General features: G+C 38.6%; 3 protein-coding genes and 1 long non-coding RNA gene across 6 annotated transcripts; 3 read left to right on the top strand and 1 right to left on the bottom strand.

Moving 5' to 3' along the window:
- Positions 1-28961: 28961 nt before the first annotated feature.
- Positions 28962-36753, top strand: LOC139778564 (uncharacterized). Its single transcript, XM_071716553.1, has 5 exons — positions 28962-29189; positions 31448-31517; positions 35246-35408; positions 35725-35801; positions 35885-36753. Exons 1-5 carry the CDS (start codon positions 28962-28964, stop codon positions 36751-36753), a joined length of 1407 nt encoding a protein of 468 aa, XP_071572654.1.
- Positions 36754-36821: 68 nt separating this feature from the next.
- On the bottom strand, positions 36822-38193 carry LOC139778563 (uncharacterized). Its single transcript, XM_071716550.1, has 2 exons — positions 37889-38193; positions 36822-37806 (listed from the first exon to the last, which is right to left on the bottom strand). The coding sequence occupies exons 1-2, from the start codon at positions 38191-38193 to the stop codon at positions 36822-36824; spliced, it is 1290 nt and encodes a 429-aa protein (XP_071572651.1).
- Positions 38194-44440: 6247 nt separating this feature from the next.
- LOC139778562 (uncharacterized) lies at positions 44441-49591 on the top strand. Its single transcript, XM_071716549.1, has one exon. The coding sequence runs from the start codon at positions 44441-44443 to the stop codon at positions 49589-49591; it is 5151 nt and encodes a 1716-aa protein (XP_071572650.1).
- Positions 49592-69098: 19507 nt separating this feature from the next.
- Positions 69099-71924, top strand: LOC139778571 (uncharacterized). Of its 3 annotated transcripts, XR_011719614.1 has the most exons (6): positions 69099-69596; positions 69733-69844; positions 69940-70083; positions 70592-70758; positions 70835-71146; positions 71519-71924. It is a non-coding gene; the product is annotated as an uncharacterized lncRNA (long non-coding RNA). The 3 variants fall into 3 exon arrangements; XR_011719613.1 differs by having other exon boundaries at positions 69733-70083; positions 70835-71094; XR_011719612.1 differs by having other exon boundaries at positions 69733-70083.
- The last annotated feature ends 165 nt before the right edge of the window (positions 71925-72089 follow it).

Raw genomic sequence — 72089 nt, 5'->3', positions numbered from 1 at the left:
GCGCTAAAAGTGTAGCTTAAATATAATGTTTAATAAGACCGTCACTCGCGGATCGGTCGTGGATCTATCTCCGCTCCTAAAATTATTATGTAAAGTGTAAATATTGCGTAGAGTGTAAGTATGATATCCGTGTCTTGGAAACTTGTGAATAATGGGAAAAATATTATAAATGAAACAATTATGTATTCTTTAAATTTCATGGTAAGCAATGTGGTTCTGACTCTACTTTATAAGAATATACCAGTAACAGTATACTAACTACTGCTATGGCAAAAAGAATGAAAATGAATGTAAGTATAATTATTTTGAATTTATCTGAATCCATCTGAATGAATGTTATCGTTAATATTATGTATTTTGTGTGCTCGTCTTATTGACAATTATCTGGGATTGGAGGAATGTTTGTAGGTAAGTATATCTGTTTATGTGTAAACTCTTTTTCTTTATTATTAATATATTTCGTCGGCTCGCTGCCGTATCCTTATCTCTAATTCTATTTGCACCTCGTGCCCTTTTCTCGACTATTCGTCGTGTGTAAAATTAATAAAATTAAAATAATTAAAACTTGTGCGTTAAAAACTTAAAACGATAATACTCGCTTGTACATTATAAAAAGGTATATTTATTCTGCTGCTCTACAGCTGTGTGTACTCGTTCCCTTCGCTCCGGTCCTGCTGGCTGCTCTGTATCGGTGGCAACTCCTGCTGCACCTCCACCTCCGTTGCGAAGATCTGGCTACCGGGCGACGTCGTCTCGACGATCTCTGCCCTGCCCCTCGCCATAAGCCTCCGGACCTCCTCGTCGGGTAGTTCCTCGTATTGGTATGATTCTCTCGCGCCCTCGTCTGCTGTCGGGCTTATCAGAGGCTCTATTGTCTGTCGTTTTGCCTCCTCGGGTTGTCCACTCGGCTGCACTTTCGGTGACTGCTTCGCCCCGTTGTCGTGGGACATCGTCAGTGTCAGACCGGTAGATTCCCGGCTCTCTATGGAAATCGAGGGTGAAACCTGCGATTTCAAGGTTAGGTTGTGACCAAACTTGTGGTCTTGAATAAGAATTAACTTACTTGCATGTAATTTATACGGTCGCCACTGTGTTTTGTACGCTGACACAGAACGTATATATCCGTCAAAGACAATGACAATGGGTTTATTATCTTCCTTCCTTCCAGAATATCTTATCTTTACGTGGCTCAGCTCAGACGTTCTTCAGACGATGTGATTTCAAAGTCCTTCACTCGCGTTCGCGTTACGTGTATGATATCCGGATATTAGGAAAGGAATATTCAATCAATTATTAATCTGTATTGAATTAACAATAACAAGATATATTTTAAGACTTTGGTACATGAGTACGCTATTTGTCAAAATGGAAAGTAATTCCAACGGCTAACGACAATGCACAATGCCGGGTCTTAATCCTCGCGACGAGTCGAGTAATCTAACAATATAATTGTTGCTTAACAATCGTTCGCTGCGCGAAAGATAATTACAAGTACGCAAGAAATCGCGAACTAATCTTTCCCATAAACGAGTACACGATCGTTAATCTTTACGCTTAAGATATCCCTTCTAAACTCGATTTACACGAATACTCTTTGAAAGTATCTCTGGGAAAGAACCCATGGGAAAGAACCTCGAGCTGAAATCGCTCGTCCTTATATACTCGAGCTGGCTGTGTATTCCCACCACCTCGGCTTGGGCCAATGAGCAGCCAGTTTTATTCTGTCGCTATCTCTCTCTTGCACGCAGTCGACTCGCTCGGGCAAGTTTCTCGGAACTTCCTCGAGAAGTAAACAAAGGTATCATGTTACGTCAAAGGCAACTGCCGACGTTCAATATGACGCAATAACAATTTAATTATGCGACTGCGTGTTTTCAACTTTCCCTTTTGCAAATAATAAATTTAAATGCAAAATAAATAATAATATGATGAATCCCGTTTATCATTCGTTCGTCACGCAATATCATGCATTCTTTACATAAATGCGGATTTTCCCTGCTCATTAACATTATGTAGCTAATATCGCGTAATCAGGCATTCCTTTTATTTTCAGGTACATTTACTATCAACAGGACTCATCCGGTAAGTATCCAGGTAAGTATATCTATATTAACATAATCAATTTCCCTTTTTAGGAATCGACATTCAATTAATATAAAACGCTTCGAGCGTTTGCAAAATGCATTCAAGGCACCTGTATTAACATATCACAAAAAGATATGCATTTTAAATCAAGATAATCTATCTATCTCGATTATTCGTATAACTGACCTTTGTCAATGTAATCTTCGTATATATATTTTTCTGCACTTTTGACTAGGTGAACATTTTTCTTAATTTATTACAAGATTTTACGTGCATTGAAATATATATATTTATCGATAATTACGATTCTCGTTAATTTTGGTAAAATCAATACAATCGCCTTGATTGGATCAAATGAGGATTTTCCTAGTTCCTCTTACGGTAAGTAAACGGATTTCGACCTTAAAGTCGGTAAATCATGCAAATTACAAAAGTACGTCATTATTTATCGACTTTTGTAATTTTGAGAAAATTAATGTTTTTTTAATATGGACGTCTTTATTCAGTCCCCACGAATGATATTATAACGTCAAAAGTCTAAAAATTCATTTATTTAAACAATTGACCAAAAAGTGTCAATTTCTGGAATAATGCAAAATTAGAGAAAAGCACCTCAGAATATTGTTATTTGGGACCAATCTAACCCATTTCTATGATTAAAGTATCATCATTAGGCTTATTCTCAGTTTTTGCAAATTTTTGCAACATTGTGGAATATTAATAATTATTGAAATATTATTGCATGGCTCGCTTCTGGGAGTCACTACAAACATTTTAAGACTAATAAAAAGTCATTCGGACTGTAAACAAAGAAGTTACCCCGAAGGGGTGAAAATCTAAACTATTGCAAAATTTAATAATTTTATCGCATGGGCAGTCTCTGTAGATGATAACAAGACGTTTGAGACTATTCGCACTCGATTCGCATCATTAATGACGAATCTCACCTAAACAGGTGATTTTTTGTTCTAATTATATTTTTTCACTTTTGACATCATAAACGGTTTATTTAAGTCAAAACTAAACGTTTGAGACTTTAAACATCTAAATCGGATGATAATTGAAGAGTTAGGCCCGAAGGTGTCAAAAAATGAAATACGGTGTATTTCCGCAATTAAACCATATAGGCTTGTTCTGTGGGCCAATACAAAGTGTTCTAACATAATAATATGCAAATCGAATCACAATTACAGATTTTTATCAAAAGTGGTCAAAATGTAAATTACGTGTATTTATCTTAAATAAAACGCATGTACGTGTTCTATAAGACCCTCTGAAGTAATACAGGTCATCATTAAGTGATTCTTTAATCAATTTATCAAAGTTCAGCATAATCAGCTGATTCTATTTTCATCAGTAAAACTGTTATATTTGATATGTATCTGGACTCGTTATGACTCAATGTCATTAAATAAGACATGTAATATTAATGTCAGCCATCTGGCTTATTAACATAAAATATTATATATATATATGCACTCGGGCATATTCTCGCTTACTATACTATCATTATATATATTATGTTAAAATATATCTGGCTCGTTTGGAAGAGTCGTTAATGTTAAGAGTATGTAATATAAGATAATCAAAATAAGAAGTATATCAATTACTTCTAGCAACATGGCTTATGTCACATTTGCTCATTAGGTAGAGCTACGTTAATATTGAGGTCTCTATAACCTTTTTCTTTACTTGTTAAAATAATATGCGTTAATAGAATAAAGTTAATCAATAACGTTAATGCTAGGATTATATAAATGATAAGAAACTCGTTACAGATCTCGCTTTGATCCATCGTTATTAATTATGTCTTTATTTCTTTTCAGGAACTGGACCAACCTTCATTCACGCTGGGAATCAGCTGTCTCTGCGTCATCACTCGGAATCTGCTGGCTGGACTGGATCAGCTGTTCCAACGATTTCTCGTGGTCGCTGTCATCCAGTGGAATTGTCGTATCCACGTCTGAACTGACGTTTTCTTTATCGCTTTCGGTATTATGTTCGGGAATAGGAGTGGAAGAACGGATACGAGGGTCTATGACTTTCTTCTCGGCCTTTGTCCGCATCGTCTCCCCTGCTGGATTCTCCTCCCGCTTGGCAGACATCTGAATCGATGTTGCGATCGTTAGTTTAGGATCGAGTGGTGTCAAGGAGGCCGACTGGCCTTTGGGCGTCGGTCTCAAGGTTATGTTGTAACGCCAGACAAGCGTCGTAATTGTAAAAAGTTCAAGCTGAATCAACTCATACGATGAGCTTACGATAGCGATTACGACGAGCGTTACGACCGCTTACGGTGAACATGTAGTTGTAGCCTTAAATACGTACTAAAGATGTATACATACTGTTGTATATCCATCCGCCTTGTGCTGGACGGTGTGAGCTTGGACGCTCCCGCGTGTGCACACCGGTTAATTAATCCTGGGGCGACGAGGTCAAGACACTGAACACTGAGTCTTTTGATTTTATAACAGTTTATTTCTGTCTTACAATCACTCTTGCACAAGAAAACGTCCGATCGATACGCTCGCTGGCTGAGTTTCTGCCGCTAGGGACGGAGAGGGGAGAGGGGAACGAAAGACGAGCGAGTCGGTACGCGCGCGCGGCGCGCAATGAAAATGGCGCGGAAAATTCCGTTGAATCCGAAAAATTCCCCAAAGAGATTAATCAAGTTTATAACAACGTTCTTAGAATATTTCTAGGATATTTTATATACCAATTCATAAAAATTATAGTTGCTTTATTATTCTTATTTTATATTTATATCTATATTATAGTTTATAATTATAATTTTATTTTACATTGAATTCACATTTATTTTACATTTAATTCACATTTTTTTACATTTATTAATAATTTATAAATGCATATATAAAAAACACTTGTCCACATTTATGTATTTACTATTTCACATGAATCAGAATTAACTTCAGTACCATAATCGATACTCACAGTGAATATTATATGTATAGCGTTGTAATATATAATGAATATTAAACTTAATATAAATATATAAACAAGTGTTTTTTACATTTTACGTTCTTAATTAGTAGTAAATGTAAAATAAATATAAATTAAATCTAAAATAAATATTAAACAAACGTAAAAAAAATATTTGTTACATGTACGTTGCAAATAACTAATAAATATGAAATAAATGTAAAATAAATATAAAATAAACATGTTAAAAACGTTTATTTAACAAATGGATTTTAAATGTAAAATAAATGTTTTTTTAACGTTTAATAAATGTTTTTTGGCAATAAAAATCTACAAATGTAAAATCAATGAAAAAAAAACGTTTAAAAAACATTTAATAAACGTTGTCTGCTGATTGGGCAGTGGAAACTCAGCCTAAGAGATGTCGCATCTTACTTCAGTACACGTACATTAAAGGCCATTGCACGCAACAAAGTTTTATTCGTAATCGTAAGGCCATAAGAAAATAGACCAATCACACTCGATTATTCTTCGAGCTCAAGGAGAATAATCGACTGTGATTGGTTTATTTTCTTACGGCCTTACGATTATGACTAAAACTTTGTTACGTGCATTGGCCTTAGGGCCGGTCTACAATCAGTCGTATGTCGGAGTCGGATGTCGGAACGTAGCCGATAGTCCAATGAGGAAAATTTGTTTCCGAAAAAGAAATTCTCTCATTGAACCATCGGCTATGTTCCGACATCCGACTCCGACATACGACTGATTGTAGACCGGCCCTTAAAATGAGATGCAACATGCCTTAAGGCCATTGCACGTAACAAAGTTTTAGTCATAATCGTAAGGCCGTAAGAAAATAGACCAATCGCACTCGATTATTCTTCGAGCTCAAGGAGAATAATCGACTGTGATTGGTCTATTTTCTTACGGCCTTACGATTATGACTAAAACATTGTTACGTGCAATGGCCTTTATTCCTTAATCTTATTCCTTATTTTTCTCATTGTGAGCCAAAGCACATAACATGGCGTAGCGATATACGACGGTCGTAGTCCTCGACCTGACAAATCAGGATACGCCAAAGCTTGTGCGTTACTTACGTCTACGACTACGACTGTCATATGTGCTTTGGCCCTGTGTTTGAGCCCTCACTCTAACTTATTGCACTAGTGCAGAAGTGCAGCGAAAACGAACAGGCCTCTTATTGCACTAGTTCAGAAGTGTAGCGAAAACAAACAGGCCTAATACTACATCTATGGATTAATATGACATATTTCCTAACCTCACGCTGTCAGGTTTCAGTGCTTGAACATTACTTTTGTCTCCAAACACATAAAATGTTTTAATGTTTTTTGTCTTTTACACAAAGGGTGCGTTCGGGGAGACGCTATTAGCGCTACCTAGCGCTACTGGCTGTTCGCGGAGCTCTATGATAGCGCTACTGAACGCTGACGTGACGTCATTACTGGTAGTGTTATACGTCAAAACTTCTCGCTACCAACGCTCTTCCTTCCGAGGTAGTGCATTAATAGCGTTAGCGTTTACAGGCTCTATGAACAGCGCAATAGTGAATGGTAGTGAATTGCGGCGTTTCCCTATCAGCAGACAACGTTTATTAAATGTTTTTTAAACGTTTTTTTTTCATTGATTTTACATTTGTAGATTTTTATTGCCAAAAAACATTTATTAAACGTTAAAAAAACATTTATTTTACATTTAAAATCCATTTGTTAAATAAACGTTTTTAACATGTTTATTTTATATTTATTTTACATTTATTTCATATTTATTAGTTATTTGCAACGTACATGTAACAAATATTTTTTTTACATTTGTTTAATATTTATTTTAGATTTAATTCACATTTATTTTACATTTACTACTAATTAAGAACGTAAATGTAAAAAAATGTGAATTAAATGTAAAATTAATGTGAATTTAATGTAAAATAAAATTATAATTATAAACTATAAAATAGATATAAATATAAAATAAGAATAATAAAGCAACTATAATTTTTATGAATTAATATATAAAATATCCTAGAAATATCCTAAGGACGTTGTTATAAACTTGATTAATCTGTTTGGAGGATTTTTCGGATTCATGCAACGGAATTTTCCGCGCCAATTGCATATATATGTTCATCGCACGCCGCGCGTACTGACTCGCTCGTCTTTCGTTCCCCTCTCCGTCCCTAGCGGCAGAAGCTCACCAGCGAGCGTAGCGATCGAACGTTTTCTTGTGCGAGAGTGTTTGTAAGACTGGTATTAGAGAAATAAACTGTTATAAAATCAAAAGACTCAGTGTCTTGACCGCGTCGCCCCAGGATTAAATAACCGGTGTGCACACGCGGGAACGTCCAAGCTCACACCGTCCAGCCAGTCTCGCCGGTCTCGGGAACAGTCGAGAAATATATCATGGCGGATATTACTCGAGCGAGTTACGAGTTACGAGCACGTGCGATGTAAGCTAAATTGTTTAAATTAAGATACATGCACCATCAAAATACACTTTTTATAAGAAATTTTGATAAGTAATGAAGTATAAGCGAAGTTGTAAATTACTTTCCTCATATGCAGATGTATTGAAACGGATTTCGTGTCTAATGTAATGTTCATCGTAAGCGGTCGTAACGCTCGTCGTAATCGCTATCGTAAGCTCATCGTATGAGTTGATTCAGCTTGAACTCTTTACAATTACGATGCTTGTCTGGCGTTACAGCATAACCTTGGAACCGCATGCTAAAGCACCCGTTTCCCATTCAAGCCGGGAACCATCCGTGGAGACGCCGAGCATGTCCCACGACCCCGAGAACGCTAACCAGATGAGAGGGGAGTACGAGGTGCGGAAAGTGCAGATGGTGCAGGTGCACCGACAGACAAGAGAGCAGCCAGCAGAGACCCAGGAGGGCCAGACGACGCGTCAGAGTGCCACCGAGACGGGGCAGCACGGAGAACTACCAGACGAGGAGGTACAAAGGCTCATGTCGAGGGGAAGAGACGAGATAGTGCAGACGACGTCGCCGGGAGAAAAGATATTATCAACGCCGGAGGTAGTGCAGCAGGAGCTGTACCCCGAGGACGGCAGCCAGCCGGACCATGAAGAGGAGGTGTTACACTCACAAGTGTACACCCAGTTGTAACCCTTTTTTCTAATGTAACAAGACAATATTATTTTAAGCGTGTTTTATTAATTAATATTCAGTATAAAGTTTTACAAGCGCTGAGCGCACATCGACGAGCAGTCGAGTTAAGTCTAAAGAGTTAAGAGCACGCGAAATGCATAAGTTGAAAGAATTTTATGTTTTTCAAGATTTTATTATTTTAATAATTTATTACCGATACAACAGCGATTCGACGCGATAGTTATTAAGAGTTTGTAAGAAACATTTACACCAAGTACACCACTAAGTACAACACACGATATAATAAAAAGATACATACACGTATACAAAGTACAAAAGACTTACCTGCCTATTCCACAAATCCAAAGACATCAATATGGACTCAGATAAATTTAAAATAATAGTTCTATCATTTATATTTGTTTTATTTGCGATTGCAGTAGTCTGCATTCTATTACTTACGTATTCACACAAAGTGCTACCAGAATCACAATCAAATTACTTACCCTAATTACAACAAGATGAAGTTAAAAGAATATTTAATAGTTTCAGTAATTATATTTTTTCAATTGATAATAAATTTCCCAGACACAGACATGGTCATTACACTATACATATTATTCACACTATACATATTAATATTAGGAGCAGGAGTCGATCCACGAGTGATCCGCGAGTGACAAGTAGTCATCTCAATTATTTAATATTCATTAATTATTTTTCTATAATTTCATTCATAATATTACCGTTAATAACGAGCGGGACGAATTCCCGAGTACACAGCGAAAGTTCACATAATTTAACGCGTTTCAAGCGGTTACACTTTTATTACACTTTTTTACACCACCTACACCTGTTTCGTAGAATCAGCGTGCGAGGCGAGCCAGCGAAGGCTTTACACTTTTACAACACTTTCGACAATTTCTACACTCGTATTGTTGGATTAAGCATGCGAGACGAGCCGAGCGTAGGCTCCACACCTTCGATACACTTTGAGCACTTTAGGTGCAGATTCATTACATTTATTAGTTTTTCAGCCTATTTTATTAATTATGCATTACTAGAGTAGAAGACAATTTAACGGAGTAATTCCGAACCCGAAATATTCAATTATTAATTATAATACACTTTACGATGAGTTCGATTCTTTATCAATACAGAGTTACACTTTTGAGATTTTAATACCTTTTTCGACAGACTAAAGTCATTTTTATTATTATACAGTCATTTAATCCATTAAACACTTTTGACACTTTTTACACCTGCATGTTCAGCGGGCGAGACGAAGTCACTGAAAGGTGCAGCACTATATACACTTTGTACACTCGACGTCTTAGAATAAGCGTGCGAGATGAGCCAGTACGGCTATTACACTTTTGATACACATTTAGCACTCCGAGTGCAGATTCCTTAAATTCATTGAGTTTCACATATATTATTTACGGTTACATCTCACGGAAGAGAGAACGGCCAAATGGAGTCATTCCAGGCAAAGATTTATTTAACGTTGCATTATGCATTGATTTTCATTATATTCAGTTACACTTTATTACACTTTTGTGAACTTTCTACACTTTTAGACGGCATTCAGCCAATTTGATATTATATTCATGTTTTTGATACTATTATATTATTCCCTGTCGATTTAAGAATATTATATTATGCGATTATGCGTGCGGTAATTTTAAGCCGCGTTATACTTACCTTTTATACTTACCTTAAGTACACCGACTCCGGTGGATAGATGAGACGATTCCATATCGATCCTGGGTACCTGAAAGAAAGAGAAAATTAATACTTACCTGGTTTCATAGGATTCGTCTGTTGTAACGTTGAGAGTCACTCGATGCTAATCGAGTGACTTTTGGTTCGCTTACGCGAGGTTTGCGTGCAGCGACGCGTTTGGTTCACGCGAGTGCGAAAGCCAAGTCGCGCCGTTGCACTTTAAGTGTAGCATCTCCTGAAAAGGTGCCGAGTCCCAAGAGCGACTCGGTGTACGAAGTGCAGATGGAGTCGTACCATCTACACCCCGAGGTACGAACAGCCAGTACGGTGGCTGCGCGCCTAAAACGAGGACTTAGCGCATGCGTGAGTCTAAGGTGGGAGAACTCGACCCGTTCCTCCCGGACAGTCCGTCGTGAACTTTCGAGACGTTAACACGTACATCGGTTGCGTCATACAAATCGAAAAAGGCGTTCTTATCCCGTTATCCGCTAGCGTCAGTAGCGTGATTTATACATTCATAGAGACAGTGAGTGCGTGATACGGGAGATTCCTATTGCGCTTATTTATATCATTACGATCCGTACGAAGATAGCGGCGTTTCGAGAAAACTCGACGTATTCTCACGCGATCGAGCGAACACGCGCGCGAAGAGAGATTGCTGTACAATCTAATTTAATAAATTGTTATTTGTTTATAATAAACAAAACAAATATTCATTCGCGACCCCAGTGAACATCCTATCCGATATTCGGTATATACGCTTCGCTTAACAAGGGCGTGGCCGACGGCCTTGAACACGTCCGCGACGTAGAAACGACAGCCATCTTGCTGAGAAGGAAGGACGGGGCAACGCAGTTGATTCAGGTTTCTGTATTTAAGCCTGAAAATACAGTGGCGACCGTAAACACAGCCCAAGTAGTAAGTGGCTATATTTCAATTTTAGTAATTCCATTCGTTGTTCCGGTCACAACCTAACCTGTCAGCTTTCTCGACGTGCGAAGAAAAATGTGTTTATAGATATATTGGCATAGATATACGGTTTACGACGACTTCATTCCTTACGACCACGATCAAAGCGTTACGATAAATGTAGTTGTAGCCTTACGCATGTGTGTAATACATATTTAATAGATTTTTAATATAATATCCTAGAAATCGATTCAAATTGACTTACGTTGCTTACTGCATATGAATTTATTTGTTTGTTATATCATTATTTTAATATTTAATTGCAAAAGTTACTGTGGATTTTGTAATATTCCATATCTTTTGAACTCTAACCTTTAAGTTCTTTTGTGATCTTTAAAGCCTTATATATGTCCACGATGCTAGAATTCGGTCCGAGAACCGTGTAGCCAATAAAATTGCCACTTAAAAACTGTAAGTTTGGCTACTTTGTCGGCCCGAGATCTCGGACCAAGTTCTAACATCGTACACAAGGCTTTAGAAGGATGATTTGTTGCATTCGTGCTGAACTACGAACTACAGTCAGAATGTTTCAAATTTCTGGCAATAGTGATAAGATATTATTTCAAATATTATTTTTATATTTCTAAAAATTGTTATTTTTTCTGTTGTATTTTCACTTTATTTTTATTTTATTGCAGAAGTTCAATTTTGTGAGCGTTGCGCATTTCAGATATATCTTTATATATTCATACCGTATGAACCTGATCTATAACGAGGAAAGCTTTTTCTGGAGTGCGATTTGGAGTGGAAATTACGAAAAGACTGTTTCATTACACATTTACATTTATTTTTGGGCAGAAGTGGTAAGATATTTCTTATACTTGTAGTAAAAAAAATAGTGTTTTTTTATGATAATAATATGTATAAATGATAATTGAGAAAAATATTTAAAAATATATATATATATGTCCACAGTTTTACAAAAGTAATTTTTGTGAATTTTTAAATGAAAATTCCGATAGCTTTCTAAATAATTTTTTTATGTATTTATACATAAAACTGCTACTGATATGTAATGATTTATATATACATATATAAATATGTACATATAATTAATGTATCCTAATACTATATGTATCCTAATTTTATTTAATTATTCTGGTTGATGGTTTATGAATAACTTATATACATATATGTACTTTCAATATTTTTCATTTATATATATTTATAGTTGATTTTTGCTTTGCAGTAAAAAGCAAGAAAAGTTAGGTTAATATACTTAACCTTCGAAGGTGATCATTGATATTGAAGACTCCTTCACTAATTATAAGCATAGCAATGAACTTCTGCACATTTTTCAATTGCATATTGTTGAAGAATTATTAACAAAAATTGACCAAGTCAAAAATTATTAATATTTTTTTTATTGTTAGTAAACAAACGCGTCCCCTTTCAATTTTTAAGTCTATTCTACAATTCATGGAGTATGTGTAACAAAAATTTTGTTTCACCTGGTCGATTTCTATGACACTATCAGTGGCATTTGTTTACCAACCTTAATCAACAATTTTTTATTGTTATTTAACAAACGCACCTTCCAATTTTTTATAATTCTAGTCTACAGTTCTCAGTATGTATGTATACAAAGTTTTATTGACCTGACTATTTTCTATGTTCTATCGTAGAATTTGTCCAAAATGTTAAAAAAATTACCTTAATTATTGTTTATAACCGTTTTCTGTATTCGTTTGTGACTATTTATAATTATTGTTAAGTTTCTAATCGATTCGAAACATTTTAAGAGCGCTGAATTATTTTTTGACCCCTATTGTTTGACTCTGATCGGCTGCTATCTCCAGCTGTTAATTTGAGCATTGTTTTCACTCGATATTTTTGGAATAAATGAAATTTTTCAAAAATCGAATTAAATTCCAAATATATTCCTAAATGGAATGAGAAAGATCTGGTGCAGCACCCATGAATCATGTGGAATTTTGAAGGAAAGACATTAGCGAAGAAATATGTTTACAAGCATAATTTTTTGTATTCCCGAGATACGCCTGAAGTTGATCTATTAAAATGATTATCGATTTTTGTAGCACAATTTCTTCTTTATTTCATTTATTGCATACGGAAATTGGATTTAACCAAAAATTTTAAGTTTATTTTTTAATTTTTAATTTAATATAAATGTAGTTATAGATTGTAATTATGTCACTTATTTAGCGGTTCTTTATTTAATTATTTTTAAAGGCAAACTTACCTTCCAAGGTTTTTAAATTATCAGAGTTCTAATTTAAATATTATTTACTTTTCAATAATTATTTAAAAAAATTCTTATTATGGTCGGTTTTAGACCGTTGGGACCCTCTAAGCATTATACCCGACTATAAATTTATATTCTTTTAATAATAATTATGGTAGGTATTTGTTCCTCTATTATTGCTTGTATACATTTATACACTTATTTCAGTTTGTACTGAGGAGATCATGCCGAAAGATATCCCATTTTATATGTTGTCCAATAAGGCCAAAAGAAAGAGAATTGAAGATGAAGAATGCAATTCAACCGATTCCTCAAATGACAATGCCATCGACAGACATATTATCGAGCCTGATTTCTCTAACTATCAACATTCAGAGGGTTTTCTATGCAACGAATCTGAACATTCTGAACTTTCTGACCAATGTGACCTTTCTGAACATTCTGAACTTTCTGAACAATCTGAACTTTCTGAACATTCTGATCTTTCTCATTTTGAATATCGGGGTAATAATGAAGGTGATATTTTACACGAAAATATCAACCCTGATGACCCTCCCCAAGATCCACAATCGCCACCTAATTCTTCGAGCTCTTCTCAATCTAGTGAAAAATCAGTTTCCTCGAAATTGATGACTCTTAAATTTCTTCGTGGTTGGGCTTTAAAGCATAATGTGACTCATGCAGCAATTTCTGACTTGTTAGCAGGTTTGAAAGAGAACCACGAGTGTTTTGCCGATGATGAATCAGAACCCAGATTCCCCACAAGTGCGCGAACGTTACTTCACACGGAAGTAAAATTGATAAAGAAAATCGTCGAACCAGGATATTATATCCATATCGGATTGAAAAAACAATTATTAAAAATTGCTCCTAAGTATTTAAAAAATGTACCTACTTTTAAGTTATTGGTGAATATTGACGGATTACCTCTATTTAAAAGTTTATCTGCTCAAGTATATCCCATTTTATGCAGTGTAGTATCCATACCTGAACTGCGTAAGAAAGTTTTTCCTATAGGCATATATTATTGCGAAGAGAAACCTGACGATTTGAATAAGTATTTGCAAGATTTTATTAAAGAAATTAATAATCTTATCGAGCATGGCCTCCATTTTGGGAATCACACTGTATTATTAGACGGTACTTATTTTGTTTGTGACGCACCCGCGAAGAGTTATATAATGGGAACGGTACCGCACACAGGTTTCAGTTCCTGTACTAGGTGCACTGTTCGCGGTGTCACCTCTGACAATCGACGAATCTTCGTTGATTTGGAAAATCCTGCTCGCACTTGTGAGGATTTTGTAGAATGGAGAGATGGTGCTTTTTGCCGTCGAGCCACTCCACTGATCAATATTGTTGGTTTAGATTTTGTGCATCACTTCATTCTTGATTATTTACATCTACAATGTCTTGGTGTAATGCGTACTATGATATTGAATATGTGGTACAAAGGACCAATTCCTCATAGACTTTCTGCTGCTCAGATCGAAATGCTTTCGAACCATCTTGTTGAGCTTCAATGCAACATTCCTGCAGAATTCGCAAGAAAGTGTAGAGAGGTGTTTATTATTTTACGGTGGAAAGCGACAGAATTCAGATTATTCATGCTATATGTAGGTCCAATTGTACTAAAAAATATTCTAAGCGAACAAAAATATGTTCACTTTTTAGAATTTTATTGTGCGATGAGAATTTTATTAAATCCGAATCTATGCAAAGAACAGGAATTTCGGCAATTTGCTAAAGACATTTTAAAACATTTTGTTCAATCGACCGAAATATTATATGATAAAAATCTTATTGCGCATAATTTTCACAATAACATACATATAGCCGACGATGCTGACTATTTTATCGACAAATTAGTTAATTTCAGTCTGGATACAATATCTGCATTTCCCTTCGAAAATTACATGCAAAGCATAAAACGAAAAGTTACACGGAAAAAATTATGAGGGGCCTGCTGCACTTTGCATGGTAAAGCTGCTCTCACATCACAGTTGAGTGGACTGCCGACTCGAATTTGGGCGTGTAACTGTCCCAAACATTGCAGAGAGCAACTTTCCCGAATCACGGGGAGGCATCTGACGCGCGAAAATGTCGGTAATGTTCTTAATTGTACTGTGTGTACCCAATGGTAAAGACCAGTGCTGCCTCTTGTACGAAAGTATCTGCATTACCAACGCTTTCAGATCGCAGTCGTCGCAGTTTGGGAGAGCAGCTGTCCCAAAAAAAGAGAGTGTTTCGAATCGTGAAAGCGAAACTCATCTCTGCGGTTTGCGCTGCAACAATCGCAATTGCGTCAGCAACTGCCCCAAAATTTTTTCCGTGTAGAGCACGCAACAGGCCGCTTGAGCAAATTGGCCGAAGACTTGGAGAAATCATGTCATTCGAGTCCGAAAATCCAACAGTAAAACCACAAGATCATGTATTTCCTAAACTTTTTTCTCCGCATAATGCCGGTCCAGTACTACCAGGTTGCAGGTGCCAGTATCATGGTGCTGCTCTTCCTCTCTTCAAAATAACAAATAATGCTCCCGATAATTGCTGTGGTACTGCTGACGGTGTAATTATTCAAGTTGCAAATATAGCTTTTTCTGATCATTTGCAGGTTCCAGTTGTAGTTGGTAGGGAATTTCTTAGCAAACGTGACTTTTATAATGTACCTATTGAAAGTTCCCGAGTAGGTATATTCAAAGTTGAGCAATTGTCTAATCTAAAGGCATGGCCATTGTCACAGATTGTCATTAAATATGTTCAGTTACCGTACAAAACTGCCTACATTGTATCATCAATTTTACATTGTGACACGCTTTAATTTCACAATATCGTGTTCTGCATCGTAATATGTTTTTTCATTGTCCTCTTTCTCATCTTTCTTTTTCTTGTTATTTCCTGTTTTTCGTCTGCGCTCGATATAATGTTGTAAGATGTGTATTCATGAAAAGTATAAGTAACATGTTAGGTTGTGACCGGAACAACGATTAAGATGATAAAAATCAAAGTTATAGCCACTTACTACTTGGGCTGAAATTACGGTCGCCACTGTATTTTCAGGCATCAATACAGAAAGCCTTGTTCGTTGCGTTGCCCCGTCCTTCCTTTCAGCAAGATGCTGCCGTCTTCTACGTCGCGGACGCGTTCAAGGCCGTCGGCCACGCCCTTGTTAAGCGAAGCGTAATATACGGATGTTTGGATAGGATGTTCACTGGGGTCGCGAATAACTACTCGTGTGTTATTTTTAATAAATAACAATAAATATATATTTAGAACTCAGTACTCGTTACAATCGCGGGCGAGTCTAATGGCTACGCTGCCGACGATCTCGAGATATTCACGACTGACTGTCGTTACGCGTGTCGCGCTGGTCGCTTCCCGTTATCGCGCAAACACGATGTTAATAATTAATGTATTCACGCTACTCTCGCTAGCGGACAACGGGATAAGTTCCACGGGTTCGAATTATTAATACGAAAACCGCTTGTCGAAAAGCGTGTTAACGCGCCGATTGCTCGCGAAGAACTGTCCGGGAGGAACGAGTCTCGTTCTCCCACTTTGATGCTCGCGCAGGCGCAAAGCCGCTGCTTTGGGCGCGAACAAGGTGTGCTGCGCGCGCTAATACTCCTCGACCAATAGTGTCGCCGGATGACGGGCGACACGACTCTTCGTGTTTGTCGGACCAATGACGACTCGCTGAGCCGATCGTGTGGCTCAGCTCTCGTTTTCTCAGAGATACTGTTTCCGGATTGGACGACGGACATCCGCTATCGCTCGGGCTTCCCGATGCGTAAACCAATGCCAGTCGTCGCTCATGCATCTGATGCACATTCGCGAGTACGTCACTCGGAACGATTTCCGAGTGACCGGATATGGTCATTTTGACGAACCGTGACTCTACAGGTAAATACCCGTTCATTTGAACTAGTTTTCCTAATCCATTCTTTCTTTCAGGTACCCCGACTTCACAGGATCGTCTCGCCCAATCAATGGACTGGTAAAAGGTAAGTCTCGATACAAAGTATCTTAAATCTATCGTAAACGTTGCGTTAACGCTAAACATAATTAAATCGACAGGGATAAACGTAAAACGTAAGTATATAATGTAATCGTCGCGTTTTCGCCGAATCTCGCCGTCTGGAGTTGTACTCGCTTCTCATTGGTCGGTTACTCGCGTCTATCGTGATAAAATAGCACAAAGTGCTCTGATTGGCTGAAAGCCATGCTGCTCTGTAAAATAATATAAACTCGCCAGGAGTCGCTCCTATTGGCTGTCGCTGTTGGCTAAATCGTCTAATTGAACGAATGAATTAAAATCATGGTGAAACTTGGTAAAATCGCCTGGGACGCTTCCCATTGGCTGTCTCTGTGCAATAAAGTTGTGAATAAATCAAAATTAGATATCATCTCGTAAGTGACTCTAAAATCCTCTGTCATTGGCTCTTTCGGCCTAGGCTTAATTTCTACTCGGGAACCGGTCTTGGTTCTATCTCGCTGCTTAATAATATTATGTATAATGTGTAAAGTGTGAATATTGTTGTAATCATTTGGATATCGTGAAATGTTAGGATCAGAGGTATGAATATGATCGCTGTTACCATCAAATACTCCTTAAACTTCATCGTGTGGCTTTAATCGAATATATCGCGTATAAACTGTATAAAATTAGAATTGAGAATAATAGCGTTTTTCACTGGCAGAACTGGTGCGCACTCAGTGCACATTAAAGCCGTTGTACACTGATTTAATCTTTAATATTTAAAGTAAAATGCAAATATTTCGACTGATAAAATACCCAGTACATATTTTGCCAAATAGTGCAATAAAGAATATTGACGATTTCATGATTTAACCCGTTTATATTAAACATACACTTTACGTTGGTTTGTGTACGACGGCTTTAATGTGCACTGAATGCGCACCAGCTCTGCCAGTGAAAAACGCTATAAAATGAATATTGCCGTTAAGATTAACGCTGTTACTCTCTCTGAATCCATTGGTAAGTTGCTTTATGTGAATGCTGGCCTGTGATTGGCTCTCTAATAACTCTTTACTCAAACTGCTTTACTTAACTCTCCAGGGTCACTGGGATTGGTTGAATGTGTTTTTAGGTGTTTACTCGTGTATATGTTTATGTTTAATGTATTTGTCAATATTATGTATATATGCCCTATCGCGGGCTCGTACATGCGTGTTACGCTAACTAAAATAATAAAAATGGTATGTTTACCAACCTGGGTATAGTCCCGTATTAAAACTCCTCTAACTAATCTTACTCTCTACTCTGGGTAGGCTCTAAGTGAAATAAAACAAAATAACATAAAATATATGGAACGTCTCGCACAACCGGGACGGGCTTTTCCTATTGGCTGCTCGATGCACCTGCCGCTGTCTCCGTGGCTGTCTGCACGTCCTCCGGATCGTCTATCGGCTCCTCGTCTCCTGGTTGGCTGATCGTCGTGATTACGTCTCCAGCGGGCTGTATCCCACTCTGCTCTATTATCTCCTGCACCTGGACCTCGGGCACCTCCTCGAACAGCTCGCGCTGCGATAGGCCCTCGTCCTCAAAAATCTCGACCCCCTCAATGGTCTGGCTGGTCGGTTGGTCGTCTCTCCCCGTCAGCTCTGCAGCACCTTTATCCCCAGCTGGCTCTGTGGACATTTCCGTTGGTTGTGGAGTACCGCTGCTGCGAGAAGGGCTCGACTCTGGAACGGAGGCTTTAGCCAACGGTTCCAAGGTAAAGTTACATATATTCTGCATATGGCATGACACTTGTTGCATGTTGGCACTTTCTTAACGAAAATTATAATGCGGCATTAAATAAAATGTATTTTTTGCCTTACATTTAGATTGCTTTGTCACATTTAGCTATCTGGGATATGTCACGATAGTATTATAAAATACATTTGAAAATTATATTTAGCTTATATGTACTTACTAAATTGTAACATTTCAAAAATATTGACGTATTACTTGTATTTCAATAGAACTTTTAAATGACAATGAAGAAATCGGAAGAATCAGGAAAAGGCAGCTCATCAGTTGCTAGTCATAAAGAAACATCGCCATCTTGCAAAGAGCTTTGCGATCAAATAAAAAAAGTATGGGCTATTGTTGAATTCAATACACAAAAAGAACAAGATCTCGAGGGATTTATCGACCTTGTCCCATCAGGATGGATTACAAGTGGAAAAAGATTTTTATGGTACCCCATGGGTTATCATAAATCCAGCATTGACAAATTAGCAAAGATGTGTGGAGAAGCAGATCCGAAATGGGACTGTTTTCCGATGACAATTATTGAAGACGGCATTGGTAATTTTTTGCAGGATCCTTACTCTTATGTAATTTATCTTTTTTCAAATGTCCATATTTTGATGCCATCTTCTCTCTTCTTTTTCGATCGTATTTAATACATAAATATTTCCTCCTTTATTGGCGGTTTCGGTCAAACGAATAATTCAAAGTATAATGTAAAATTTAATTTCAAACGTCTCGACTATTTATATTAACCTTCGTAACGTAACGATGTATTAAACGTATTTAATTGATATTCAATTAAATATCAAATTATACTTTACATTATTTATTTGACCTAAACTGCCAATAAAGGAGGATACATTTACGTATATTGCCAATATTAAAGAGGGATATATTTATACATATTGATGTCGTTATTTTAAATTCGTGCGATTGCAGATAACTACAATAAAGGCATGAAAATGCTCGTAAAACTTTCAAAAAATCCAAATTCGACGCTGCATTCAGACGCAGAAGAAAAAGGAAAAGGTAGAAGAAAGAAAAAGCCAAACAAACGGTTTGATAACTTTATTGACGATACTGAAGATTATGCAGTTATGAAAAAAAAGCACAGCCTGTAGTACCACCGATTCCAAAATTGGCATCCTTCCCTGTACCGACGAAGAATGCCCGTTTGCCTTGTAAAGAAAAAATAACGCAGCAACTTCCCTTTGTGGAAAATCGCCGAGAGCCTATAACTACAATTTCCCCCGCTAGCATTGATAAACAAAACATCGGTTATATTCATAATAAAAAGAGATGTAAGATGCGCCCAAATGCTTCGCACAAATGCGCATATACTAGTGACGGCGAAGTCACATTGCAATCTCTTGCAGATGCAGTCTACTTTCTCGGCAGTATGTTGATCTTTTATCAATTTTATTTACTTTTATCAATTTGGTTTTAATTAAAATTTATTGCTACCAAAGTTATCTTTATTTTCCCATTTTGTATCCGACTTGATTCGATTTAAGTGAATTCTGTTTGCTAAATCATACTATTATATAAAACCCGACTGTTTGTCCGTCCGTCCGTCCGTCCGTCTGTCCGCGAACTACTCATTCGTTAGTGGACCGAATTTTTACCAAAAGTATATGAAATGGTAGAATTTTCCGGGGAGTGCCATGATGTGTATAGTTTTTTGTTACCGATTTTCTGGAAACCGGTTTTTCTAATTTTTCCAATTTTTCCGGAAATAATTGACCGTATCTCAAAGAATTGTACATGAAGTAGGGGTAGAATTTCCCGGGGATTGCCATAAAGTGTATAATTTTTCGTTACCGATCTTTTTGGAAGCCGGTATTAGAAATTTTTCCAATTTTTCGGGAATTAATTGGATCGAATTTTTACCAAAAGTATATGAAATAGGGGTAGAATTTTCCCCGGTATTAGAATTTTTTCCAATTTTTCGGGAATTAATTGGACCGAATTTTTACCAAAAATATATGAAAACTATAAAGTGTATAATTTTTTGTTACCGATTTTACAATTTTTTGGGAATAATTGACCGAATCTCAAAGAATTCCATATCATGTGTGAAATAAATATAAATTAAAAAAATAAATATAAATTTAAAAAATTAACAAATGATATCGTTCATAGGTCGAGCAATTTTAAGTGAATTATGTTATGAAGTTGCTGCTTTCACATATAATATGTCAAAATTGATAAATCAGTCACTTCAATTCGTGACTGTCACGAGCAATTAAGAAAATATTCGCACATTATAAGAAAGAGAGAAAGTCATTAAGAGGATATTCGCACATTATAAGAAAGAAAGAAAGAAAGAGAGAGAGAGAGAGATACAAAGAAAAAAGGTATGTATCTTAAATATTAATTTCCTTTTTATTTCATTTACGTGACCTGTCTCTTTGTTTTATTTCCTTTTTATTTCAATAATTGACTTTCTGTCTTTCCGTTTCTTAAGAAAAAGAAGGATATTCGCACATCATAAGAAAGAGAGAGAGAGAGAAAAAGAGAGAGAAGGGAAGAAAGAGAGAGAGAAAGAGAGAGAGAGAGAGAGAGAGAGAGAGAGAGAGAGAGAGAGAGAGAGAGAGAGAGAGAGAGAGAGAGAGAGAGAGAGAGAGAGAGAGAGAGAGAGAGAGAGAGAGAGAGAGAGAGAGAAAAGAGACAAAGAAGAAAGGTATGTATCTTAAATATTAAATCAAAATTTCCTTTTTATTTCATTATATGATTGTTCGCGAAATCGCTGATAATTCCCGGCGATGGAAGCGGGATGAGAAGGACGCGCGTGGAGGGTGTTAACGAATTAATCCTTTATTTTTTGTGTAACTCAGACCACAGTCTGAGCCGTCTTTAATACGTCAAAAAGATACAATCTGACCTGAGAATCCGTGAGCGGTGTAGGATTGAGAAGTCTGTGAATGTTTGAAGATGAGCAAGATCAATTATATTAATTGTCTTGGTGTGGTGAGTGGCCCGTGAGCCGGTGAGACACGTGGCGGTCGGCACTCGCGCACGTGTGAGCCTGAGTAGTCGTGTTGATGCACCAGAGTTGATGAGCGGTCTCTTCACACGTTAGTAAAGCTTCTCGGCAGCTTCAATCACTGCAATGGGCACTGTAATACAGTTCTACTATCGAAACGCACCGCGTGGTCGTCGTACGTCTGATCACAGCGCGGACATGTTTTCACACTGGCGCGAGGGAGAAGTTCGCGATGAGCGCGCCCGTGCTTGCGCAAGCTGCCGCGTCGATCCGGCCTCTCGATACCCGATCGATGCTGCCATCTGATGAGATGGCGCAACGTGATAACGTAATTTCGAACAATGATATTATACTATTGATTATCGTTTCTTATGAAAAAGAAGGATATTCACACATTATAAGAAAGAGAAAAGAGAGAGAGAGAGAGAGAGTTTTCGATTTTTGTTTAAAACAACACATATATTGCGCAATAATACATTGAAAAAAAAATGTACGTTACCTGTCTTTCCATTTCTTAAGAAAAAGAAGGATATTCACACATTATAAGAAAGAGAAAAGAGAGAGAGAGAGAGTTTTCGATTTTGGTTTAAAAAAATGAAAATGTACGTAATTGCCCTAATTTTCGCAAATTTTGTTTCATTTCTCATGAAAAAGAAGGATATTCGGACATTATAAGAAAGAAATAAAGAGAATAGAATTATAAATATTGCTATTATAAATTTTATTGCAACACGTATATTACGCAATATATACATTGAAAAAAAATGTACGTGACCTGTCTTTCCATTTCTTAAGAAAAAGAAGGATATTCATATATAATTTCCTTTTTATTTCATTTACGTGACCTGTCTCTTTGTTTTATTTCCTTTTTATTTCAATAATTGACTTTCTGTCTTTCCGTTTCTTAAGAAAAAGAAGGATATTCGCACATCATAAGAAAGAGAGAGAGAGAAAGAGAGAGAGAAGGGGAGAGAGAGAGAGAGAGAGAGAGAGAGAGAGAGAGAGAGAGAGAGAGAGAGAGAGAAAAGAGACAAAGAAGAAAGGTATGTATCTTAAATATTAATTTCCTTTTTATTTCATTATGATATTATACTATTGATTATCGTTTCTTATGAAAAAGAAGGATATTCACACATTATAAGAAAGAGAAAAGAGAGAGAGAGAGAGAGAGAGAGAGAGAGAGAGAGAGTTTTCGATTTTTGTTTAAAACAACACATATACTGCGCAATATATACATTGAAAAAAAAGTACGTTACCTGTCTTTCCATTTCTTAAGAAAAAGAAGGATATTCACACATTATAAGAAAGAGGAAAGAGAGAGAGAGAGTTTTCGATTTTGGTTTAAAAAAATGAAAATGTACGTAATTGCTCTAATTTTCGCAAATTTTGTTTCATTTCTCATGAAAAAGAAGGATATTCGCACATTATAAGAAAGAAATAAAGAGAATAGAATTTAGAATTAGATTTCTCTCTCTCTAAATTAATTAATATGGCGCCGAGTCAACATTTTTCTTGTTTTTTATTTCTTTAAATGTATAAAATTTGTCATAATACTATATATATGTGGGGTAGGATATCGGGTGAAGGTGCGTCGATTCCCACAATAACGAATCTTTTTCAATTAGGTAAAATCTCGCTCTATTTATTCATGCTCTATTTACAATATAATTCTCTGATGTGTACGAATACGTGGACGTGTGTGATTGCGTAGGTTATAACTGTGTAGTGTATAATGTGGTATGTTGCGTATTGTTCGTCCCGAACAGTCTGATTCGAGGAGGCCGAGATCGTGGAGGAGTCTTGAAGACGAGGCCAGAATGTGCGTTACCACAACGTGCTTAGTTTGGAGCTGGATGCGTGGAACTCGGGTTGGCCGGTCGATGAGGTGTAACTTTCACGGGAGGAAAGTCTCCACCTTGGAGATCAGGAATGGATCCTCCTGACTTATTCTCAGGATCAGGAATCAGAGTCGGAATCGGACTTGGAGAAGGCAGCGCCTTGGTCTCGGTGTCGTCCGGTGAGCTGGGTCGTAAACGACCCAGGAAACCTTTCTGCGGCAGGGTGTCTGTCGACTCTTACCGCAGCAAGTTAACGCCCTGCAAAGCAGGTATAAACGAAGGCCCCAGAAGAAGGAGCGCACTTCGTATCAAACGAAGGCCCTGAAGAGCACACTTCAAATGTCAGGGGCCCTGGTAGTGAGCACACCCTGTCAAAAGAGAGTTATGTCAGGGGCCCTGGTAGTGAGCACGCCCTGACTGGCTATCTCGAGGAAAGCTGGAGAAGCCCCGCTGAGCTGCCCTTTATATAGCAGTCGATGTCAAACTTTTCTTACGAGTAAATCCGCCGGCGATGTGCCGCGTAGCGGGCGCGCGTCGAACTGTCCGGCCGATCGATACCGTGCCGTCGCCCGCGCCGCGCGCCTCCCGTAATACTGCCGGCGTCGCGTGCGCACCGTCGCGCGGTCGTGGCGGACAGCTGACCGCCACATATATATATACCGGGTGAATCTTAATGGATGCACCAACTTTTTACCATAGGAGATGAGTTACCGACCGCAACTGTAATGAACCGAACGATCCATAGGTGACACCAGCTTGAATCGACCGCTTCGATCGACGAGTCCGAGGTGATGTACAGGCAAGTTAAAAACTGTGAATCAAATAACGTATATCGTATGTACATACTTTTCTAATATATCCAACTATCTTACGCATTTTTCTTTTTACATATAATTTTATTTAATAGCACGATTTCTTATTATTCTCCATCTATGCGCAACGTATTTACCGCATGTACTACGTTTACGCGAGCGTTACTTTTGTAGTAACTTACAATAATTCACTCGTTTACGCAGAGTAAATTATCGTAAGTTACTACAAAATTTCCTTTACGCGAAGGAATTATCGAAAGTTACTACAGAAGTAACGCTCGCGTAAACGTAGTAATATAGTACGGGATCCGGCCGCGTGATTTATACGTTTATCTGTTATTTTATCAAAATGCGATTTTAATGGAAGATTACATATCAGGTCATACATCGCGGCCGGTGTGCCTAGCAAAATCTTGCCGCAAGTACCCTCAATTAGAGCTGTATTAATTAAATTTTTTAAGACAACTTCGTTTATTTGTTTGCGAAGTAAATGAAGCGGCATCTGAAAGAAAGTGATCTAAAAAACTTGAAAAAAATAGGTTCCCACCTCTCAGTCTGCCGCAACCTCCTGGCAGCCAGATGCAAAAAGGTTCTTTTTTGTTAATTATCAACGTTCATCGTGTATCAAGACAATTTTTACATAAATTGAAGCTAAATTTTTCCTCTACACGATGGAATATGGTTGCCTGCGTAAAAGCTGCCGCAACTAGTGGTTGCTAGCATTTGAATGACTCGCTCTCGCCTGCGCGAGCTCTTCAATCTTACAATGTGTTACAATGGAATAATCACAGCAATTTCCTTGAATTTCTTTAATATTACAATAGCTCCTAAACAAGTTTTCAAACATTCCTTTTATAAATAAATTCCGCCGCTCATTCGTCTTCCGACTCGTCTGAACTCGCAACATCATACTCCAAATCATCAGAATTATCATTCGCGTTTTCAGATCTTTTATTTATCGACACGCGCAATTTTTGTAAATTCGATGTGGCAAAATGCTACAGATCCGTGTTGTATTAAATTACGCGCTGAAGATTGCGGTTGGTTATTAGATGGTTTTTTGAAACCAACGTGGTTCGTTGGGTACCCAACGCCGTTGAAAGTCGAAGATGTATTGCGCGTGCCGATGAATGAAAGTTCTGAAAACGCGAATGATAATTCTGATGATTTGGAGTATGATGTTGCGAGTTCAGACGAGTCGGAAGACGAATAAGCGGCGGAATTTATTTATAAAAGGAATTTTTGAAAACTTGTTTAGGAACTATTGTAATATTAAAGAAATTCAAGGAAATTGCTGTGATTATTCCATTGTAACACATTGTAAGATTGAAGAGCTCGCGCAGGCGAGAGCGAGTCATTCAAATGCTGGCAACCACTAGTTGCGGCAGCTTTTACGCAGGCAACCATATTCCATCGTGTAGAGAAAAAATTTAGCTTCAATTTGTGTAAAAATTGTCTCGATACACGATGAACGTTGATAATTAACAAAAAAGAACTTTTTTGCATCTGGCTGCCAGGAGGTTGCGGCAGACTGAGAGGTGGGAACCTATTTTTTTCAAGTTTTTTAGATCACTCTCTTTCAGATGACGCTTCATTTACTTCGCAAACAAATGAACGAAGTTGTCTTAAAAAATTTAATTAAAACAGCTCTAATTGAGGGTACTTGCAGCAAGATTTTGCTAGGCACACCGGCCGCGATGTATGACCTGATATGTAATCTTCCATTAAAATCGCGTTTCGATAAAATAACAGATAAACGTATAAATCACGCGGCCGGATCCCGTACTATATTACTACGTTTACACGAGCGTTACTTCTGTAGTAACTTTCGATAATTCCTTCGCGTAAAGGAAATTTTGTAGTAACTTACGATAATTTACTCTGCGTAAACGAGTGAATTATTGTAAGTTACTACAAAAGTAACGCTCGCGTAAACGTAGTACATGCGGTAAATACGTTGCGCATAGATGGAGAATAATAAGAAATCGTGTTATTAAATAAAATTATATGTAAAAAGAAAAATGCGTAAGATAGTTGGATATATTAGAAAAGTATGTACATACGATATACGTTATTTGATTCACAGTTTTTAACTTGCCTGTACATCACCTCGGACTCGTCGATCGAAGCGGTCGATTCAAGCTGGTGTCACCTATGGATCGTTCGGTTCATTACAGTTGCGGTCGGTAACTCATCTCCTATGGTAAAAAGTTGGTGCATCCATTAAGATTCACCCTGTATATATATATGTACATGTATGTCCAGGGGCAGTTTTCAGGACATTTCATGGAACGCAAAGGCAGTTTCCAGGACTTTTGTTGTTTTTGAGGACTGTCCCGAAAAATTTATATGTGTAACGGCAGTTTTCAGGACGTCCCGAAAACTGCCTTTGGACATAAAAAGTAACTGTCCTGGAATGTACCTTCTGATATATGTTATATATATATAAATTTCTTTATACAGTGGCACTTTTCAGGACATGTTAATAATGTTAAGAAATTAATATGTACCGAGTTATATATATCATAAATCACAATATATATTTCCAAACAGTGATCTCTAGTAACGATTCGGCTAAATATAAGCTTTTTATATATCTTTCTTATTTAATATACTATCGTGTAAAATATTTAAGTCCTGGAAAATGCCTTCATATCATTTGAAATATTGAAAATTGTTATTATTTTTGTATCAAAGGGTATATATACATATATTACAAATATTAGTAACTTTACTATTAAATAAACAATTATCTTATACTATATTACTATAAACAATCCTATATTTTTTACAAATAGGGGAGACCGGGGCTAAAACGTCTACGGGGTAAATACGTCTAATCAAATATCTCGGAACCTGTATATTGTGCGAACTCGCTATTAACATTGTAAACGCTGCTTATAGTACCCATGTGACCAACGGAGTTTCGGCAGGTTACCTGCCGTGTTATGATTTTTACCAGGGCAAACGTGTTTTCGAAAGGTAAAAGTTACATTTTCTGCGCGTGGAAATTTTGTAATATCTGCAATAATATTTGCTCTCCAAATCTCGAGGTACGTGATTATAAAGAGTAATGCATGCTGAACACGAATCCAGTGTAGTTTTTTCATTATCGTTGATGTCTAATATTTCGTGGGCGATCAAACCTGAAACTTGTGTTTGGGGCTAATCGGTCAGTAAGCAGTCCGGGTGCATTTCCAAGGCATTTTCGGGCTCACTGCATATGGAATATGGATGAGACGGGAATTACAACCGTTCAGACACCGAATAGAGTCATCGGACGTCGAGGAGTGAAACAAGTCGGGCGAGTGACTTCTGCGGAAAGAGAAACCCTCGTAACTATTTTTTATAATGTTTCGCATAAAAATTTTAAATAAATTTTTATATTTTTCTCTTAAAAAACAATTATTGCATGTATCCTATTATTTTTTAGGATTAGATGTACGTATATGTATTGAAAATGCAGTGCAGACTGTTATACCCCGGCATTTTTAAGATTTCAATTTTTCCACCGTTGTCGTTTTTGCTCTATACCGGTTAAACAAAGCGACGTAGACAAAAATTTCCTATATAAATTTTGTAGCTAAAGGTTCACTCTTTACAGTGGTATACCCCATTTAACTACAATTATTTATTTTGTTGTTAAAAATCAGCACCGAAAAAAAACGGACTGTTTAGCCCCGGTCTCCCACCTTCAAATATTATGTAATTAATTATATTTTTAGTCCCGAAAACTGTCTTTAAAGAAACAGATAGAAAAAAATTAATATTTTATATATATCTATATTTGTACAATATATTTTATCTAAAAGAAGTGGCCAGATCAATCTTCGAATTTAACACCAAATAGAAATTTGCATAAATCGTTTTTTGCTTAATTAATAATTAAAAAATATTTTTTTAGTATTAATCTTATCTGAGACAAATAATTCAAATTTATACATCGAATATACTATAGCTTATACAACATTTAATTTCAGATGTTGTATTACTTTATTGGACAATAATTACAGTATAATGTAAATGCTTTCACTTTACTTTTAATTATTTGACATTAAGTATAGAATTTAACAAATGCAATAGACTAGAGATAGCTTAACGTGGGGCTTCCGTTTCCGGGACGAGTGAGTGGATAGCGTGTGAAAGTGTGCGAGTTTAAAGGGAAGATTAAGGAGAGTCAGAGGAAGCTGAGGAAGGCGAGAGTGTGCGAGAAGGGAGGAGTAAAGGTGAGTGAGCGTGGAGGAGAGAGGGGAGAGTGGTGGAGGAGTGGAAAAAGGGAGTATAAGGAGGAAAAGTGACAGGGCTCAGACAAAGCGTACGGCACGAACAATAGTTGGTGTAGAGGGGCGACGCGATAGGTGAGCCGAGACGCGTGCGGAGCGCTGGGTAGGGCGAGAACAAGAGACGGTGTAGAGGGGCGACTCGGCAGGCGAACGGAGGTACGTGCGGTTGTGCGTGGCAGAGCATAAAGTATAGCACGGGTAGAGGGAGAAGTGAGACATTGAGGAGGTAGAGATGAGCGAAGAGAAAGAAAGCGGAACGGAGATAAAGAAAGCGATAGATAAAGTAAAAGAAAAGGATAGAGCCAGAAGGGGGAGTACGGGGAGCACGGGGAGCACGGGAACCTTAGAAGAGTTTTGGAAAAGGAAGAGAGAGGATTTAGATAAGAGTGGGGGGGAAGATAAGGATGGAGCTTTCAAGAGAAGCAATATGACGGCAAGGTCGCCTAAAGCGGAAACGGAGGTAGGTGAGAAAGAGTTGAGGGGGATAATTAACGAATTGAGAGAGGGTTTTAGGAGCATGAGAAAAGAGTTAAGGGAGGGCTTTAAGGAGCAAGGAAGGGAAGTAGAGAAAATAAGGAACGAGTTAAGAGTTCGAGAGGAGAAGTGGAGCGCGGAGAGAGAGGAATTTAAGAAGAGAATTGACGATTTGGAAAGAATACTGGAAGGAATGAGAATGGAGTATAAGGAGGGAGGGCAAGAAGGAGGAAAAGGTGCAGAAAGAAGCGCAGGACTGAGAAGGGGGGAGGGGAGGGAGGAGTCTGATTGGAAGGAAAGGGTAGAAAGGCTGGAAAGGAGGTGTGAAATGAAGGAGAGGGAAGAAAGGAAGAGAAACATTGTGATTAAAGGAATAAAAGAGGAGGAGGGAGGAATAAAGGGGGGGATAGAGGAGGTGATGAAAAAGATAGGAGTGGAGGCTAAGATAGAGGAAATTAGAAAAATAGATGCTGGAAGAAGAGAGAAGGGAGGTATGGCAGTGGTAAGAGTAGGAAGTGAGGAGGAGAAGGCAAGAATAATAAGAAATAAGTGGAAATTGAGAGATAGAAGTATTTGGATAGAGGAAGATTTAACATGGGAAGAAAGGAGGATAAAATGGAGGGTAAATCAAATTGCATGGAAGGCGAGAGGAGAGGGAAAAAGAGTGCGGATAGGGCAGGGAAAGGTATGGATAGAGGGGGAGTGGTGGATGTGGGATGAGGTAAGAGACGTACTCAGAGATAGCAGAGGGAGGTGTTGGGAGGCAGGACAAGGGAAAGAGGAAGAAGGCAAGAGAGATGAAGGACAAAAGCAGGGGGAATAGAAAAGGGAGAGGGATCGGATAGGACAGAGGGGAGAGAAGTAGAAAAAGGGAAGGAGAAGAGAGAGGAAGTGGAGAAAGGAGTAGGAGAGGAGGAAAAGGAGGAGGAAGAGAGGGGAGAGAGAGAGGAGGGAAGGAGAGTACACAATGTGGCGAAAGATAAAGAGACAGAGGTCAGATGGGACGAGGAAGGGGGGAGAAGGACGGATTGGAGGGTAGTATTCTGGAATATAGCAGGTTTGGAAAATAAAGATAAGGAATTCTGGGAGGGGCTGAAGAAGGAAGATGTGATAGTTTTGATGGAGACGTGGATAGGAGAAAAGGGTTGGGAAAGAGTAAGGGGTAGGCTGCCAAAAGGGTACGATTGGGGAGTGCAATGGGCGAAGAGGAAGAATAAAAAAGGGAGAGCGATGGGAGGGATGTTAATGGGGATGAGAAAAGGTCTAAAGGAGAAGGGAACTGAAATTGAAATAAGTAGGAAGGGACTGGTAGTTGGAAAGGTTGTGACCGGAACAACGAATGGAATAATGAAAATCTAAAATATAGCCACTTACTACTTGGGCTGTGTTAACGGTCGCCACTGTATTTTCAGGCATCAATACAGAAAGCCTTGATAACTGCGTAGCCCCGTCCTTCCTTCTCAGCAATATGGCTGTCGTTTCTACGTCGCGGGCGCGTTCAAGGCCGTCGGCCACGCCCTTGTTAAGCGAAGCGTATATACGGAATATCGGATAGGATGTTCACTGGGGTCGCGAATCAATACTTGTTTTGTTTATTATAAACAAATAACAATTTATTAAATTAGATTGTACAGCAATCTCTATTCGCGCGCGTATTCGCTCGATCGCGTGGAAATACGTCGAGTTTTCCCGAAACGCCGCTATCTATGTACGGATCGTAATGATCTAAATAAGCGCAATAGGAATTTCCCGTATCACGCACTCACTGTCTCTATGAATGTATAAATCACGCTACTGACGCTAGCGGATAACGGGATAAGACCGCCTTTTTCGATTTGTATGACGCAACAGGCATACACGAGTTAACGCCTCGAAAGTTCGCGACGGACTGTCCAGGAGGAACGGGTCGAGTTCTCCCACCTTAGACTTACGCATGCGCTGAGTCCTCATTTTAGGCGCGCAACCTTCGCATTGGCGGCACATACCTTAAGGTGTAGATGGTACGATTCCATCTGCACTTCGTACACCGAGTCGCTCTTGGGACTCGGCACCTTTTCATGAGATGCTACACTAAAGTGCAACGGCGCGACTTGGCTTTCGCACTCGCGTGAACCAAACGCGTCGCTGCACGCAAACTTCGCGCAAGCGAACTAAAAGTCACTCGACTTGCATCGAGTGACTCTCAACGTCACAATAGACGAATCCTATGAAACCAGGTAAGTATTAATTTCCTCTTTTTTTCAGGTACCCGGAATCGCTGTGGAATCGTCTCATCTAATCACCCGAGTCGGTGTAATAAAGGTAAGTATAAAAGGTAAGTATAACGCGGCTTAATATTACCGCACGCATAATCATATAATAATGAATTCTTAAATCGACAGGGAATAACATAATAGTATCAAATAAATGAATACAATATCAAATTGGCTCAATGCCGTCTAAAAGTGTAGAGAGTTCACAAAAGTGTAATAAAGTGTAACTGAATATAATGAAAATTAATGCAAAATGCAATGTTAAATAAATCTTTGCCTGGAATGACTCCATTCGGCCGTTCTCTCTTCCGTGAGATGTAACTGTAAATAATATGTGTGAAACTCAATGAATTTAAGTAATCTGCACTTGAAGTGCTAAAAGTGTATCAAAAGTGTAATCGCCGTGGCTGGCTCATCTCGCACGCTTATTCTAAAAGCCATCGCACACAAAATTGCATAGGCTGCATAAGCATAGCATAAGACCGCTGGACCAATGAGCATCCAGCATAAAGTCGCCATATTGATTTACAGAACATGACAGAAGCATAGGCAGAACATATGCATTGTCACGACTTTTTCACTCCCGGAGCGGTCCGGGACGTGCGCCGGATCAAAAGGGGAAAGGAGAGCGGGATGATAGGCCTCTCCGGTGATTCTCTCGCACCTCCGACACTTCACGAAACGATCTTCTTGTTGGGCGCCAGACGCGTGAATTCGCGTCCGCGAAATCGCGAGAAACCCAAAAACGAGACGCAAAACGAAATGAGCCGGTGTGCGAGGGAATGGCTAGCTCGACCTAATAGCAGGGCGGGGTTGATGAAGGGCAGCGCAGTATTCGGCGGGGTGACGCCTAAAGAATGTCGTAACTCAAGCCATTAACAAATAAAGAATAACATTTATTCTGTAATGATCCCCGGATGAACAGTAAATGCCAATGTGGCTTTCAAAACAAAAGCAAATAGCAGGTGGTAGATAACGCGGGCGTCAAATTTCGAATACAAAATATGATAACGCGGACGCCAGAAATAAACGGAAATTTACGTTAACTCAGTAAACGTGTGAGGAAAACTAAACTTACAAAATCCTCGAGATCATATAATTTCGCAGCTAATAATAGTAGAATTTTTCGCGGGCAAATAACATAAAGTATCGGTACAAATTACGACGGACTACGACATAACGGAAATAAACGCGAAATAATAGCGCGAAATACCGCGAAATGATAATGCGCCACGCTTGGAGCGCGTGAACGCAAGTTTCCAAACCCGTGCCGGGATTCTGTCGCCAAATATCTTAAACTAACGCAAAGAGTAATCTTAAACTAACGCACAGAATAATCTTAAACTAACGCAACGAACGCGACGCGAGTAACGTCCCAACGTAAGAAGGAACGAACGCAACATGTGATATCGCCAGGGATATCCTCACGCGAAGAATAAGGCGCCGGGGCGCTCGACGAAACGCGAAATACTAAACTAACGCGAGAAAATATACGGAAGTACCGCGAGCAATATTATAACTAACGCGAAATGACCGATTTATCCTAACGCAAGAACTGAGATTACGCCAGTGATTCTGATCGAACGCAACACACGCGATCGTCAGCGATCGTCCAACGCGAACCATGATGCGCCGAGACACTCGGCATAACGCGAAATACTCGAATTAACGCGAGAAAGATACGGAATTACCGCGAGGGATAACGAGACGCAACATTAGGTCGACGCGAATGGTATCTTAAGGCGAACCACAACCTTCCGCGAATAATCTCTCAACGCAGCCGATATCTCGAGGATAGTCTAAATGTCCGAACGCGAATCGTGAGTAACGCAATTACACCAACGCGAATATCCCTCTGACGCCATTAGTTACGCGTACGGAATCTAAGGTTCGACCGGGCGAAATACTACGCCTAACGAGACACGCGGTCGTGGACGTGAAGGGCGCGAGAAATGGCGTATTCGCGATATCGAACGTCGTCATCGACGCGCCTACCGCGATCTCCAGAGGTTCGTATATTTCGATCGCGATCCCACGGCCACGAGACCATTCCGGTGCCCCTCGCTCTCGCTATCGATCGCTAAATACGCCTTGTCGGTGAATACGCTAATTATCGCGAATTTTCCCGAGCGAGAGCGCGACCCGGGGAGCGGTGTCGTGGCTTTACATAATATGTTACCGAGGCAACCTCACCGTTGGCAGATCCTCTCCCGAGGGTCCTCGCCGTCGTCCCAAGGGTCGCGACGATAGCAGCCGGACGTCGTACTCAGCTCCGGAATGCGACTTAGTGCGGAGACAATGCCGAGACTTGATTTTCGACGTGCGTCGATTACCGAGGACGATTTACGAATGCTCCCGAAATTTCGCTCGATGGCGGAATCGATAGCGCACCCCACCCCGGGCGTACGCGGCCCCGCGACGTTGGAGCGCGGACCAATGAGGGGTGAGCTCGCAGGCTCGCGGCGGATTCGTGCGTAGGGCCGTGAATTACGGCTTTCCGCAGGGCGCTAAACGGCCTTTCGCTCGCGCGGCAACTTTTCCGGGATTCTTCCCGGCGGCGGACGGGACGTGTCTGCCTCCGTGTTCCTTCCCGCACCGGTTCGGGAATGGTGGCCATCCATCCCGGAATCCGGTCAGCAGTGTAAGGAGGACAGATGGGCTGATTTTTGCCCCGGCGTCCCGGGGCCCTGCCTTATGGGTCCGCCCGCCGCTGTTTCACGCGCCGCGCGCGTGTTCCTGCGCTCCGTCGCTTTCGGCGGCCCGCGGGTCGCTTCGATCCGCTTTCCGTCGTCCGAGCTCTCGCCGTTATCCTTCTCGTCGACTCCGCGTCCGCTTCCTCTGTATCCTCTCAGGAACTCCAGTCTCAGCTCGGTGAGGCGCCACGCAATAATACAAAATAAAAGGGGATCAGTATATCGTAACGCAATGACTAATATGCCCCTGGAGATCTCGCATCGATTCGTTGAACCGTCCTCGGGCGTGAAAAGGTCGCGAAACCCGCGCCTTGTGACGGCGGCGGGGCGCTGCAACGATGCAGCGAAACTGCAACGTCACAGCATAAATAACGAAAAATGCCATGCGTAGCATAAGACCGACTGGACCAATGAGCATCGAACATGATGCCGTCATATTGATTTACAGAGCATAACAGAAGCATAGACAGAACATGTGCGTCGTAAACGAGAAATTCCATAAAAACGAAATTTCAACCAATCAAATGCCAGTCATGAGCCTCGATCACCAAGGATGCGTTCGAGAAACACGCTACAAGAGCTGATAGTGCATTTTTCGAACATACCCCAAAATAGCAAACCTATTATTTTGATGTACTATATCGAATGTTGTGTTGTTCGTGTCAATATTGTTGTTTATTACCGAGCATATACCAAATAAAAATATGGAAGAAGATCATGAGAATTATTATGCGAAAAGAAGTGAAGATGAAGAAAATGAAAATTGCAATAATAATATACTTTGCAATAGAACTTCAAGAGAGGACGATTCTCTGTTGGTGGATGTTGTTAAAGGTTATCCCCATCTGTACGATAAACAATCAAGAGATTTTAAAGATATAAAGAAAAAAAATAATTCATGGGAAGAAATAGGAGAAATCTTAAACGCGACGGGTATAGGATACATTTTTATTTTATATTAATATTACATTCATATATATGTGACTGTTTTAATATATTTTAATAATTATAATGTATTTCTTATGTATAAATATAGTTGTAATGTGTGTGCATGTCGAGTAAAATAGATTTTTATTCTATTTATATATATATTTCAGCTGCGGATTGTCAGACAAGATGGGCAAGACTACGCGAACGATATTCTCGTGAGAAAAAATTGCAAGAAATGGAAACCAGAAGTGATAGTGGACATGTAACAAGATCACAATTTGCCTTATATGAGCAGATGAGTTTTTTATTTAAACATGTCAAGAGTAGAAAGTTAGTATCTTTTACCAGAGACTCATTTATATTTATATTACATTTGTGAAAAAAAGTTTATAATGTCTAATCTATGATGAGTCGTTGGTCGTTAGCCAGATGTCGGAAGAGAGTCAGAAGAAAGTTATAAGCGTATCGTAAGGCAATCGGAAGTCTGTAATCGGCGATCGTAAGCGATTGACCAAATGCCATCTCTTCGCCGTTTACAGACTTCCGATTGCTTTACGATACGTTGTATCACTTTCTTCCGATTTTCTTTCGACATCTGACTGGCCATAAGATATATTATGTTGGAATAATTTGTTATTTTATTCAGATCTATAACAAATATATCACATTCGACTGCCAAACAATCAAGTCCGATCAGAAAGAGTGTATTAACAGAAAAATCAGGTGACTTTAGTTAATAAACAGCTATTAATTTTATTAATTTGGAAAATATTGTGTTATTGTTTTAAATATAATTTAAATTGTAGGTTCCTTAAATAGGTGTGTATCAAGGAATATTGGATCCACTCACAACGAGTATGATACAATCAACAAATCACCTGAAAACATGTTAAAGACTGGATTCACACCAGCAATGGAAGTTTCTCGCAGTTCCTCAATACTTTTCCGTGGTTCTGACTTTCTATCCCGTTCACATAATATTGATATTCCTGTTTCTCAGAAAAACATATGTAACCAACGTAAAGCATGCACTATAAATCCTATATCTGCAGAAGAAACAAGTACAGTTAAACATTTAGAATTATATTATGAAAATACTATACATGAATCAATATTAACACATTTAACATTTTCTTCCTCAGAAACATCATTAGACAGCAACAATGAGTTTTCTCCACTGCGTAGCCCAGATGAATTATATAGTGACAAAGAAACAGTCTCTTCAGTAGAATTTTCACAAACATTAAAACAGAAAGAAGTTTTACCTGTCACAAATTTAAAAATAGTATCACCTAATAGAGAAATAGTTTCACCGACCCAATGTAAAAATCGTAACACATCTTCATCATTGCTTGTTGACTCTCCTTCAAAGATAGCGAACTCTGCAGCACTGTCTGTACACTCTTCCTTATCAAATATACCGACAAAATTAGCAAAGAAAGTTAAACGCAAATCCACAGCAGATGATGAAATAGATGATTCTTTTGTAAAATTAACTTCAGCGGTAACAACTCATTTCGAAAAAAAGAACCAAAATACAATACCTTCTGAAGTCTTACAATTAGATGAAGAAGACATTTTTGGTAAAACTGTTGCATGCCAATTGAAAAAAATCGCAGAACCTGAAAAAACTAAAATAAAAGGGCAGATAATGAAAATACTATATAATTTGTAATACAAAAGGTTTTATTATACATTTATAAAATAAAATAACGTTTATAAAACAAGTTGATTATACATTTTTTACGACATATCCCTGTTGCGTCCTCTACGAATATAATCAATTTGCCACGGCACTGCACCTTGAGCTGATGACAAATATTCACAGAGCGTATCCCTTTGAAGGTAAGCATGTGTTACTGCTCTACGTACATTAGTAGGTCGCAAATTAGTTGCATTATCTAAACCTATTCTCCATTCACCTTGTATAACATGTCCTATATTATCTTCATTGTCAACATAATTCGGAGGACAGTAAATTTTTTCTACATTAGGTGCATTATTATTTTGCGTCATTAAAAAATTATGCAAATTCACTGCCGCTATAATTATTACATCTACATGCTCAGGATTCATACATATGCAGCGTTGAAAAACTCTCCATCTTGAGACTAGAATACCAAACGTATTTTCAATAACACGTCTGGCTCTAGATAATCGAAAATTAAATATAGACTTTGCCTCACTTAGAAAATGCCCAGGATAAGGTCGCATTATTCGTTTGGATAATGGAAATGCCTCATCAGCCACGAAATAATGAGGCATTTCTATATCAGATAAGGGTAACTTAAAATTTTCGACGGGTATATTAAGATCATCATTATTTAAGCATTTCCCAAAATCAGATTGTGCGAATATACCGCCATCACTTGCACTACCATACGCGCCACAGTCTACTATTGTAAATTTATACTGATCATCGCATGCAGCTAATAGTACAATACTAAAAAACTTCTTATAATTAAAGTACAGGCTACCGGAATTTGGTGGTGCTTTGATGGTGAAATGTTTCCCGTCGATTGCTCCAAGACAATTGGGGAAATTCCAACGATTTAAGAATCCAGCAACTATTTCTTTCCATTTTTCTTCTGTAGGCGACTTTAAATATATGAGGCTTAAAACTTTTACTGTTATTCTGCATGTTTCTTTAATGATGTTGTAAGCAGTCGATTCTCCTATTCTATGCGCAAAGGCAATTGAAGATATTTGATCACCTGTCGCAAGATATCTGGAATGAAACAAAATTATGTAGCAGAACCAACATTTACTGTAATGATAAACCGATATCTATAGTAAAGATTTACAAGTACCTGAGCATAATAAGAATCCGTTGTTCTGCTGGCAATGCTCTCCAATTGTTTTTTTGTACGTGAGGTCGCAATAGATCTACTAATTTATAAAAAGTAGAGACATTCATTCGAGTATATTTGAAGAACATTACTGGATCTTCTTTTAGCTCTTGAAAGAGATGTTCGAAATCGCCAAATTGTGGTCGAGCTGCATATATCGGTCGTACCCATAATCGTTTATTATTCCGCTTACGTTTTCGTAAAATTTTATAACACGTTATTACTGCGATAAGTGCGATATAATCGTCCGTGTCATCCGTGTCCATTATATTAAAAACGATGTTTGAGGAAAGCGCTGCCCTGGCCGATTTAACTTTCTCAATGTCAATAATATTTAGGTTAGGAGTATGTTCTTCTTCAGTCTCTGATTGGAGTGAAGTTATGCTATGCGTAGAGCATATAGATAGGACTTTACCCGCAAGCGTCCATGGAAAGCTCTGCAATGGATAATGCTCGATCCAGGAGGTCAGCAGATAGTTCAAGTTATCTTCAATGAGCGACACGTATGTTGTCATGTGCTGCGGCGCCGCCAAGAGGATCTTCCGCACCGTCTGCACATTCACCTTCTTCTCCGTCGTCAGTCGCAATATCGAAAATAGGGCACGACCTTGAAGAATCCCGCTGGCACACGCTACGGAAGCTATCGCGATCAACGCAGTAGCCGTCCTGGTTTCGCTTTCATCCCGCAGTTGACTCTCCATCAGATCATTGTCGCTATTTCATGGATACAAACAAAAAAGGAATTACAAGTGCTGGTACTTGCAGCGACATTGTTGCATATTATTCTGAACCATGTACAAGTGCTGCTATAAAAATAAATATTACAAGTTTTTATAAAAGCAATTTATAAAAAATGTTGCTAATTTATTTTAGTGTTAAACATTAGTATCTTCTTATATCATATTTTAACGTTCATACTTTTGCAAATTGGAACTTGATTGGGCCGTCTCGTCGAGCAACTTGAATACCGTTTCCTCCACTTTGACGAAAATTCGTTCCTTCCATTTATGAGCGATGTTTCTGAAGGACAGAAGCTCCTGCAGGCATCGCACTGCTTGCGAACGGAGCACAAAGAGCGCATCACCGATATAACTGAGAATACTGTCCAGTATCGTCAGAACGTTGTCGTCGTCGCCAACGCCAACCTGACTCCATGAGAATTCCTGATCGATCCGCATGCAGCTACATGCGCACTTCATGTAGCTTGTGTGCACGAGAACACTACAGTTTCTCTTATGAATACATTTGTGAATCTGCTCGAGCGTGTAGATGATCCTTTCAGGCGAATAACCGTGCTCGATCGCATACTCGAAAAAGTCTGGCAGTAGATTCAACAGCCATCGCAACAATTCCTCATCCTTGCAACCCTTCTCACATATGTCTAGCAAAAGATTCAATGGCTCATCCGCGCACTCGCGCTGAATCTCGCCGTGGTCGCGCGCAACGAGCAACTCGAGGATCGTCAGCGACATCATGGAGTCCACGTAGCTCGTAAAGTCCTGCTGCAGGGTCAGCAGGTTATGCATTATCTTTTTCTGCAACGTCTTGTCACAGTGCGTGTCGACGTGCAGAGCGCAAAAAGACGTTAGAGCCTCCACGACCTGCAGACGAATCGTGCCTTCGCGTGGAAGGGGCTTCGAGTCTGATGTTTCCAGACACATATCGGAACGCTTACGTCTTTCCTGAAAAGATAGGATGTTAAAGCTCATTAAAATCAATTTCTTCATTATACAAGAATCTCTTAGTTTTCTTGCCTAGTTTACCTGAAAAGCGTTATGGTCCTCGTAATGATCGCAATTGTCGTCTTGATTCAGATTTCAGGAGATCGAACATGTTTTTTATCATGTCCATTGTAGATGCCAATACGATTATCTTAGCGATTTCTGTGTCGTAGATTATTCCATAGAGCATCTTCAATGCTCTAGTTACGCTAAGCCAGTAAATGTACTTGTACCTGCGAAGAAATATTTAATGTATCGAACGCACACGTTTGTAAGAATTTAATAATATTTAGGTTAGGAGTATGTTCTTCTTCAGTCTCTGATTGGATTGAAGTTATGTTATGCGTACTGCATATAGATAGGACTCCTAGCTATGCGTACTCGTGTAGATTGCGTATTTTTCTTATGCTTATGCTATGTTATGTCTATGGTCTATGCATTTTGTGTGCGATGGCCTTAAGACTTCGAGTGTAGAAAGTGTAAAAAGTGTTATCAAAAGTGTAGAGCCTTCGCTGGCTCGTCTCGCACGCTGAATCTAAGAATACAGGTGTAGAAAGTGTCAAAAGTGTAATCTAAAGTGTAGAGCCTTCGCTGGCTCGTCTCGCACGCTGAATCTAAGAAACAGGTGTAGAAAGTGTTACAAAGTGTAAAAGAGTGTAAATCTTGTTAACTGCCTTTAAACGTTATAAATTATTGTAATTGACTGGATATTGACTCGAAAGGTCATTTCTGTAATAGAATCTTTGAATATGTCGAATGTGAATTGTACTTGTGCACCTTGTGCATCACGTCGGCTGAAGGCCTTAGTATTATTATTTAAATGTTGAAAATGTTACTCGAACTTAATAAAATTGCTAAATATATTAATTGGGAATCTCTTCCGTGTACAAATTGTCTCTGCGTGTTTCCATCGGCTGAGTGCCTGTAAAGTGTACATAGTACCGTAAAGTGTGTTATGGTGTAATTGTAAATAACGCTCGTAAAAATCAAATAAAATACATATATACTCAGGAATACATCCTGCTCGCTGTTAATGTCAAAGTGTAACTTAAATGTTATAGAAAATAAGACCGTCACTCGCGGATCGGTCGCGGATCTACTCCCGCTCCTAATATTACTATGTAAAGTGTGAATAAGACGTATAATGTAATGACCATGTCTGTGTCCGGGAAATTGATAATTAAAGGAAAAAATATTATTACGGAAATTATTATAAATTCTGAAAGTTTCATGTTAAATAGTATGGTTCTGAACTGTCCCTAGCTGCGTAAACTAATAGGATCATATATATGATAAAAATTGTAAACAAGTAGAAACTTACACATTGCTTTCATATAGTTTTTAAGTGTGCAAGTAGAAACTTGCACATTGCTTCCTCATAGTTCTTAAGTGTGCAAGTAGAAGTAATTATTAGTATTTTTTTTTGGCTTCCTCATAGAGGAAGCTTTGTGAACGAAGGTTTCTACTTGCACATTTAAATAGTATAAGGAAGCAATGTGTAGGTTTCTACTTGCACACTTAAAAACTATAAGGAAGCATTGTGCAGGTTTCTACTTGCACACCTAAAAATAATTTGCATACTTAAAAATTGAGACAAACCAATGTGCAAGTTTCTACTTGCACACCTAAAAACTATATGAAAGCAATGTGTAAGTTTCTACTTGTACACTTGAGAATTATGAAGAAGCAATGTGCAAGTTTCTACTTGCACACCATGATGAAGCAATGTGCAAGTTTCTACTTGCACACTATGAGGAAGCAATGTGCAAGTTTCTACTTGCACACTATGAGGAAGCAATGTGCAAGTTTCTACTTGCACACTTTTTTATTATCCTAAAACATCATTTTTTGATGTCTCATTTATTGAGACTTGAGATGTTCTAACTGTTCTCCTTAATAAAAAGAGATAGTACGAATCGTAAGTGAGTAAACTAAAGTTTAAAGTTAACCGACGTTTGTAAAATCACGATAATAGATTTTCTCGTCACCTATGAGGTACTATTGTTGACGCGTTTTTTTTTTAGTGGTTTCCCCTGTAGGCCTAATCCACGATATCTTGTTCAGACTCTATGTCTTGTTTAGACACGATGTCTTGTTCAGACTCGATGTCTTGTTCAGACACGATGTCTTGTTCAGACACGATGTCTTGTTCAGACACGATGTTTTGTGCAAACATTATATTGTTTACACACTCATCTTTGTGACAAATATGATGTCTTGTTCATATACGATGTCTTGTTCAGACACGATGTCTTGTTCAGACTCGATGTCTTGTTCAGACACGATGTCTTGTTCAGACATTATATTGTTTACACACTCGTCTTTGTGACAAATATAATGCCTTGTTCATACACGATGCCTTGTTCAAACACGATGCCTTGTTCAAATACGATGTCTTGTTTAAACATGATACCTTGTTCAAACACGATGTTGCAGACATAATTTTTTTACAAATTAACATAAAAAAATATGAAAATGCAATGAATGTGTATATCATCCTGTATGTATTATATTCTTTAAATTTAAGTTTTTATTCTTCCGGAAAAGGCAGTAATTTTTTTTCTTTAATAATCTTTAGACAATGCCTACGCATCTTTAGCATATCTGTTGAATATTTTTTAATAGATGGATTTTCTCCCCTTGCTATTGATATAGCAAATGCTGCTGCAAATATACCACACGATGCTAGGTCCGGCTGCTTTGTAACTTTTTCAAATATTACATTATTCTGGGTTAAATTAGGATATCGCTTTTTAATGTATTTTTTTTTCAACTAATGTTAGGTCGTCATAAGAATGCGTCTCAAAATACAAACTATCATATATATGAAGTTTTACACCGTCATAATAAATACAATGCCAGTGGTTACCAGCTTGACAACCTCCAACAATCTGAACATCTGGGGTAAAGATTGGATTAACCCAATGTAAACCAGTAATAAATAATACATCAACACGATTAAATTGAGTGTTATTTTCTATTATTTTCATAATTTCATTTAAAGGTCTATCATCTAGCCACGAATATTTTTCTAGCACGTTTTCTTCTAAAGTTTGTGGGGGTGGATTAATCTCTACTGTATCTGCCACTTTTACACTTTCTTTGTTATCTTTCCTAAATGTCTCATTAGTTTGTTCAGACATTACGTTGAATAAATGTTCTTCTGAATTTTTGTTTTTGTTAGAAGAATTTTCTTTTTTTAATTTTTCAAACATCTTTACACTTGATATTAGTCTCTTGTTCTGCTCGTTTAATCCGATAAAAATAGGCTTATGATCTGAGAAATAAGTTTCGTATACTCCAGCACTATAATTTATTATTTCCTCCGATATAAATATTACATCTATCTGCGTATTAAAGTTTGTAGTTGACACTTGGGTACTATTGCACGTTTAAATTGTAATTCATTTAAATGTTTTTCTAAAAATTCTCCTTTATTATACGAGTTGTAATTAAAGTCACCTATTATAATTTTTTTTTACTAACAGATTTGCTTAAAATATTATTCAATTCGTGCGTAAACATAGTTCTAGGTACTGAGGGAGATTTATAACCGGTAATGATCTCCACCTCATTTATGTTCATGCGTATCAAGTCAATATGACGCTGTTGTCCATTTATAGTTTCATCTTTTTGTATATGGTCATCAATAAATGCGTTAAGTTCCTTCCTAATAAAACATATTATTCCTTTTGGTAAACGTTTATCATAATTATCTGTTCGGAAAATAATATTAAATCCTTCAAATGTCAAATTGTCTGTTGCGATTGTTTGTGTTTCTGCAAAAATTAATAAATCTGCTTGCTTATACCATTTATCACAAGATATATTAATCAAATTTTTATTCAGTGACCGTACGTTCTGGTAAATAATTTTTATTTGGTTTCCTTTTATAATTTTGGAATACGACAATTTAAGACACTTTTCTTCTTTTAAACGTTTTATTTCTAATTCCAATAAATTATTTATTGATGATTTTTTTGGTGACGTAAAACTTCCAAGAATATATAAATCAGATAATTTTGTTACTCTACTCAGCGCTACGTATAACATTGTGTGTGAGATCGTGATAATTCGGTTGCATGTCAGCGCATGTCACGCTTTCTATAAAATAATCGCCTAAATAATTTCGCGTTAAGGGAATACCTCGCGGCACGTTATAGCATGGATCTTTCGTTACTTTCCGAAAGTTCGCTAATTGTTAGCAACAACACAGCCACGGTCGACCGGTCGCATAAACAAAGTCGAACGACGACGCTCTCACAAAAGAAAGATCCCTGCTATAAACAAAACAGTTGAAACCATGTAACGACCCCGCCGGGGCGTCACGTGAAAACGGTGACGTCGGTTCTATGACGTAGGGCTCCGATGGCCAATCACCCTCCCGAAACTGGTGGTACCCAGCCTGGAGGGAGTTTCGCCTCGGAGGTGATAAAGGGATCGCCGCTGCGCCGCGGAATCGATTTCTCTCGCAGATCACCGCTAGTACACCGCTTTTCTAAACCGCCTTGCTATACCGCCGCCGTTTCGCACTCGCTTGCTGAACCGCTTCTCGCTGCTCTCGCCGTGCTCAACTCTGTGCGCGCTCACGGCACTTGCCTAAAAGTAACCTGTGTTAACTGTACATATTTGACATTATAAACGCTATTTTCTCTGTACTTGCTGTGTCTTCTCTTGTGGTTGTCTTTACCTCGCGCCATCCCGCGCTAACGCGTGCCCCCGAACATTCTGGTCCTTCGAGCCGGATCATCGCCGGCAACCGCGATCGGGAGTGCCTAAAACAGAAGACACCATGAGTCTTGACCATAGCGCCATGCTGAACAGCCAACACGAACTCTTCGTACGCATCTCCAACGCAGTCGAAAACCTGAAGAAGATGGGTCAGGCGAATATCACCCTCTCTGCCGTCGAGACTCGCATTCGCCTCCTCGACGACCACTGGGCGAAGTTCGAGAGCCAGCATGACCTTGTTCGGGCCTGCTACAAGGACCGCTACGCTGAGAGTGAGTACGCAAAATTAGACTTACTCGACCAAGCCGAGAGCGCTTACGTGCTCCAGCGTAGCATCCTGTCCGAACAGGCGAAGCTCTTCAAGGCCGCGTCGGCTTCCGCGTCCGTCACGGCGTCAGACCAGGGGGGCGAACACGCGCCTCGCGTCTCGCTGCCCCGTATCAACTTGCCGCAATTTTCGGGCGCCTACGAGGACTGGCCATCTTTCCGCGATCTCTTTCGGTCGGTCATCGGCGACAAGCCGGCGATTCCGCCAGTCGAACGGCTGCACTACCTCCGCTCGTGTCTCAAAGGGCCGGCTGAAAAATTAATAAGATCGTTAACCATTACGGGCGAAAATTACGATCGAGCGTGGGCGCTACTCTGCCAGCATTACGAGAACAAGAGGGAGCTGATACGCTCCAACTTCGCCACGTTTACCGCCGTGGCGAAGATGAAAGCCGCTACCGCCGACGAGCTCAGCCGCGTCCATAACGCCGCCACGTCCGCCGTGAATGCTCAAGAGAGCATTGGGAGGCCCATAGCTTCGCACGGCATGGACCTTTTCAACCACCTCGTCATCGAACTGTTCGACTCGCGAACGCGTCTGGAATGGGAATCCTCCTCGGGAGATTCCTTCGAACCGCCGTCCCACGATACGCTGATGAGCTTCATCTCCAAACGGATTCTCACGTTAAACGCCGCGAATCCGAAGAACACTACCAAACCCGCGAGTGAACCGTCACGGTCCGCGAAAACCCACGTCGCGAAGCGTTCCGAGCCTTCTCAGTGCCCGCTATGCAAGGGGAAGCACTCGCTCATGGGGTGCCCCGACTTCAAGGCCAAGACAGCCAGTGAGAGGAAGACTGTGGTCGAGACCAATAAACTCTGCTACAACTGTCTCGGCAATCATCTGGTGGTGAAGTGTCAGTCTACGCGAAACTGCTTCACATGCAACTTGCGTCACCACTCGATGTTGCACGACGCGTACGTTTCCACGCCGAAACCTGCCGCGGAAGTCAGCGCGCTTTCCGCCGCCGGAAAGACCGAAGACCGTAAGGCGATTCTCCTCGCGACCGCGCGCGTGACCATTGCCGACCGGCACGGAGATCCCCATGAGGTTCGGGCCCTCATAGACCAGGGCTCCGAAGTGTCGATCGTGTCGGAGTCCTTGGTGCAGCGGCTACGCCTGCCGCGATCGCGCACGCGAGTGTCTATCTTTGGCATCGGCGGCTCACACTCGGGGTCCACTCGGGGCAAGGTGTCACTGAACGTTACGTCGAGGACCACCGGGGACTCGTTCACCGCCGTCGCGTTCGTGCTTCCGCGTCTCTCGCTCTACCAAGGCTCCACGAACAAGTGCAGCGCCACGTGGCCTCATCTTCAAGGACTCCCGTTGGCCGATCCGCGCTTCACCGCCAACGACCCCGTCGAGTTGCTGTTGGGCGCTGAAGTTTGCTCGACCATCCTGGAGGATGGTCTCCGCCGAGGCGAACCGCAAACGCCAATAGCTCAGAAGACCATCCTGGGATGGATCTTGTCAGGGGGCTGCGGTGCGACCTCCCTCGTTGGTCACCTCAGCTCATTCCAAGGCACCGCCGACCGTGACTTGGCCGAGCTGGTACGCCGCTTCTGGGAGCAGGAGAGCGAACCTCCCGCTTCCGTCACGCTCACTCCCGAAGAAGAGGAGTGCGAGCAACACTTTGTGCGCACCCACGAGCGCACCCCCTCTGGCCGGTACGTCGTCCGACTGCCGTTCGCCTCGCCGCCGAAGAATCTCGTCGAGACCCGCAAGCCCGCGGAGCGCCTGCTCACCGCCATGGAACGCAAGTGCGCCCGAGATCCCCGGTTCGGAGAGCTCTACCACGCGTTCATGCGGGAGTACGAAGACCTCGGGCACATGGAAGCCGTTGCTCCGTCTGACGAGAACCTACCTCGCGGAGCGTGCTACCTGCCGCACCACGGAGTGTTGAAGGAGGCCAGCACCACCACCAAACTTCGAGTGGTGTTCAACGGCTCACAACGCACCAGCTCCGGCGAATCGCTGAACGACCACCTCTTCGCAGGCGCTAACCTCTTGCCGGCACTCGCTGACGTGCTCTTGCGTTGGCGTCGGCACCGCTACGTGATGATCACCGACATCGAGAAGATGTATCGTCAGATCTCGGTCCACCCGGAAGATCGCGACCACCAACGGATCCTGTGGAGGAGTGCCGTCGACTTGCTCGTGCGCGTTCTCCGCCTGACGACGGTCACGTACGGCCTCAAGTGTTCGCCGTGGGTCGCGATTCGAACGCTCTTGCAACTCGCCGCGGACGAAAGGTCTCGGTATCCGCGCGGCGCGATCGCCCTCGAGGAGGACAGATACGTGGACGATGTCGTAACCGGAGAGGACACAATCGACGACGCGATCGCGGTGCAAACCGAACTACGCGAGCTCTGCACGGCGGGCGGGTTTCCGTTACGTAAGTGGGCCGCGAACTCCGAGGACATTCTCGTCGGCATCCCGCGGGAACATCGCCTTCAACGCGCACTGCACGTGTGGGAGAACGACACTCACTCCACTCTCGGCCTCCGATGGCACCCAACGGACGACGAATTTTCCTTCGCGATTCGTACGCGCGCGATCACCGAATTCACGAAGAGGCGTGTCCTCTCGGAGACCGCGCGATTGTTTGATCCGCTCGGATGGCTCACCCCCGTCGTGATCAGAGCCAAGATTTTTATCCAGTCCGCTTGGTTGAAGCGACTGGAATGGGACTCCCCCCTTCCGCCGGCGGACGCTCAGCTTTGGGCGCGCTTCCTGGGGGAGCTCCCGCTTCTCGAGGGTCTTCGCGTGAGCCGCTGGCTCAACTGCGGAGCTACGGAGTCTCAGGTCGAGATCCATGGCTTCGCCGACGCTTCCGAGCGAGGTTACGCCGCTGCCGTCTACCTCCGCGTCACGAGAGGCGGCTCCACCACGCTGCACTTGCTCGTGGCCAAGAGCAAGGTTGCTCCGATTCAGCAGGTGTCCCTCGCTCGACTCGAATTGTCCGCGGCCGCACTGCTCACTAAATTAACGCGACACGCTCGCGACACTTTACATTTGCCCGCAGCACCGATCTTCCTCTGGTCCGACGCCCGAGTGACACTTCACTGGATCAAGGGCCACGCATCCCGTTGGAAGACGTTCGTGGCCAACCGGGTGTCGCTCATTCAGCGGACTCTTCCCGAGGCTCGGTGGCGGCACGTTCCCGGACGCGACAACCCGGCCGACTGCGCTTCCCGAGGGATTGCGCCCGGCGAACTGATCGGCCATCCGTTGTGGTGGACGGGCCCGGCGTGGCTGCGGGAGGACCGAACCCGGTGGCCCGACGAGAACGACGAGATTCCCGACGCGGAGATGCCTGAGCGGAAGGCCGTCGTGTCCGCCGTCGGGAGGATCGAAACGGAGCCCGACACTCTCCTTCGATTCTCTTCGCTACACCGGCTTCTACGCGTCACGGCGTGGTGTCTGCGATGGCGACGCACCACCTCCCGCACCGACGATCCCCGTCCGGACGATCGGGCGAGAACGCTCACTCCGGAAGAACTCGACACGGCACTGTTCCGTTGGCAACGGGTGGTGCAATCACTTCACTACCCGGAGGAGATCAAGGCCGTCAGGGACGGCCGCACTGTGTCGCATCGCAGTCCACTCGCCAAGCTGAGTCCCTTCCTCGACGACAACGGCGTGCTCCGAGTCGGAGGGCGACTCAAGCACGCACTGCTTCCACATGACGCGCGACACCCATTGATCGCTCCAACGTCTTCCTGGCTCACTCGTCTGCTCGTGGAGTCCTGCCACCGACGAACCCTCCACGGCGGAGTGCAACTCACGCTCGGCACTCTCCGCCTCCGCCACTGGATTCCACGAGGCAGAGCCGTGGTGAAACAGCTGTTGCATCGATGCGTAATTTGCACCCGATGGCGAGCCGCGCCTCCGCAACCACCGATGGGCAGCCTTCCACGGGCCCGGGTCATCCCGTCGCGGCCCTTCCAGCGGACCGGCGTGGATTATGCCGGCCCGATTCTCATACGCACGACCAAAGGGCGAGGACATCGAGCGCACAAGGCTTTCATCGCCGTCTTTGTGTGCCTCGTCTCCAAAGCCGTGCACCTCGAAGTAGTCTCCGATTACACGACGGAGGCATTCTTGGCCGCCCTCCGTCGTTTCACGGCCCGCCGGGGACTCTGCACGGACATCTATTCCGACTGTGGCACCAACTTCATCGGGGCTGACCGGGCACTGCAGGACCTCTTACGCGCGTCGTCATCCGACGGCCGGCGCATCGCTCACGACGTCTCCACCCACGGAATCCGGTGGCATTTCAATCCACCAGCCGCACCGCATTTCGGCGGACTCTGGGAGGCGGCGGTGAAATCCACCAAGTTCCACCTGAGGCGAGTCATCGGCGAAACGACCCTCACCTTCGAGGAAATGGCCACCTTCCTCGCTCAGGTTGAGGCCTGTCTGAATTCTCGGCCGCTTCAGGCCTTGTCCGATGACCCAGACGACGTCACGGCACTGACCCCGGGGCACTTCCTTATCGGGGCTCCCTTGCTGGCAGCTCCTGAGCCGTCACTGGGAGAGAGGCCGGACAACACCTTAACTCGATGGCAGCTGGTGCAAAAGATGCGCGATCATTTTTGGCAACGGTGGTCGCGCGAATGCATCCAGCATCTCGCTTCCCGACCAAAGTGGCTATCTGCTGAGACCACCCCGGATGTCGGCTCACTCTGCCTGATGCGGTCCGAGCTCGCTCCGCCGAATCGATGGCCCCTCGCAAGGATCATCAAGCTGCATCCTGGAGACGACGGCGTCGTCCGCGTAGTGACCGTCCGCACGGCCGCCTCCGAATTCGTCCGGCCACTCGTCAAACTTGTGCTGCTTCCCGGGGCCGCTGGCTCCACCACCACCGTTGCGGACGCGTGAGCTACAAAACCATCCGTTGCGTTAGTTTTCGCGGTTCGCGCTACTTATGTCCGTCGGTTATTATTGTCACTTCGCGTAATTGTCACTGTCGGCCTTCCGCCAATGCACTCCGTGCACTTCACTTAATCGGTGATGTCGGCCTTCCGCCAATGCACTCCGTGCACTTCACTTAATCGGTGATTTCGGCCTTCCGCCTTAACTTAACACACACTCGCGTCACATCACTTCACGGCACCATGTATATACCGAAAAACATACATAGAAACATATCGTGCGAAATATGTTTCTCGCTCGAGATTCTCGCGTGTTATGACAATGCGCAGCCGCGCACCTCGCAACATGGCCGCTCGCACTCGCGCCGGGATTGCGATCATCAGTAATCGATCGCTAATCGATACTTCGTGCCGCGACTGCGATCGCCTCAGCGAGCGCACCGTCTCGTTTCGTCACCATATGACGAGGCGGGCGGGAATGTGTGAGATCGTGATAATTCGGTTGCATGTCAGCGCATGTCACGCTTTCTATAAAATAATCGCCTAAATAATTTCGCGTTAAGGGAATACCTCGCGGCACGTTATAGCATGGATCTTTCGTTACTTTCCGAAAGTTCGCTAATTGTTAGCAACAACACAGCCACGGTCGACCGGTCGCATAAACAAAGTCGAACGACGACGCTCTCACAAAAGAAAGATCCCTGCTATAAACAAAACAGTTGAAACCATGTAACGACCCCGCCGGGGCGTCACGTGAAAACGGTGACGTCGGTTCTATGACGTAGGGCTCCGATGGCCAATCACCCTCCCGAAACTGGTGGTACCCAGCCTGGAGGGAGTTTCGCCTCGGAGGTGATAAAGGGATCGCCGCTGCGCCGCGGAATCGATTTCTCTCGCAGATCACCGCTAGTACACCGCTTTTCTAAACCGCCTTGCTATACCGCCGCCGTTTCGCACTCGCTTGCTGAACCGCTTCTCGCTGCTCTCGCCGTGCTCAACTCTGTGCGCGCTCACGGCACTTGCCTAAAAGTAACCTGTGTTAACTGTACATATTTGACATTATAAACGCTATTTTCTCTGTACTTGCTGTGTCTTCTCTTGTGGTTGTCTTTACCTCGCGCCATCCCGCGCTAACGCGTGCCCCCGAACACATTGGCTTTGTCATACGGTAATTATTTCTAAAATCAACACATACTTTTTCGTAAGTTTGACCTTGGCTTCTATGGATTGTCATAGCTTCAGCAGGTGTAATGGGAAATTGTTCCCTTACGATTTGATATCCCATTCTCTCATTGACGTTCAATACGACAGATAGCGGTGATAGCGGAACTAAACACATTTCCATATAATTTTCAGTTATATATTTTATATATGGTCTTCGTTGTTCCACGCCAATTTTATTATTATTAAAATCAAGCCATATTTTAATTGGTTCATTTGTACCTGGTTTAAATGTTATATTTTTCAATATACCACAAGCTCCCCCCCCCGTTAACTAGGCCTTCTTCTACATTTATATTAGTAATTATCATGTATTTGATACCTATTTTTAATATAACTTTGAAAGCCAAGCCACCACATTCTGTTCTTTTTCTTTTTTTTAATGACGTTAGTAATTTATTTCTTAATTTACTATTAACTTTTCCTAAAATTGTATCTTTGGCTATAAATTCATAAGCTATACCATCTTTTAAATCGATTTTTAATTGATTAAAACTATCAACTGAGTGATTATCAGCATATAATCTAATTGCATCTTTTGGAACGTATTCTTCTGTCGTTTCTCTTGACTTAATTAAAGCAATATCATTTTCACACATTGTTCCTTTTGCAAGGTTGTTAAGAGCTTCAATAAACGTTTTATCCTCTTTTTGTCTCATTATTTCTGTTAACTGAAAGAATTCAAATTCATTCCATAGAACATTTTCCGAAAATACGCTTAACATGCAAGATTTCGGACAAAGATATATTGAAGTATCCATAACCGGTGGTAATTGATAAAGATCACCGACCACCAGGACAGAAACTCCACCAAAGCTTTTATCACGACCCATTATTTGTCTTAATCTTGTATCCACTCTACTAAACATTGTACTACCTACCATAGATATTTCGTCTATAATTAATAATTTTAATTCTATTAAATTATCTCGAATAGTATTTGCCACATCTGCTGACAATTCTGGCATTTGCCCTCCGTACTGTGTTACCGGTAAAGCAAAAGTAGTGTGTAACGTTCCACCACCTATTAGAAATGCTGCTTTTCCTGAAGGAGCACATAATAATATTTTGACCGAATTGTTTTTTTCTCCAGGTGTCTCGTTGAAATAATCCAATAATAACTGATAAATCGCGTTAATAACTGTGCTTTTTCCAACCCCTGCTGATCCGCTGATGAACAGTTTAATTGGTAAATTACCAGTTTTGAAACAATGTAAAACGTGTATTGTGATTTCTCTCTGTTTGTCGTTTAATTTTTGAAGAATATTCATCATTTCTTCTTTAGTCGATTTAGGTGGACTACTTATTTTTCGTTTAGTGTTCTTTGAACAATCTGTTACACCTGTTTGACCGAATATATCTATCTCTTGCTCTTTCGGAATTTTTGTATTTATGAAAGATTCTACCTCTTCATCTTCTACATCTTGTTGATCTTGCTGTGCGTGAGCCAACGCATTATCAAGTTCTGTATCACCTATTACTGCAAATTGTAATCTATTTTTTTCAATTAAATGAATATTTTTTTTATAAAGTGTTTCACAATTTTGTGTCTCCACATCATCTGTTTCATTTTTCCAAGGTAAGAACAACAAAACCTGTTCTCTGAAATAATTATATCGGTCTTCTTGCAATTTGTAACGACGAAATCTAATAATTTTCTGTTTTTTTCGTTCTCTAATTTCAATGTTTTCATTACATTCATTTTCACTATCACTTTGGTATGTAGTTCTTTTCTCTTCATAGTTCGCTGCGAATTCGGCAAGACAAACATCAGACAATTTTTGATAATTCCGATTCTCGTATTTATCAATTATATTTTTGTAGTATATATCTGTTGATTTATCACTCATTTTTTTTAAACGTTTGTCATTTTTTAACATACGAACACGTTCTTTTTGCGGTGCAGTGTTAATATAAACAATAGCTCTACTGCACAATGAAAGTGGTAAGCCAAGGACATGATAAACAGCTTCTTGTGCAGACATAGTATTACCGTTTATAAAAACGTTTGCGATTTTTCTAAACTTCTGTCTAATATTCAAATTGCCATTTTCTAAATCTTTTGCTGCTTCTTTTAGTAATCGTGATAGTCCTGCGTCAACTTTTGTGACGTAATTAATCATGTATGAAACACAACTGTATGGATCTAAAACAAATTGTATATCCATGTTTGATTCAAGAAGAGTCAATATAGTTTTATTGTACGCATTAATTGCAACTTCGTTGCTTTGTCTTTTCAAGAATATCTTAGTTCTTGATAACGTACTTCTAATTGTTTGAATATAATTCTTTTCCGTCATTTCTAATCGTTCCAACATGTCTTCGAAAGATATGAGTATATTTTTTTCAAAAAATAGTTGCATTAAATCTCTTATTTTTTTTATATTGGTTTTATCATTTTTTGTTTTCTCATTTTCTCCTAGTGGTTTGAGAATCATAGTTTCTTTCATCACAAACATTGGAATATTGAATCGACATGAAAATTTATTTTTTTGACCTTTGTAACATGTTGATTTGTGCCGATGTATTTGCAAACGTATCAATGGATTTTTATCATCGTAAGCACATGTAATGATTTTATCTATCCACTGTATTAACTTTTTATTCGCCTCTTCATTTTCTTCGTCGTAAATCGGTGCATTTTTGCAATATAAAAGATTATGTGTATGAACTGTACCTCTTGCTTGAAATTCTCGCCTCTGAAAATGGTCAACTACATAGTTTTCTTCAAATGGGCCATATTCATTCTGTAATATAGACATAATCAAATTGAATCTTTCCTCTATATATCTGACACACGTCACAGGATGTTCTCTTATTAATTTTGTTTTCTCTGCCATGTCTAAGTGTATTGCTTCATATGTACTGATGTTTTTATTTTCTCGTATTTTGTACAAAATTTTCAATAAATTAGGGTTTTTATGTTCGTATGCGGAAGCCGTAAACAACAATGAGGGAATACCACATTGTCTAATCATACTAAGTAAATGTTTTTTCTTGTTTTCCCAATACGAGGGTGACGAACGTACTTGTTTCAAAAATTTGTATCCATCATTATAACGGATAGAATCATTTAAAAAATTAGAGTCTTTAATTTCTCCAGCAGTTAAGTTATTGTTTCTCTTCACTCTCCTTAAACAAATATTTATGTTGGACATTACTGACTTTTCTAATTTTTGTTTAGCCATAAATAAAATTCTTGTAGGTTGACACGATCTTCTATCTTTGTGTCTTGCTTCAAATTTGATTCGTTGAGAGTACGTCAATTTATTTCTCTTGTCTAGAATTTCTCCTCCAAATATTCTTGGAAAACACAATTCATCAATATTTTCGGTTAAGTGCCAAGGTATTGGATATTTGCCTTGTCCCGGAGCTATAATTTGAATATTTGTCGATATTTCTTTGTTCCTATCGACAATAAGAACTTCATCATTTGGTTCGAAATATTCGGACTCTTCTGAATCCGATTTATTTTCTGGATTTTCTACATCATGCTTTTTTATATTAGTGCATCTTTCGTTTTTATCATCTTTATCGACAATAAATTCTAATTCTGCAGTTAAGTTTCTGTTATATTTTTTGAAAAAATTCTCATCAATGTTTACATTATTTTTTCGATACAAAGGCGTTTGTTGTAAGTATTCCAAAGCCTCACAAATTTTAGCTGGTTTAATAGTTTCGTACATGTAATCAGACTTGTGCTCCGCGTGCCTTTTCAACTTTATTTGAATAGTTGACATTTCATCAAAAGTTCTAGGTAAAACATTAACCATCTCATTAATTTCAACTGGAACATTAACTATACTTCCCTTTAATGATAATTGAGGGTTAATAGCATATGGTTGCAATGCTTTAATTTGCATGAACGGAATATACGGAGATACCATTCGTTCTTCAAGTGCTGTCAAACTAGTTACAACTTTTGGCATATTTGGCAATTTTAAATCTGTATTTGCTGCTGTTTTTGGAACATCTCCTGATGTAATATATTTTTTACATGTCAAACAAACGTATTCAGATGAGTTATTGACAATTTTGTTAATAAATTCATTAATAGTCATTTTTTTCCCATTAAACTTATTTCGTATTTTATTAATATTAAAACGTTCTACTGATTTTAAGAAAAACAAATTTTCACAACACAAACATACTATATCTGGACCCAATTTTCTGTTTTGCAAAAAGTTCATTATCAATACATTATGATAATATTTATTATCTTTGAGGCCAATTTTAATCTTGTTATGAACAGAATTGCTGTATTTTTCTCGATATCTAAAAAAATCGTCGAGTCTTAATAATCTCTTGCATTCAATGTCGCGTTTTCTTTTTTTTACGATAAAGTTGAAATCTTCACGCAAAATAATAATCCTATCTCTGTTTTTAATTTGTTCACTTATCCGGTAATCTATATCTTCTCTTCTAATTTTTATTCTTTTTACATTTTTCTCCTTTTCTAATTTTTTATATGACGATTCTTTTCGAAGACTTTTTATTCTTTGCAGATTCTTTTCTTTCTCTGCTTCTTTATACACCAGATTTTGACGAGTTTCTGTCATTCTTTGCAGATTTTTGTCTTTCTCTGCTTCTTTATACATCAAATTTTGACGTGTTTCTGTCATTCTTTGCAAATTTTTTTCTTTTTCTGCTTCTTTATACACCAGATTTTGACGTTTTTGTATTATTCTTTGCAGATTCTTTTCTTTCTCTGCTTTTTTATACACTAAATTTTGTCGTTTTGTCGTTATTCTTTGTATATTCTTTTCTTTTTCTCGTTTACTATACGAAGGATCTTGTCGTAGTCTTTTCATTCGTTCAACTTTTTTTCTTTTCTCTCTTTCTCGATGTATCTCTTGTTTTCTTTCATTTGCAATCTTATTTGTAAATTCATCTTTCTTAATATCATTAATATCACTCTCCGTTATACTTTTCCCATCGTTCAAAGAACAATTACGTTTTCGTTTCATGTTTTTTTGTATATTTTGTAATTTACTTATCAAATTTCTGTTTTAAAATAATTTTTCGGGTTTTTAATTTATTTTTTTAAATGTCAAGCAATAATTAATTGATACAATTTCTAAAAAAATGCTAATATACTTTTTTATTTTTAAACACGTATTATGTATACTCACTTACCCTTCTAGGGTTAATTATGTGATTGTGCCGTTCTATATTCGTTCAACGAGATGATATTTGGATCCGACAAAAACTTATTCGTTTTACGTAGGTCTTAAACCAAAAAACGTCTATTTACATATACGATACCATAAGCCAACCTTAAACCAATATTCATAGTCGGATCTTATTTCAAAATTTTCGTACAAAAATTTTCATATATGGTCGCATATAAATATATATTATTAGAGGAAAGTACCCGATTATGAGATACCATATCTATTTTGTGTGATTGCCGGAAGTCTATGGGCAGAATTGAAAAATATAGTAGGTCATTTTGAAGGGAATTTAATAAGCTTTAAGATGCTGAAATAAAATTTAATTTAAATATTAATTTTGCTGAAAATTAGAAAAATGTGAAAAATGAGCTTTCGGCAAAATCGCAAAAGTGTGCTCCTAATATGAGAGACCCCGGGATATCGCTAATAAAATGCAAAATACATGATATTGCAATTAAAAAACTTTATTTAAAGTTTTTTAAAGACAAATGTAATGGAGAAGCATATTTGCAACAATTGTAAACCCACTTATACTCAATATTGTACCTAATCTTCCCCCTCCACTCTTCCCTCTCAAATCAAGGTCAGCACAGTCTTATAAATTCGTATAAACCTTCCCTTAACGTTAATATAGTATTTTCTTTTCTTTTATTACTATACAATAACTTTCATACTCCAGCAACCCAGGAGTACCCTGAGTATCTCATGTTACGAGCACCGCGCCTTGCGGTTTCACGATCACCAAATCTAATCTCTACAATTGAGCAACTCAACATATCCCGTATTTTCCTATTAATACGACCTTACTCTATCGCTGCATGCAGAACTTATTGCCAAATATTTATTAATTATATAATAAACAAGGTTTAAAGACTCATATCCATGGCACTTGACAACATCCAATTTCATAATTTCTTTCTCTGCAACGACTACACGCACGATCAAACAATGAATTTTCCACTAAATAGGTTTTACCCTAAGGGCAATAAGTTCATGGTGGAACCAACAGATAGGGCCTATTAGTTTAGCAGAAACCTCGCTGTCGCATATTAGGAGCCTATCTCATAATAGGGGACTTTCCTCTATATATAGTTTATATAGATTATATCTCATAATGTATCATACCATACATGTTGTAATATAATGTAGTATGTTATTATATATGGCTTTATATTTAGTCATGTATGGTCATAATGAAATGTTGAAGAAGCAATGTGTAAATTTCTAATTCTGTTTCTTCAGTCTTTTCTACCCTTATTTCATATATTATTCTTTAATATTTAGTTAATTTGTTCTGTAGTTATAGCCGTTTAAATTTTCGGGGGACGTCGTCCGCCCTGAGTCGTCCGCCCCGCGTTGTCCATAATTTTTCAAAGTTAAGTGTGCCCACAAAATGCAATTTAAAAATGTTTTTTTCTGTTTTCTTTTACAACATTTGATTCCTTTTATTTTTTTACATATAAAATTATCAAGGTAAAATCATCAAAAAGTGAATACTTTACTAGATATTTCATATTTTATTTTCGAAAAATAAAAAAAATTTTTTTAAAATGATAATATGAATTCAACTTGATATCTCAAAATTTGTAAAAATTAGGGCAATTACATACATTTTTTTAAACAAAAATTGAAAACTTTCTCTCTCACAATATATATGTTGCGCAATATATATGTTGCAATAAAATTTATTAAATTTGTTTATTGAAAATTTATCTCTCTCTCTCTCTCTCTCTCTCTCTCTCTCTCTCTCTCTCTCTCTCTCTCTCTCTCTCTCTCTCTCTCTCTCTCTCTCTCTGTTCTTTCTTATAATGTGCAAATATCTTTCTTTTTCTTAATAAACGGAAAGACAGAAAATGTCTGTGTCCTTGTCTAGCTGGTGTCCCGGGCTTCGCCCGGGAGTCGTTTTTCTTGAAACGACTTCATTTGTGTTTCAATATTCTTATTGTGAACAAACATAAGGAGTGTGTCGGTTTTTTTTATTTTTCAAATTTTTCGGGAAATAATTGATTAAATCTCAAAAAATTATACATGAAGAAGGAGTAGAATTTATCGAAAAGTGCTATAAAATGTGGAATTTCTCGGGGATTGCACACTTAAAAATATGAATTGGATCAATTTTCCAAATTATTACTTTCAAATGAATTCCGCACCGCGCGTCTTCTGTCGTCCACGATTGTGCAGCGCGAGCGGCACAAGAAATTAGTAAATATTTGACATGTATAAAGTTTTTAAAGCGTCAATAAGAAGTTCCGTAAAATTTAAATCAAGATTAATGTATATTATTAAAATATGTATTATTAACATTATTAATTGCATTATTTTTTAAAAGAAAAATATTATCTCATATTAGAAACCTATTTCATAATAAGGGACTTTATATAGAATAGATTATCACTGTCGGAGTCACAACAAAGGTTTTTACCCAGAAAACCGCAAGAAAATATCAAAATACGGAAAGGACCCTATTCTATAGAATTACCCATCCTAAGATTGTACTTAAGACGGTCTTAAATATAAGATCCGATTATGAATACTGGTTATAGAATCATTTTAGCATTTTAAGACATTATTTAAGACAATCTTGAAAAATATACATCAATCTTGAACGAGAATTTAAATGTGGAAAGTGTTGCTACAAAATAGAACAAATATTCACTTTATATCTTTTACTAGGAAAAATATTTTTACCATAGAAATAAAAAATTAATTATAATTTGATAATAAAATTATCATCAGTGATTATAATTGTTTACTTTATCTTACTTTAGTTATAAAGTTATAAAGAGTTATAAAATCAAAATAAATAAAAAAGTATTTTAATTGTCTATAAAAAAATAGAAACGTTAAAACGCTATTTGTTTTCATAATTCAATAAGAAAAAATAAGCAATTATAATCGCAGAGATAAAAATTTTATTATCAAATTACAATTAGATCTTTTATTTCTATGATTCATGATGGTATTAATTTTTCCTACAAAAAAATATAAATTAAACCTTTTTTCTTTTTTGTATCAACACTTTCCACAGCTAAATGCTCCAGCAGACAAGACGCGTCAAACGTATCGCCTTGCTGATTGGTTGCTATTCGCTGCTTGACGTTTGACGCTTTCTGAAAGACAAATTTAATGGAGAAGCATATTTGTATATTGATGACTTTCTTTAGTAACATTTTAATAGTAAAACATTTATATATTTACCAAAAATTTGGATAATAGTTTTATTTCCGATTTTTTCTGTTTAAAAAGTGTATAAGATATACATGTAATTGTATATAGTATTATTAAAAGAAGGTTGTTTGGAATTTTGCAAGTTGAAAGGATTACCGATTTCTGCTTAAAAAATATGTAACACTTAAAAAGTGTATAAAATATACATGTAATTTTATACAGAGTATTATTAAAAAAGGTTGGTATTAAATTTGGCGATAATCGGTAAAAAAATTATGTCTTTATATTGAATTTTTCAAAATTTTAAATGTCTTTAACTTAAGAACTGATCAACCAAATCTTAAAGAATTATATATGAAATAATGGTAAAAATACGCAAGTTTCTCACAAATAAATGTATATTAACATTGTAATTGATTGTATACTATATAATATATATGATTTAATTAAACAGTCTTTATGTTAAAGCAAAGAATAGTTGATATTGTATATACATATACAATATTTATTTATTATATTACATTATATTACATTATGTTAATAATATTTTTTCTTTTATAAATACCTTATTCTCTTTTTCTCTCCTTCAATTTACTTATTTTTTTCTTTTTCTCCCTCACTCAGCGTTTGAAGGAAATTTCAACGCAAAATAAATGTTCCCTCTTTCTCTCTTTCTTTGTTAATAAAGAAACGTAAATTTATAAATCCAATTCTAAAGAAACATGTAAACACTAATAACATTATTAAAAATGCATTATTTATTACATTTTATTTATAATATTGCTTCCTCATAAAGGAAGCTTTGTTTTCGTAAATTTCGTATATGAACCTTTGATTGCGTATAAAGTTGAGTCTAGTCAACCAAATTTAAATGAATTATATATGAAACAGGGGTAGAAAAAACCAAAGAAAAGATTGTTTTTTGAGTTTTTGATGCCAATATGTTCAGAGTGTTGTAAAACGTCAAAATATCGCTTAAAAAAAAATGTCCGTATGTGTGTGTGTGTGTGTGTGTATGTGCACATTTGATGTTGTGGTTGCTCTAACTTTCGCAAATATTGAGATATCGGGCTGTTTTTTTTTTTTAATCGATAGAGTATTATTCAAGGAAGGTTGGTATTGAATTTGGCGATAATCGGTAAAAAGGTTCTTTTTTAAAAAAATTTTGAATTTTTTTAGAAATACTCGTGGTTGCTCTAACTTTTGTAAATTTTGAAATATTGGACTATTTCTAATTTTATTATATTCTTCAGTCTTTTCTACCCCTATTTCATATATAATTCTTTAAAATTTGATTCATCAGTTTTCGTGTTAAACACATTTGAAATTTCGGAGAATTTGTACATACATAGAAACTTTATAAAGCTGGGTCTAATCAATAAAATTTTAAATAATTATATATAAAATAGGGGTATAAAGTTGCTAAGAATATAATAAAACTATAAATAGTCCGATATTTCAAAATTTGCCACACGTATTTCACATATAAAAAAATTATAGACCTTTGATTGTGTATAAAAATGGATCTAATCTTAGTACCCACTCCGTAAAACTAATTATATAATTTTAATATTTTTAAAATTGTTGCAAATATTGAGATATCACTATTTATCTCTTTCTAAAGGGGGCAGTTAGAACATCTCAAATCTTTTTATTACTTTTTATAACAATTTACTTTAAATCAAAAATACAATAAAATAATTACAATACATAATAAAAGATACAATAAAATATAAAATATAATACAAAATCGCGAGGTACAACATATTTTTTTATACACGATCAAAGGTCAATTTTTATATGTGAAATATGTGTGGCAAATTTTGAAATATCGGACTATTTATAGTTTTATTATATTCTTGGCAACTTTATACCTTTATTTTATATATAATTATTAAAATTTTAAGTGTGCAAGTAGAAACTTGCACATTGTTTCTCTTTTTCTTTACAAATGTATATTCTATTAACCTTGTACTGTTAAATAAATGTTACACATTCACGCTCGCACTTTACGTACTATCTCTTTCTAAGGAGAACAGTTAGAACATCTTAAGTCTCAATAAATGAGACATCAAAAAATGATGTTTTAGGATAATAAAAAAGTGTGCAAGTAGAAACTTGCACATTGCTTCCTCATAGTTTTAAGTGTGCAAGTGGACATTGCTTTCTTTTAGTTTTTAAGTGTGCAAGTAGAAACCTGCACAATGTTTTAAAGTGTGCAAGTAGAAACTTGTTTTAAGTGTGCAAGTAGAAACCTGCACATTGCTTTCTTATGGTTTGAAGTGTGCAAGTAGAAACCTTCGCTCACAAAGCTTCCTTTATGAGGAAGCCAAAACAAATAAATACTAATAATTATACATTGAATAAAATTCAAGCTTCCTAAATTTATAAATCCAATTCTAAAGAAACATGTAAACACTAATAACATTATTAAAAATGCATTATTTATTACATTTTATTTATAATATTATTCATTTTATAAATACCTTATTTTTTCTCTTTCTTTCTTTCTCTTTCTCTCTCTTTTTCCCTCATTCAGAACAATTTTTTTTTGCTTCTATTTCTCTTTTTCTTTGCGAATGTATATATTATTAACCTCTTACTGTTAAATAACAAACCGCGTACACGACACACAAGCGAGATGACTAATCGCATTATACCGGCTTTGACAAGTTTAGAGTGAAGTTTAAAACCTTACGTTAAAAAAAAAAACAATATTGATGTACTATGTTCAACGTGCTTGGCGTTGAAAGGAGTAGAAATTCATCGCGGTGAGGTGAAAAAAACATCTCGTAATATGTCACGTAAGTATCATATAGATTATAAATAAGTATTATAAATTTATAATGGAAAAACTTGCAATTTTAACAGTTTTTTTTTCCAGAAATAAACAATAATTACTTTTCAACGCTGCAAGAACTGAGGCAGCAAATAGAACAACAGCAATTTGAAATTGAGGAACTACGATGGCAATTACGAGAGCGGGACCAGCCGCAGGAACAGATGCAACAGCAACAGGAGGGCGAGCAGCCACTGCTGGGGCAGCCGCTGGCGCAGCAGCAGCAGCAGGAAGGCAATAATCAGCCGCGCCAGCCACTGCTGGAGCAGCCGCTGGCGCAACAGCAACAGCAAGCCAACGAGCAGCCGCTAGCGCAAGGACCAATTAGTACGTAATTTTTTAATAAATTAATAGCAAATATTGCAATCAGTATACATATTCGTTTGGTGTAAATAAAAACGTATTCCATTGGAAGCAATATCTGATTCTGTCATCAAAAAAAGTCAAAAAGACAAATATATTTTAGTTACTGAGATGTTTACCTTAATATTTAAATTTTGTATTACTATTTAGAGTATTTTTATACTATTGTTTCATATTTTCTTGTTACAGGATATCAACGAGGAAGAGGACGCGGTCGGAGCCGGCAACGCTGGTACGCTCAGCGGGGACGCGTCAGAAGTGGTCCACGACAATATCCCATAATAAATCATTATTACGCATAATAATGATTTATTAGGGGATATTGTTGCGGTAAAATAACAGCCAGTGCCATGGAAAAAATTTGTAAAGAGCACATAGACACTGTTATTGTCACACAAAACTTACTTATTTAGTTATTATAATTGATGTTAGCAAAAGAAATATCATACAGATATAATTCTTAGTACTTGCATCTCGTTTTTAACGCGTTTTATTGTCTTTTCGTTTTTTTCTCAATTAAAAACAACATTACTCATATTCATTGCATTTTAAAGATAAAAATAAAAATATGTATTGTGTACCAATGTTTCTTTAACAAAAATTAGATAAGTTAACGATTTTCGGACATTATCACATCTTTATCGTAGACGACATGGCAATTACTGTAAACATTTAATGATAGGTAAGTATTAAACCTTATTTTGTAATTAATAGTACATATTCAATACATTGAAAATATCAAAAATTAACGATGTAATTTTTGTATCGAAATGTTTTTGTCGAAAATTAAAATAAACTTGTGACCGAACTTGTGGTCTTGAATAAGAATTAACTTACTTGCATGTAATTTATACGGTCGCCACTGTGTTTTGTACGCTGACACAGAACGTATATACCCGTCAAAGACAATGACAATGGGTTTATTATCTTCCTTCCTTCCAGAATATCTTATCTTTACGTGGCTCAGCTCAGACGTTCTTCAGACGATGTGATTTCAAAGTCCTTCACTCGCGTTCGCGTTACGTGTATGATATCCGGATATTAGGAAAGGAATATTTAATCAATTATTAATCTGTATTGAATTAACAATAACAAGATATATTTTAAGACTTTGGTACATGAGTACGCTATTTGTCAAAATGGAAAGTAATTCCAACGGCTAACGACAATGCACAATGCCGGGTCTTAATCCTCGCGACGAGTCGAGTAATCTAACAATATAATTGTTGCTTAACAATCGTTCGCTGCGCGAAAGATAATTACAAGTACGCAAGAAATCGCGAACTAATCTTTCCCATAAACGAGTACACGATCGTTAATCTTTACGCTTAAGATATCCCTTCTAAACTCGATTTACACGAATACTCTTTGAAAGTATCTCTGGGAAAGAACCCATGGGAAAGAACCTCGAGCTGAAATCGCTCGTCTTTATATACTCGAGCTGGCTGTGTATTCCCACCACCTCGGCTTGGGCCAATGAGCAGCCAGTTTTATTCTGTCGCTATCTCTCTCTTGCACGCAGTCGACTCGCTCGGGCAAGTTTCTCGGAACTTCCTCGAGAAGTAATCAAAGGTATCATGTTACGTCAAAGGCAACTGCCGACGTTCAATATGACGCAATAACAATTTAATTATGCGACTGCGTGTTTTCAACTTTCCCTTTTGCAAATAATAAATTTAAATGCAAAATAAATAATAATATGATGAATCCCGTTTATCATTCGTTCGTCACGCAATATCATGCATTCTTTACATAAATGCGGATTTTCCCTGCTCATTAACATTATGTAGCTAATATCGCGTAATCAGGCATTCCTTTTATTTTCAGGTACATTTACTATCAACAGGACTCATCCGGTAAGTATCCAGGTAAGTATATCTATATTAACATAATCAATTTCCCTTTTTAGGAATCGACATTCAATTAATATAAAACGCTTCGAGCGTTTGCAAAATGCATTCAAGGCACCTGTATTAACATATCACAAAAAGATATGCATTTTAAATCAAGATAATCTATCTATCTCGATTATTCGTATAACTGACCTTTGTCAATGTAATCTTCGTATATATATTTTTCTGCACTTTTGACTAGGTGAACATTTTTCTTAATTTATTACAAGATTTTACGTGCATTGAAATATATATATTTATCGATAATTACGATTCTCGTTAATTTTGGTAAAATCAATACAATCGCCTTGATTGGATCAAATGAGGATTTTCCTAGTTCCTCTTACGGTAAGTAAACGGATTTCGACCTTAAAGTCGGTAAATCATGCGAATTACAAAAGTACGTCATTATTTATCGCCTTTTGTAATTTTGAGAAAATTAATATTTTTTCAATATGGACGTCTTTATTCAGTCCCCACGAATGATATTATAACGTCAAAAGTCTAAAAATTCATTTATTTAAACAATTGACCAAAAAGTGTCAATTTCTGGAATAATGCAAAATTAGAGAAAAGCACCTCAGAATATTGTTATTTGGGACCAATCTAACCCATTTCTATGATTAAAGTATCATCATTAGGCTTATTCTCAGTTTTTGCAAATTTTTGCAACATTGTGGAATATTAATAATTATTGAAATATTATTGCATGGCTCGCTTCTGGGAGTCATTACAAACATTTTAAGACTAATAAAAAGTCATTCGGACTGTAAACAAAGAAGTTACCCCGAAGGGGTGAAAATCTAAACTATTGCAAAATTTAATAATTTTATCGCATGGGCAGTCTCTGTAGATGATAACAAGACGTTTGAGACTATTCGCACTCGATTCGCATCATTAATGACGAATCTCACCTAAACAGGTGATTTTTTGTTCTAATTATATTTTTTCACTTTTGACATCATAAACGGTTTATTTAAGTCAAAACTAAACGTTTGAGACTTTAAACATCTAAATCGGATGATAATTGAAGAGTTAGGCCCGAAGGTGTCAAAAAATGAAATACGGTGTATTTCCGCAATTAAACCATATAGGCTTGTTCTGTGGGCCAATACAAAGTGTTCTAACATAATAATATGCAAATCGAATCACAATTACGGATTTTTATCAAAAGTGGTCAAAATGTAAATTACGTGTATTTATCTTAAATAAAACGCATGTACGTGTTCTATAAGACCCTCTGAAATTATATAGGTCATCGTTAAATGATTTTTAATCATATAGCAAAAGTTTGTCGTAATCAGCTGATTATATATATTTATCGGTTAAGCTGTTATATCTGACGTATGTCTAGATTCGTTATGACTCTATGTCACTAAATTGGATATGCAATAATAATATCAGCCATCTGGCTTAATAACATAAAATATTATATATATATATATGCACTCGGGCATATTCTCGCTTACTATACTATCATTATATATATTATGTTAAAATATATCTGGCTCGTTTGGAAGAGTCGTTAATGTTAAGAGTATGTAATATAAGATAATCAAAATAAGAAGTATATCAACTACTTCTAGCAACATGGCTTATGTCACATTTGCTCATTAGGTAGAGCTACGTTAATATTAAGGTCTCTATAACCCTTTTCTTTACTTGTCAAAATAATATGCGTTAATAGAATAAAGTTAATCAATAACGTTAATGCTAGGATTATATAAATGATAAGAAACTCGTTACAGATCTCGCTTTGATCCATCGTTATTAATTATGTCTTTATTTCTTTTCAGGAACTGGACCAACCTTCATTCACGCTGGGAATCAGCTGTCTCTGCGTCATCACTCGGAATCTGCTGGCTGGACTGGATCAGCTGTTCCAACGGTTCCTCGTGGTCGCTGTCATCCAGTGGAATTGTCGTATCCACGTCTGAACTGACGTTTTCTTTATCGCTTTCGGTATTATGTTCGGGAATAGGAGTGGAAGAACGGATACGAGGGTCTATGACTTTCTTCTCGGCCTTTGTCCGCATCGTCTCCCCTGCTAAATTCTCCTCCCGCTTGGCAGACATCTGAATCGATGTTGCGCTCGTTATTTTATTATCGAGTGGTGTCAAGGAGGCCGACTGGCCTTTGGGCGTCGGTCTCAAACTGTCTTCACATTTTTGCTTTGTTTAAATTCTTTTTGTTGTCTTTATCTTCTTCATCGTTTCCTTTACATTTATTATTTTTCCCAGCCTCCATCTTGTCTTCTTTTCGCTTGCTACTTTTCTCAGCCTCTATCCCATCATTACACTCTTTCTCTACTCGATAATAATGCGCGCGCGATATTGAAACACGCGGTACTAGTCTCGGTGGCGTTTACTAAAATTTTATCTCATCCGAATTCATCATTTTATAGTTTTAAATGCAGAAATTGGTAACCTCTTTTCAGATCATCAGAAAATTCAATACCAACCTTCCTTTAATGATGATATATAAGATTATATGTATAACTTATACTCTATTTAAGCATAAATCGTTCTAGAAAACAAAGCTAAATCTTTCGCACACATGCACGTATGTACGCATACCTCTATTTACACGCATAACACACACTCTCTCTCTCTCTCTCTCTCTCTCTCTCTCTCTCTCTCTCTCTCTCTCTCTCTCTCTCTCTCTCTCTCTCTCTCTCTCTCTCTCTCTCTCTCTCTCTCTCTCTCACTCTCTCTCTCTCTCTCTCTCTCTCTCTCTCTCTCTCTCTCTCTCTCTCTCTCTCTCTCTCTCTCTCTCTCTCTCTCATTCATTCGCTCATTCACTTATTGACATACACAAATACGCTGTAAAAAGTAGAGGTAACGTGGATAAAAATAAATGTTTATTTTAAATTAGATACATATAAAAATAGTTATTATTTTAATTTTTAGTTTTTTTTTTTTATCTTTTTAGTTTTTTCAGTTTCTTCATTATTATCATCTTCCTTTTCATGTTCTTCATCTTTCAAATCCTCCTCAGTTCTTTTCTTGCCGTGTTTTACATGTTCTTCATCTTTCTCTCCATGCATATTTTTCAAATCCTCCTCAATTTTCTTGTCGTGTTCTAAATTTTCTTCCTCTTCCTGTTTTTCTTCTTGTTTTTCATAATTTAACATAAAGTCTAATAAACTTTCATTCCAATCGTCTTCCAATACTATATTTTAAAACAATTTTATTTTATTTATATTTATATTAAAATTAAACATATTAAACATGCATATATATATATATATTTAGACGAAACGTCGTCTGATTGAATAATCGCTAAGATATTTTTTTGTTGTTGTTGTTTTTTTAGAACATTTTATTCATTAAACATTTTTAGTTAAACAATTTCAGAACATTACAACATTTTCTTGATAAAATTTCTTGCTTTACAATATTCTTCCTCGTCGTCCTCGTCCTCGTCGTTGTTCTCGTCCTCCTCGTCGTTTAGTCTGCGTCGCTGCTTCCCTCTTATCTGCTCGTAAGAATTCAGAAGATTCCGTCTGCGTTGAGGAATCCTGTTTCTCCTGATGAACCGTCTGAGTCGAGGAATCTGGAAACTCCAGTCGAATCGTCTGCGTCCCTTCAGTGGTCCTTCTGATAGGCGACAACGAAGGCGGAGAGATCAAGGATGGAAGAACCCATGGATTCTTTGGTGAAGATCCTTTTGAGTCCGGCGTCGACGTCCCAATCTCAAAAGGCCGTTTCCTCTTTGGTGTTGTTGATGCCACAGGAGTTGGGCGACTTGCGCCGAGAATTGGCGAAGAGCCGGAAGGGCGGCCGGCGCCGGAAATCGGCGTTAAGCCGAGGGACGAGCGACTAGCGCAGGGAGACGGAGAGCGACTAGCGCTAAGAGACGGCAAGGACTTTCCTATCGAGCGACTAGCGCTAGGAGTCGACGGAGCGACTGAGCGACTTGCGCCGGGAGCAGGGCGCCTTGCGCCGGCTGAAGACGGCTTGAAGCCGTGAGCCAGGCGTCCTGCGCCGGTATCCTGGCGACTGGCACCAAGAGGAAGCGACTTAGCGCCTTCCACAGGGCGTCTTGCGCCTTGGGCTGCGGCTGGCGCAACCACCTTCTTCTTGACCGCGAAGATTTGGTCAAGAGGAAGTGGGCGAGTCTTGCGCCTCTTGCAGATCCCTTCCTCGTAGGAACGAGGAGGATCTTTTTTATGAAAAAGACGAGGCGTTTTGACCCTGTATATGTAACGCCAGGACAATTCGCCGAATCGCCGATTTTCCTCGAAATCGGTCGCCTTTATATTTCATCACAGCTGAATTTGAAGTACGAGTTACGACATCCATCTATGGGCGACTTTTTGCAAAACCCGGTTGATAGGATACACGAAGTCCTGTCAAACAAATCGAAGTAATTGCAATTTGACAGGATGTCTCGATCTTTTTAACCTGTCGCCGCGTCGTACAACGTTCCGTACTTTCCGCGACTTCCTGGTGGCTGACAACGGCTGCCACATATATATATATATATATATATATGTTTGAGAATAGTATATTAGCGGGACCGAAAAACTTAACCAAATTTTTCAGTATACATAGCCTTACATTTGTCTACATATGTGTACATATGACGAATAATTCTGATGTATATGATATTAAGAAAGTTATTGTAGAAAACAAGTATGATATATATAAAGGATTATAGCGGTACTCTTTCCTACCTATTATATGTATATTAAAAGAACCCCAAATAATGTAGCTTAATTTTCGCAAAACTATAAAAATTATACAGAGATTATATTTATATACATTTATAGATATATAAATGAGAAGCTTTCAATTCGCTTTGTTATACTACACGGCAGTAAATCTCGATAACTAAAAATAATAGAAATATCAAGAGACACGGCAGTGTCTCGCGCCAAGTATACGCGGAGCGAGACCGACCGTGACTCTTTTACGCGACGCGACGGGTTGCGAGTATACGAGATGTTGAGATCTCGATAACGAGTGAACGGATCAAGTTCTAAGTAGGCTTGATCGATAGCTTGGGGTCGAATTAGGGGGGGGTTTCTGTTATAAATATTCCGCTACGTGCCCTACGAGCGGAGATATTGCGACGCAAAGTCCAAATGTGAAAATTTTATTTTAAGATACTTTCTTCTACGTCGACCGCTCTCATCTTAATATAACATATATATAACAGAGAAATGTCACTTTCACTTTTTCGACACTGGCGGCTAACGGCGTTAGTATCGCAGTGCAGTGCAGTGCAGACAGTGCGTTTAGCGCGCTGTCATCAGTCAGTTCATCAGTTAACCTATTCTCGAGAGACACGGTAGTACGCGCGGAGCGAGACCGACCGTGACTCTTTACGCGACGCGACGATTAATTCAAGGTAATTGTTTTATGTAATTATCCTATATAATTATCTTATTCTATATATTACTGTTACTTATTTTACTGTTTATACTACGTTTACGTGAGTGTTTACATAGGTTAATAACCTATTATATTCATTTATATATTGACAGCAGAGAGCTGATACTGAGATCAAGGAGTCAAGGAGCCTGTTCACACGAGGCGTTTCTGCCGCGCGATTGCGGCCGCGCGTTAACGTTTGCACGAGCCGCACGCTGTCGCGAGGTAAGGTGCGACAACGCGCGTACGCGAAACGGCAGTAACACCGTAATCGTGCCGGCGATATACTGAAAATTGAATTGTTTCGTGCTTATCTGGAGATTTCGTATCCCTACATTGCCCTACATCGTATTACCACCGCTGCCGGAAAAGAAGGTTCTCTACGCTTTTGGCAGAAAGTGACGACTGACACGTTCGATCCCGACTTCGTTGATGATCGCAGAAGAGCTGGAGGAGGACTCGAGGTACGTTTCTGATTTGCAATTATAAAAGTATCGTGCGATGAATGTTGTACCCAATTATAACCTCAAATGAAGTTGTGCACGTTGCTAGTAACGCTGTCTGTAATAATTTACGTGAAAGATTATTGATGTAATATAAAAATAAATTACACAATATGTATGTTTATTGTTCCCGAAACGAGTTACGATCTCATATTCTTCTAAAGCTTACCCTCATGTTCTTTTACTCAAAACCATTTTGACTTTTTAATCAGCTTGTAAACCGAATTATAAGGCCTGTTTTTTTTATCGGGCTGACACTTTCTTTCTCACTTTTCCCAAATTTTAAATATATATTATTTTTAATGTGAGTGTATATTAGTGTAACAATAAGAAACAGACCTATAACATGGATGAATGTTGAAACCAAATTTGAGACGAGTTAATCGTTTCTACAAAGAACAATGTATCATTCCATGTGATAAATATAATCTTCAAATTTTATAATAATATCATATTACAATTATTTTAGGTTCCAGTATGGGTGTGAAATCTGTAGTGCTAGTAGGTGGGATGGACATGCATGCATAAGGAATAATACTCGAAAAGAAACCTCATATTATCATCGCTACACCTGGTAGATTATTCGACCACTTGGAGAATACAAAAGGCTTCAATTTACGACAGTTAAAGTTTCTGGTAATTATATAAGCATATGGATTTATTTTGACAATCATTACATTGATTCTAATCTCTCTCTCGTTTTATTCGCAAGGTGATGGACGAGCCAGACCGCATCTTGAACATGGATTTCGAGGTAGAGGTTGATAAAATTCTCAGAGTAATGCCACGAGAAAGAAGGACGTTACTATTTTCAGTAACGATGACAAAGAAGGTGCTGAAGTTGCAACGTGCATCCTTACGCAATCCCGCGAAAGTTGAAGTGTCTACTAAGTATCAGACTGTAGAAAAACTGCAACAATATTACGATTTATTCCAGTGAAATTCAAGATACGAAATATAAACGATATAACTGTTAGTCACAAAAAGAAATATCAATCATCACAATTATTTTATTATTATTTTGGTACGATATACTCTTTATATTTATATGATAAAATTGCCATTTGAAATTAAGCATTTATTGAGACTCGTAAGACTTTTCGATGTTCTTATTTTTGTATCGTAATTATAAGTCGTTGATTAAAGAAAACAACTTGTATAGATAAGTAAATGTGCTATTTGAATTACCTAACTGAATCAATGTTTAATTATAACTGTCGCAAATATTTGTATTTTTGTGCAATTAGAAATAAATTTCTTTTAAAATTAAAATTTATCTTTTACGTAGCATGTTTCTCATTTGTATTATTCTTGAGTTAATTACTGAATTATATTCAATATTCTGAAATTTAGAATAAGTAGTTTATTCTTATCGTCTGAATATTTTTCCATTTAGGCTTGTGGTTAGCGCCGGTGTTGTACATCTCATTAGTATAGCATTAGTCGGCTGGGGCTCAGGCAGAGAAAAGGATGATCGTCTGGAACCAATACCTGCACTTGAAGAGAAAACAGCCGCAGCGATAATGTTATACTAAACATTATAATAGTGTTAAAATCGATGCAAGACTACGATTGAATTACGCTAACGTGCGTAATATCAAATTGATAGTGTCTATCAAGATTGAACAAAAATTATAGCTGATTGTGAGATTAAATAGCAATAGTTTTCGTTCATATTTGCCTAGATACAGTCCAGTTTTGCAACAGATATTGTGCAATTTAATATTGAATTGAAACGCAAATATAAACGTAGCAAGTATGTTTGAAGTGAAACGCGTTAATAAAAGACAATATTTCTCGTATGTGACGAATTAAGAGTTGGGATATGTATCACCCATGTGTGGCATATAATGTACATTTTGTCATGTTTTATGCATCGATATTATGTTAGTTCATAATAATATTCGTGATTTCAAAGCGACACTAATCGATTTACGAAATTTACGGAAAACGAGCATTTTATGTGT

The sequence above is a fragment of the Temnothorax nylanderi genome, unplaced genomic scaffold (genome assembly GCF_030848795.1).
Source record: "Temnothorax nylanderi isolate EJ_2023f unplaced genomic scaffold, tnyl_v1.0 TNYL_tig0188_pilon, whole genome shotgun sequence".
Lineage (NCBI taxonomy): Eukaryota > Metazoa > Arthropoda > Insecta > Hymenoptera > Formicidae > Temnothorax > Temnothorax nylanderi.
Note: the sequence above shows the minus strand (reverse complement) of the source record. Positions and strands in the feature narration are given on the sequence as shown.

Bases quoted from the DNA above. Each gene is read 5' to 3' on its own strand.
- LOC139778564 (XM_071716553.1), top strand. From the start codon at position 28,962: ATGAGCGAAGAGAAAGAAAGCGGAACGGAGATAAAGAAAGCGATAGAT. The intron at 31,518-35,245 runs GTAAGTATAACG...TATATATTTCAG, and splicing joins AATAAAGGTAAGTATAAAAG to CTGCGGATTGTCAGACAAGA. The intron at 35,409-35,724 runs GTTAGTATCTTT...TATTTTATTCAG, and splicing joins AAACATGTCAAGAGTAGAAA to ATCTATAACAAATATATCAC.
- LOC139778563 (XM_071716550.1), bottom strand. From the start codon at position 38,193: ATGGACACGGATGACACGGACGATTATATCGCACTTATCGCAGTAATA. The intron at 37,807-37,888 runs GTACTTGTAAAT...GTTTCATTCCAG, and splicing joins CGGATTCTTATTATGCTCAG to ATATCTTGCGACAGGTGATC.
- LOC139778562 (XM_071716549.1), top strand. From the start codon at position 44,441: ATGAGTCTTGACCATAGCGCCATGCTGAACAGCCAACACGAACTCTTC.